This window comes from Tursiops truncatus, chromosome 10 (assembly GCF_011762595.2).
Source record: "Tursiops truncatus isolate mTurTru1 chromosome 10, mTurTru1.mat.Y, whole genome shotgun sequence".
Taxonomy (NCBI): Eukaryota; Metazoa; Chordata; class Mammalia; order Artiodactyla; family Delphinidae; genus Tursiops; species Tursiops truncatus.
Genome location: NC_047043.1, coordinates 69,348,370 through 69,419,671, shown reverse-complemented (window position 1 = coordinate 69,419,671; position 71,302 = coordinate 69,348,370). Strand labels below are relative to the sequence as shown.

The window sequence follows — 71,302 nt, the reverse complement described above, 5'->3', positions numbered from 1 at the left end:
TGAGCAGAAACGACTCTACTGGGTTTTCCTGCGAGCAGAGTCACTTAGTGGAGCTGTTCCACAGGGTGCCCACTGCCCCCAGAACAAACAGCTCTTCTCTTCGGACTGTGTTAATTAGCCTATCAGGGGCTGGCTCTGACGTGGGCACCATGTGCAATGTCAGGGGCATCCGAAGCTGCCGTGAATGGTTGTCTGTTTTTGTACCTGGGGGCACACTGCACACATTTGGAAAGCACATGGAGCGTAATGGACATTAACCCAGATGTCAAAAATAGCCTGTGTTTTACTACTGTTATTAAACAGTTTCCCCTTTAACCCCTCCGTATTTACCAAAGAGCCCTTTCTCCCAGCCTGTTTCTGCAAATCACTACTGAAAGGGCAGGAGAAGAAAGCCATAATCCGGCAGGTGTCTTTATTCCAAAGAAAAACAGTCTGAAGGAATATTTGTGAGACACCACACGTTTATAGCCTGCTCTCCTGGGGGCGCTTGTCCTGGGGCAGAATCTGACTGCTGCACTCAGCTCGCCTGCACGCCCCCCCCCCCCCGACCCCTGCACACCAACTGCAGGATTCCCTTTGAAAAAACCAAGTCAAGAGCATTGATCGCATCCAGTACTGATTTTTTCACAATGGAAATAGCTTTCAATTCTGCTGTGATACTAGTTACACATTCTTGGTTTAAAAAAATCCAAAAAGTGCAACCAAAAAAAAAAAAAATTGAAAGAAGAAAATTTTAAAACACCACCCAGAGATAATTATTAACAATATTCTGGAATATGCATTTGCAAGTGTTTATGTTGATACAAAAATAAGATTGAACTATACGTATGGAATTGCCATCTGCATTTTTCACTGAAAAATTATGGACATCTTTCTATATTAAAAAATAGATAAAAATTGTCATGTAGTCAATAAATCTTAAGCATGCCTGTCACAGATCCCTATTAATTTCCTTCCAGGCACAAAGTTTTAAACTCCTCATTCTCTTATTTATTTATTTATCTATTTGTTGCCTGTCTCACTCTTGAAAATACTGGCTCCATGGGGGCATAGAATTTGTCTGTCATTTTTACTATTGTATTCTTGGCACCAAGCACACTGCCTGGCACAGAAAGGAGCTATATTAGTTTTCTATACTGTATAACAAATTACCACAAGCTTCATGGCTTAAAACGGCATCCATTTATTATCTCACATTTCTGTGGTGCAGAAGACCATTCAGGCTCCACTGGGTTCTCTTCTTTGTCTTATAAGGCCAGAGTCAAGGTGTGGGCCAGGCTGGATTTAACCTGGAGGCTCTGGGGAAGCACCCACCTCTGAGCTCATTCAGGTTGTGGCAGAATTTAGTTCCTTGTGGTTGTAGGACAGAGGTCCCCATTTCCTTGTTGGCTGTTAGTTGTGGGCTACTCTTGGATCCCTCAGGATACTCTCAGATCCTTGCCCTGTGGCTCCCTCCATCTCAGCAAATCCCTCTTGTATTTCAGATTTCTCTGACTTTCTCTTCTGCTACCAGCAAGAGAAAAGTCTTCTGCTATTAAAGGGCTCCCGTGATTAAATTAGGTCCACTCATTCTCTCTTTTGATTAATTTAAAGCCAACTGATTAGTAACCTTAATTATATCTATAAGGTAACATAATCATGTTGTGAGATGTTCACAGTCCCAGTGTCAGCGACTACAGCGGGAAATCTTTGGGGTGGGGAGGACTTTAGGATTCTGCCTACTCTAGGTGCTCTCTAGTATCTATGGAAAGGGTGAGTGAATCAGCTTATTCCATGAAGTGTGCACGGCACAGGGAATGCTAGTGAGCAAGTCCAGCATGACCCCTGCCCTCATAGAGCTTGTAGCCTAGACCAATGTTGTTCATTAGAAAGATATTGCAAACCACATCTGTAGTTTTGAGTTTTCTAGTAGCCACATTGAAAAGCGTTATAAGAAACAGGTGAAATTAATTCTAATAATATATTTCATTTTATCCAGTATATCCAAAATATCATTTTTAACATGAAGTCAATAGAAAAAAACTAAATTCACACTAAATCTTTCAAATCCGGTGCACATTTTACACGTATAGCACATCTCAAGTTGGACTAGCCACATTTCAAGTGCTGAGTAGACGCATTTGTTCAGCGGATACCATATTGGACAGTAAAAGTCTAGACAAGTCACGAAAAGGGACAGTGCCGTATGTGTGAGACTTCTCGTGCCGCATCCCACACTTAGGAGGGTCAGGAAAGACCTCCAGGAAAGAAGAGACATCTAAGCTGAGACCGAAGAATAAGTAGGAATCGGTCAGGTCAAGGGTTAGTGTGAATGCATGTCAGACAGAAAGACAAGTCTGTGCAATGAGGAGGAAGGGAAGCTTTAGGACTGCGGAAGCAAGTACAGCGTAGGGGGAACATGAAGCGTGGAGCTGGAGAGAGAGAGAGAGAGAGAGAGAGAGAGGCCAGCATGGCCTGGAGTCCGTCCTCCACCCTGACGGTGATGGGATTATAAATGAAGGCTGTAAACAGGGAGTGCAAGATGAAGTAGATGTTGTTGTTGAAATAGCACTGTTGGCTGTACCGGTGACAATGTAGAGTGGGTGCTGGAAGAGAGGACACGTGGGGACAGGTTGGGGCTGCTGTGACCATCCAGGGCAGGGAGGACCGGCCAGAGATTATCTCACAGTGGGTGGCTGCCCAGACTGCTTCCTTGCTGGAAGCCAGGGTTGCTTTTTAAAACTTTTTTTAAAGTGTGTGCTTATTTGCCCCTCAACACGGGATCATTTACTTTTGCAACTGCTGGCAGTGTCATCTGAGTTTTTTCCCCTCAAATCCATTAGGCCTCCTGGCGAATGGACTGTCCAGTGGAAGGAACGGCGACACTTTTTGAGAGTTCTCTTTTCCACAGTGCAAACCTTACCCCAAAGCAGTGTGTTGCTGTCGTGAGGCACTGTATTCTGCCTTGTGACCTGTTACCCAGCTGGAAATCTTTCTTTCAACTGAATAAATGATTGTTCTTTGCTACTTTATCTTGGAAAAACATCAAGGACGTTGGACATTGGCTGTAATTATTTTTCACTCATTTCCCCATCTGTAAAATACGACCGGTGCATTTTAGTACTACTTTGGGTTTCTCTTTACCTTTTAATCATGTGGCCTTTTAATATATTGGTCATCCCCTTAAAAGGATGATTAAGAAATGCTTAGTGCACAGAAGAATTAGAGCTATGCACAGCTCATGAAGCAGAAAGCGTGCTCTGACTTACAATTTTCATACAAAGTTTGCAGAGATTTTATGTGCCAGAATGAGTAATATGATCTGCTCTAGGAACTCCCTAGCTTTCTGGCTCTGCAAAAGTCATTTTTTTGCCCCGATTCAAGTTTCTTAACCAGAAGGGTTACACCAAACTCCTCAGAGTATGAATTAGCACAGTTCATCTAAGCCACCTATTTCGTTTGCACTGCTTAATAAGGGCTGGAAATAACTTGCCTACCTGTGCAGACAGTGGGATCTTTGGTTGGCTCCTTAGTCAGGGGGACTTGAGAAATGCTGTGTATCGACCACCAGATCAGACAGCTGAGACTATATATAAAAAGTGGCTCACATGCGTGTGAGTGTGTGTGTCTGATCTTTCCCCTCCCCGCCATATTCCCCAGGTAGCTGCGCTACTGCCGTGTGCCCGGAAACTCCCGAAGTATTCAGAGACCATATGTGAATGATAATGATGCAGGTGCACAAAGTCCAGCATCAGTAGGGAAGAAAGTCATCATTTGCAGGCTCGTTGTGGGCTGGTCCTCTCTTCTCACCCATTTTACTGTTTCTTCCCAGGCTGCAGTTGTATTCCACACCCAGGGACCCTTATGGGGACAGTGAGAAAACTCGGGGTGCTTCTGGATACATCTTCCCCAGGGCGTGAAGTATGCAAATGGATGACTGTTGCATTTATGTTTAGGGCTGAACATATACACACACGTCATGGGATGTGGGGATGGCAGCCAACTTTGTTTCATTCTGCTCTGCTTAAGGAGATATCAATATTCTTTTTTAAGTTATGCTTTTATTGTGGTAAAATAGACATTAAAATTCTACCACTTTAACCAATTTAAGTGTACAATTCAGTGGCATTAAATACATACACGGCATTGTACAAGCAACACTGCTATCCATTTCCAGAACTTATTCATGACTGCAAACAGAAACTCTGTACCCGTTAAAAGATAGCTCTTCATTCCCCCCTTCCCTTTGAGCCCCTGTAACCTCTAATTTGTTTTCTGCATCTTTGAATTTGTCTATTGTAGATGTTTCACGTAAGTAGAATCGTACAGTATTTGTCCTTTGGTGACTGGTTTATTTCACTTAGCGTCATGTCCTCAAGGTTCATCCATGTTGTAGCATGAATCAGAACTTTATTTCTTTTTAGGGCTGAATAATATTCTGTTGTGTGTATATACCACCTTTTGTTTCTCCATTCATCTGTTGCTGGATACTTGGGATTTGTTTCTACCTTTCGGTTATTGTCAGTAATGCTGCTGTGAGCAATTGTGTACAAGTAGTCTTTGAGTCCCTGTTTTCCATTCGTCCAGGTATATACCTAGGAGTGAAATTTCCAGTATTCTTTTAAATCATTGCTCTTAGGTGGTTTGTAAGTGAATGTTAAGATTTCTGGTGTCTTGACCATCTTCAACTCTCTAATATCTATAAAGTCAAGTTTAAAAATAATTTAAAAACCATACTCATTGTAGAAAACCCGTGGAGAGAAAAAAATTCATAATCTGATCACATAGAGATAATCACTACAACAGTTTTGGCTTATTTCCTTTCAATTTCCTTTTGCATATCAAGAGTCATCTACACCTGTATGTGAAATATTTTGAAAGAGGCCTCTTCGCAGATGTGTTTGCAGGACATAATGTAACTTTCTGTTCACTTCGTCGCTCCATGCTTCCTCCGCCTCACTGCCCTCCCCAATCCCAATCAACCCCGATCAAAGAGAGTGGTGGGGGTGGGCAGGGGTGGGAGTTGGGGGAGTGCCTGCCAGGATTATCTCCAATATCACTGCCAGTTCCTCTCCCTGCTAAACTATGTGCTTTCTTGTTGCAGCTATCAGAAGGGCTGACTAAAGGGGAAATGCAGCTCTGCAGCAATATTCTGATAATCTATTGCAGTGCAGCTCACATCACTGTCTGTCACCACCCGGGAACGCTCATCAGGACCGAAGAGGAGTTTTCACTTTCATTACTGAGCACAATTCTGTTCAACTTGGTATTTCCTTCATCGTCTCATGTCCTTTCTCATGGATTCAGACATGTTGGAAAGGAGAATGCAGAGGAGGAAAACATGGCAGGTCCTCCATTTTTTTGGTCGGGATTTGGGCATTTAAAATGTGTTCATCTCCTCTGAATGTCATTATTTTATAACATTTTACTTATGTTACTTAAACATCACTGGATAAATTTGAACTTCATGGGATTTTAACTGTGGATTCAGCTTCTGTTGGACAGCTAGCTTCATCTCCCGTTTTTCTGCTGGTTCAGTCTAAGTGGTCATACCTAATGCATTAGATTATCAAAAAGTGTAAATTCTGTGAGTGAGTGGTGTTGGCAGTGTTTGTATACCAAGATGCATGGAGTGTTTGACAAAGAAACCAAAACACCAAAAGTGGTGAGCCTTTACCCTCCTCTATTTCTTTAATCTGCTGTTTGAAGAACCACGTTTTGATGGTGGAACCAGTAGTTACCTCTGGGCCAGGTTGGAAATGAAATCAATTTTTTAAACCACTAGTACTTGCCAAGAAATCGCCTTATGAGAACATGGTGTGTGTCTCTGACAACGCATGGCGCATCTAAGTTGATCACTCATAGTTTTATCTACCCTGTTTTTGTACTGGGGAGTGGCCAGAGCCTGAGACACCTGCATATTTCTCTTCCATGTGTTTCCTGCATCCCCCGTGGCTGGGATGCGACTGAGCCTCAGACTCTTACCATTCCTGTACACGCAGGTCTCCACGAAGAAGCTGGGACTCGTTCACATTCAAGATCCAAACGCTGTGCAAACAGCGTGAGCTTAGATCTTCTGTAAGCGAAGGGTCATTTCTCATTGTTTTAAAAATGTCTCCAACATGGATTCCAAAACATTTTCAGCATCAAACATGAAAACATTGATGAATGAGGAATAATCACAAAAGCAGTGTATCTGTATATAGCTCTACACAACATGTTTGTGGTACAGAGTCATTACTTAAAGCACATGCCAGGGAAAGAGACCCAATTTTGAGGTCTTTTACATACAGTGACATGGTACTAAGGAGAATTAAACTCCTGCTTCCTCTGAAGATTCAAAACAACTTAAAGTTGTTATAACTTCATAAAACCCATGACCAAGTCTGGCAAACATGTGCAACTCTTGTACTGATCCATTTTCTTGTCATTGGAAGAAACACTTCCACAGGTATGCAAATGGGGGATGAAAATCTGCATTTTTAAAGGACAAACAGTGAATTTAAGCATGAGTGGCCTTAATAAATATAGTTGTCTTTCTTTGCTGCTGTGGAAAGGATTCTAAGCAGACGTTCCTGAAGTCTTGCATTGAATTTAGTCGTTATTATTACTTTTTAAAATGTCGGTGCAATTAACTCTGGACCTCTCGCGTGAGCCATAGAGATAGTTAAAAGTCAGACACCTTATTTATCTATCGGGGAAGACAAAACCGTGTCTGGGGTGCACTGTTCATCCTTGGTGCGTTAGGGGTAATCTATTCGAGCAGGTTTCTTGCTTCTGGCTTTGTTCTTGTCGTAAGTATTGCAAACTGTGTAAAGCTTTTGTGTTGCATAAGCGATCCAATACATTCATGTTTAAAAAGTTTGTCCTTTAACTATCAAAGGGATCTAGGTCTTGACTGGAGAAATGAGCAGAGTTCTTTGCAGACGTATTTCGCACACTCTGACATGATGTTGCACTGAAAACCCAGGCCTGCGACGTGTCCCCGTGAACGGTTTGGGTGTCCTCAAATAGGTGGCCGCACTGCCTCCTGCAACCAGGTCCTGATCTGAACCCTGCCACTGAATACTTGAAGTAGGAAGTAGGAAATCCACTAGGGAATAGAGGGTCCTAGAAACAGAAAAATCAACCAACCGTGTATAGTTAGCTATTTCCAAGTATGTGCCAATTTTGTCACACCTATTGTTTGGGGGCTCATTTTTGCCCCACTTATGTTTAAAGTCGTCCCGATCTTACTTTTACGGGGGCATTATCATTTAGTCCCTTAAAAATTGAATTCTGTCTAACATAGCATCTTTTCATTATATATCATGTAGTATTCTCTGAGATTGGGGGTTTAGCAAAAAAAAATTCCCTTTTCACGTATTAAAAATAGTTTGTGTTTACAACAAACACTGTGTTATTGGGAAGACATTTCCTTTGCACAGACTTTAGCAGGTTTCCCCCTTAATCATAACGAAATTGAAAAAGTCGAGACTAACATTTAGGAGGAGTTGGTCTTCTTGCTTTGTGCAAAAGCAAGCTTATACTTTATACCCCGTTTGATTTCGATGTACTGTCTCTATTTTGTATTTAATGATTTTTGTGTATCCAGTATGCACGTTAACAGCGTGTCAACTTTCATTTGAAAGTGGGTTTCCATTTACTTTTTAAACAGTGTTTATGACGAGACCTCAAATGTGTTGACATAAGCTCTACTGAGATGTTTTTGTGTCGAGTGGCGTTTGAATGCTGCCAGGGGTCAGTGTATCTAGTTCCCAGCGACCCTCGTTTGATAGTGCTTCTTGTAATATTTCTCCAAGTGAGTGGCATGTGGGTTGTGATATTGACCATGTGATTATGGACTTCGATATAAAAAATAAATAAATAAAACTAAGGAACCCTCAGAAACTACCAGTGGGCATGTAGTAGCCAGTCATTGTAACCTCGTGTCTAGTAGAAGTACAACGTACAAGGTATGTACAGTTCATAAATTTGTTATCACGTGTATGAGAAGTACTTTGTGCTGATCGCCTTATTTATATTCATCAAATAAACTTTGTTTCTTTCTGAAGCGAGTTCATTCCATCTTGAATAAATGCTCCAACTGTGGTGGTTTCTAATCTTGTTTGGGTCATGGATCCCCCTTTGAAGAAGCTATGGACTTGAAGACAAAAGGAAGCAAAAGGGAAGTTATGGACTCACTTTACTGGAAGAGCCAAGGTGTAAATTTCCCTCTATGCATAGCTGGATCTAAGGGCTCATACTGTGTTAAGTAATTAAGTCACTGGTGGCGTCTCCCTTCCTCCTTCCCTCCCTCTTTCCTTTCCGTTTTTGTCTTTCTCTCTCTCTCAGTTCCAGCCTCGTTCTCGATCTCTCTTTATCCCTCCCTCTCTTCCTCCTTCCCACCTTTTCTCACTTCCCTTTCTTCCCCTCTCCTCCTCCCTTCCTCTTTTCCTCCTTGTTTCTTCTGCACGTTCCATGAGGTTGACATCAGTCCTGCTGCTTCTCTCCACTTGGTGGCAAAGATGACTCCCAACAGCTTTGAGTATTCTTGGATTTTAGAAGAGAGACACCCCTCTCTTCCAGCATCCATAACAGCCCTCTAGAGGGACTCTTACTGGTCCTTTTTGGATCATACATCCAGCCTTACTGGATATGGGAGATGTAGTTTCCAAAGGAAAAAAAAAAAAGGGCTGTAGTCTAGAAGAAAGACACTGAAAGCTGAGGAGGCTATAACAATAGCCCTGCCATCCCTTGGATACATGCACAAAATCATCCAGAAAAATACACAGACAGGATTGTCCGTGCAAGGGCTCACCAGCCTTTGCAGCTCACCTGTGGATCGCAGTGGAGAATCAGCTCCTGGTTTCGTTAAAAGTTTGAATCATATTCGAGGAAACAAATTATCAATTCTTACCATTATTGCAGTTAAACAGTAATTGATTTATATTGCTAGAAGGTATATGTCATGTAACCTGATATCTTCATTTTACAGATGGGGAAACTGAGGCCCAGCCGGAAGCAACTGATCCAGGCGTAGACGGTAAGTTCACTGCAATCCAAGGCTGTCCCTAGAACTTCCGAAACAGGAATATGTGTCCCTGAAGGCTCTCTGGGGAGGAGAGGATGAGACAGACTCTCTTCCTCCCAGTTGGCCCTTGATGACACAGGGGAAATATCATTTCATTTCTATACTTTATGGACTCAAAGCCACTGGGTGTGAAATTCTCTCACAGTCAGACACATTTGGGGGCAACCTGCAAAGTCATTTGCCCTTTTCATGATGTACCTTTTTATGGAAAAAGAACTTTTGTTGGACAAGAATTTCTTACCTCATAGAACTTCCTGAAGCAGCCAGCTTGCGTTCAAGCCTGGTTATATGAGCCCAGCTGACCAGATGGAGCCTCTGCTCCTATGTGCACAGAAGCAGTCCTTCTGGAAGGAAGAGTACCAGCTCACAAACTGCCGCCCTCAGCTGCAGGCCCACCCATACCTTTAGTTCCGCTGAAGCATATAGACAAGCCTAACGTCTGACCTTGAAAGTCCACCCTGACTGCTTCTTGTGTCTGTGAACTGCTGTTACAAAAGATTGGAGAGACATTCTAATTCTTGGCGTCACTAATTCATAAGAATAATCACACTAATAATAAGTAAACACAGATAAAAGTAATTGAACATTATGGAGTGTTTGCGAGGAGCCAGACCATGGCCCCAGGGACCCATGGGCACCACTCCTTTATTCCTGACAGCAGTCGCATGAGGTAGGTACTGCCGTGTTCCACATTTCACAGCGAGGGGAATGGAGGCCCGCGGAGGTGACCAGAAACGGTGCACATTTATCGAGCACACGTACTTGGGGGAGCGTTGTGCTAAATGCTGTACTTACATGAATTCACCTGTCCTGACAGGAATCCCATGAGGTAGGTACTGTCCTCGTGTAGTATGGTATTATTATCATCCTCACTTTACAGACAAGGAGAAAGAGGCCAGAGAGCTTACACACCCCACCCAGCGTCGCCCAGATGGTACGTGGTGGAGCCAGGCTTCGCACCCAGTGCTCAGCAAGCCCTCTGCTTCAGGCCCCGGGTCAGGTGGGTGGAGCATATGGGGCTGAAATTCAGATCCTGCCGGTACCCACCCAGCAGTGCTTCCATATCGCAAGTTCGGTCTCCACCACGACTATCCAGCTCACAGAGGCTTGGAGGAATTGTTTGCTTCATCAGCGCCACTGCTGGCCCATGTGATGGGAGAATGGCAGTGGGGCCCAAAGGAAGTCCAGCCACGTGTGAAAGGAGAGCTGAGACAACGCTTAGCCTGTTGCATTTTAACCTGCTAGCCATGGGCCTCTCTGGTTTCTTCTAAGCTCTCATTGTCCGGGCATCGGCATCTGATTTTCTAGGCATCTTTGGGTTTGCAAGGTGGAGCATCTGGTGACAGGAGGCTGGACAGGTGTCCTCAGGTGGGAGAGGACCCTGAGCTCCAGGCTAAGGGGTGTAGACCTAATCCTGTTGGCCTTTGGTTCTCAACTCCAGTTATTTGCATACTGCTTGCCAGATTCTTACTATGTCTTAAGACAATATGTAGTCGAGTTAAGTACCTTATAAAATTAAATAGGCTTACTGTTTTATTTAAATGAATATACTTTAAGAAAAAAAATGCCACCATCATAGATGAGTAAGTGGGATAATTTTCCATACGTAGCCATCGCCAAATATAAGAACAAAAAATAATGAAAATAAGAACGATAAAAGTAAGTATTGAAAACAAAGTTCTGAGTCTGAAGCTTTCTCTTTCTTTGCTGAAGAGGGAAACTGGCAAAGGTTAGAAATGTGTTTGTGGGGCTGAACAGAGAGTTTTTCTTTGTTACTGAATCAGAATGATTGAAAATGGTCAGTGAAGGAATGTTTAACTCTGTGGCTTGGGGATATTTCAGACTGTGCCTGTGGACCCCCTGTAATCATTTCAAGGGTCCACTTTGATCTCTGAATTTTAGGAAACCCTCCTGCAGCAACAAAAATCCAGAGAGAGATTTTTAAATAAACTTCATTTTTAATAGGCTTTATTTTTAGAACATTCTTAGATTTACAGAAAAACTGAGCAGATAGTACGGAGAGTTCCCATATAACCTTCCTTCCCACACAGATACAGTTTCCTCTGTTATTAAGATCTTACATTCACATGGTATATTGTCACTAATGGAACAAACATGAATACGTTGTTATTAATAGCCTATGTTCATTTAGATTTCTTTAGTTTTAAGGTAATGTCCTTTCTCTGTTCCAGGAGCTCATCCAGAATCCACATTACGTCTGGTTGTCATGTCCCTGTCGGCTCCACTTGACTGTGAGTTTCTCACACTGTCTTTGTTTTTGATGATCTTGACAGTTATGAGGAGTACGGATCGGGTATATTGTAGGTTGCCCCTCCGCTAGGATGTGTCTGATCTTTTTCTCATGGTCAGACTGGGAATATGGGTTATGGGCAGAAGACCACAGAGGTAGAGTGCCACTTTCATCACATCATATCAAGGGTGCATACTATCGATACGGTTGTTGGCTGTTCGATGTTAACCTTGATTGATCACCTGGCTGAGGTAGTGTTTGTCAGGTTGCTCCACCGTACTTACTTATTCCTCCCACTTTATGATAGATTTTTAAAGTGTAGAGATAAATGATCAGATCTCTGTCTCAGAACATTCTGCCGGAAGTATAGAGGACACCACACTGGCTAGAGAAGTTCCCAAAGTCTTTTGGATCAAAACTGTCTAAATCAACAGTTCATTGATTCGGTCCGTTGTTTGGACCAGTCAGTTTTCTCTTCTATTTGAAAATACCTTTGCCACCTCTAGCCTTGCCTCCCCCTGTTGGATTACTTCAGCATCTGTGGCAGAAGTGATCATTGTGGGCAGAACAGACCCTTTCCCAAGTGCAGGGCAAAGCCAGCATTTCTATGGGTTAAAAACAGATGTTGTCTGTGCCAACACTGTGACTTCACTTAGACAGGACTCAGGAGAGAAACTTTGCATAAATTCAAGACAAAATCTCCATGTCTGCATAACTGCAACTCACTGGATAAGGACATTATGGCTGTTTGAATTTGAGAGGTGAAATACGAGTATTTATTTACGTAAGCATAACTGTTAGAAGTTTTTTCTTTCGCAAGTATCCCTCTCCCCCAGCAAAGAAGAAAAGAACAAAAACATAACACAAGACAATTTGAGCAAAAACAAATACAGACATACACATACATATATATGGCTTCATGCAGTGAACAGTTCAGAGGTAGTGGGTTTCAGGAGTGGCTTGTCCCAGGGGCTCAAATGACTTCTCACTGTCCTTTTCTCAGTTTTGATTCCTTCGTGGTAATCCATTCTTGAACAGTCGCCAGGTTTCAGGTGAGACCTTAGACCCCTAGGGGAGGAGTCATGTGCTGTTCCCCACTAGGGATGGAGCCCACCTCACTCTTGTGGATCGAGAAAGGGGAAAGAATGGACTCTCAAATAAGAAAGGGAAATGGGTGCTGAGAAGGGAAGCATCAAAGGCACACAGCAATATGACGTACTCACAGCAAAACATCATTGGAGACGGGTTTATTTTACCTGTGAATAGAACCTTGACCCAGAAAGGAGGAACAGGATGTACGTTCAGGTGGAAACATTAGATTGGCAATGAAGACATAGATGAAATCTCTGTTTTATAACTAGTTTGCCACACTTGCTCTATGGTAGCATGCAGTCACATAATTGCATGTACCTCCGTTTCTGAATCTAACCAACGGGAATAATATGTCTCTTAACTACCTGGCGTGGTATGTGAGAAGATAAAATGAGACAATAAATGAGAAAATGTTTAGAAAAACTATTTTAACAACAGAACTCTCTCCATAATTCTAACAAAGTCCTAGAGTGACTTGTTTCAATTTTTAGAACCTGTTTGCAGAGAAGGAAGTCTTCCTCGTTAGAGGCTCAGCTATAATGTATTCAGGCAAATATATCAAGCAATAGACTTTAGGGTAAAAGCTGTTGAGAAGGAGTTACTGCCATTTGCCACGACATGGATGAATCTCACATAGCATTAGGTGAAAGCACATGGACACAAGAGAACCAACTGTGCGAGTCCATTTATGTAAACCTCAGAAACAGACCGATTTCCTCTATGGGGTTAGAATTCAGGATAATGGCTCGCCTTCAGAGGGTTTGTAACCGGTAAGGGCACAAGAAAAGGTCACTGGGATGCTGGTGATATTCTGATTCTTGGCCTGGAAGTCGGTTACATGGTTATGTTCAGTTTATGAAAATGCATCAGGTGACATACGTATAATCTGTGCACGTTTCCGTCTGTGTATCTCATTGAAAAAGTATCCTAAAAAGATGTAATGTCATTAAGCATGAATCCAGTTTCAGATGACGAAGGCTGGAAAACTAGGGCCTGTGGAATGAATTCAGATTTCGGATACTTCTTGTCTGGCCAGTACCGTGTCTTAGGGTTTTTTCCCCCAGGGCAGTAGTGATAGGCTTGGAGTTTGGGAACTTGGGGAGATGTTAGATGTACTTGCCACTTCTCGATTGTCCTCATTTCTCTCTGTAAAGCTACACCTGGCCCACTTCACCCCAGAGTGTTACCAGCCTGACCGCCTGAAGGTATTTGAGTTTGCAGGTTCGGGAAAGGTTAAAATCCTGACTCCACCACAGCCCAAAAAGTGACCCTGGGCTGGTTACTTAGCTTCTCTGTGCCTGTCTTCTAATCCTAAAATTTTTATAATACATTCCCAGAAGGGTTTTTTTTTTTTTAAATAAGGATCAAATAGGCACTTAACACAATGCCAGCCACGTGACAGATTCTCAAAAAATGGAAACGATAACTATTATTAGTAGTAACATTGCCATAAATACTAGAATGTTTAATGAAATAAAATCGATGGTCGCTTGTCGACCTCCAGCCGTTGTCTCACAAGAATCGCTGCTGAGCCAGTCCTTGCTCAGATCCCATTTGCCATGTCAGTGTTTTCATCAACCACGTTTAATAACCAGTTACCAGATGTGGATATTGGAGGCCGTAAATTTCCCTGGTGACGGTTGCCAATGGCAGGTAGCTGTGTAATTACCACTTGTATTTCCACAAAACACGTGAACTCAAGTCAACATCGAGCGTTGTAGACAGTAAGACACCAGGGTTTTAAAATGCAGGGAAGAGCTGCCCAACCTGTATGATAAGAAACGGGTGCCTGGTTAGAAAACAGAGAAAGGACTGATACCAGTGTGGCAAAACACCACTGGAAGCCTTTGCACTGGCAGGACCGTTTCCTTTTTCCTTCCCAAGTGCTGCATACATCTGGAAGAAGAATTAAGCGTTTAGGATGAGCCATGGGTTGGTTAGGAATCAGTACCTTCACCTCTGGCCACAATCCACGGCCTTGGTTTTCAGTGTCCCTTTGGTAATGGCGTTGCCTTTCTCAGTTTAGCATGGTCGCTTGGAAATGATGCCAAGCTGTTCAGCATCCTTCAAACAAGGTAGCTTAATGGGTTCCATGGAAATATCCCATGACAGCAACATACTAGGACTTTTAGAGAGATTGACACCGTGACTCCAATCGGAAATGCTCAAGATACTCCTTTGCAAGGTGTCAGACTTAGACCCCAAACTGTAGTTGAAGATTCTTTGGTTTCTGAGCGTCATGTTTTCAGCTTATGAGAAAGGAAGTTAAAATGGGTCGCAGGGAAAAAAATGTCTTGCCTTTGGATTCCCGCAAAGTGTTTGATTTTTTTAAGAAAGAAGAAACCGGCTAAGCTTTATTGCTACTATTATTTCTTCCCGTGCAGTGTCCGTGCATTAGCAGGCTAGCATTCCTGCAGTGGGCTTAGGTTGAATTTGTGTTTCTAGAAGGAGCTGTCCACATCAGCACAGGACCGAGGCGGGTGAGCAGAAGTCGAGCAGGTTGAGCAGTGATAGGGGACAGAATTGGAATTTCTTAAGATGACCAGTCCCAAGTCTCCTGAACTTCCAGAAATTATAAAGTCATGGGAGAAGAATTTCTCCAAGAGTCTTCTTTGGCTGGCCAAAGAAACTGAAATTCAACAAATTGAAAAGTGATCACAGTGAATTCTTAAAGAACGAGTTCAGAGCATGGCATGGGGCCATTTTTAGAAGTGTAGATGCCCTTCTACCAAGCTAATGAAATGGCCCTATTTTCCTTCTGACAACAACGGTTTCATTGATATATCATGTTGCCCCAAACCAGTCGAAATTGATAACAGAGTAGTTGATTTTAAATTACCTAAGACTCAAGTAGGCAGAAAGAAATAAAAATTTGCTCCAGGTATTTGGAGGGGCAGGGCCTTTTGCAAAATTGGACAAGAGACATCACTAGTAGCACTTTCTTCAGGAGACCAATTTTCTGTGCATGTGTCCTTGCAGTTGTTCCGAAAAGCATGGATTCCTCCTGGTGCACCTGGAAGTCTTGTCTTTTCCTAACCTATGACTCTGGTTCATACAGTGTCACCTACTGTCAAAAGTATCCAGCCGAAAAGAGTAAAAGGCATTTGACTGAAGGACGATAATACAGGCAAATTGGATTCCAGATTTTGTACAACTCCGAGATAGTTTATGTTCATCTTTTTTCAGTCTCAACATAAGAGTAACTTGCAAGATGCCCCCTAAACCTTTTTCTGTGCTACAGCTTATCTCTGAAGAAAACAAAACACGAGCGGGACGGCTTTGTGGAACAATCCTCCCTTTATCCTCCAGAAACGGCACTGGTAGGTATGATTAAATGTAACCGAGCTAGGTAAAATGGATACCACATTTGGAGCAAGGAACCGTATTTTCCTTCAGCCAATATTTTGGAAAAATCTGATGTCAGTTTGGACATTGGTATTAAACCAATCCATACAAATTCAGGCAAATACAGCTGCAGAAGTCTCCTGTAAAAGCCAGTCATTTTGTGCTGAGGGCATCTAACTGGATATTAGCACATGGTGGTAACTAGCCAATCAGTTTGTGCGTTTGATTGGAATTTCAGAAGATAATTGTTTCATTTCCAGGTCTGTCTCTAGCTCACCATTTGACCTTCAACTAATTGCTTAATCTCTCTTAGCTTCAGGTTTTCTATCTTGAAAGTGAGAAGAATAATAACAACCAACTACCTATCTCATCCGGGTATTGAGTGGATTAATGGGGTCATGTTTGTAAGGTCCTGGAAAATTCTCAAGAGAGAAAGTTCTGCCACTTTTCCGTTTCTGCCTGGTAATATTTTAGAGCCATAAATGGGAAGGCTTGCATTTAATGGGGTCGTTATTACAGACGGATGTCCTCCGCTTCCTTATAACTAGAGAATGGACACCTTTTGAAAGCAGAACTTTTCATTATTATGAAATCTCTGATTCTGTTTGGTTGGTGCAACAATCGGGAACTCCTGTGATAAACCAAGCTTTCTCCTCTAGCTAAACAGTCCGTGGAGCTCTCAGGAAAGCACCATAGTTTCATGACCACAAGGAATTACCCAGACTATTTCTGCTTCAGTAATACTTAGATTGACTTTTGGGGTCAAACAGACAGGTTGAGTCCCGTCTCTGCCACTTCCTGGCTGGGTGACCCTAAGCAAATCTCTCCACCTCCCTGTGCTTTAAGGCTGTTGGGAGCATGACCTTTAAGGAAAATGCTTAACACAATGTCCAGCACATGGTAGGCTCCCAGGAACCATTACCTATGTTAATAGTGTGTGTGACCATAACTGCATGTATTCTTCAATGCCACGAAGAATTATAATGAGCATTAGTCCTCGATTAAGCAGAACCTAACTCATCAGAGCTTGTGTTTAACCAGAACCTGGCTCATCACGGCTGTCCAGTAACACCACCCTCGTTTGGTGAGCACTTTAGATTTAGGAAAATGGCAAATGAAAAGGAAACAACTCGGTGTCAGGGATGTATGCAAATTCCTATAGTATATTTTTTTGTCAGTGCTGATCTAGCCCCATCTCCTGACTTTCTGGAGACGATAACTGCAGAGTAGCTCTGAACAGCTGACATTCACTGAGAAGGAACTACATGCCAAGCATTGTGCTAGACACTGTGAGTACATTTGCTCACTTAATTGTCACAACAGCCCAGGGAGGTAGGTACTGTTAGTAACTGTCTTACAGGGGGGAAACCGAGGTTTAGTGAGGCTAAGTTATCCGTCCCTACGGTTATTAAATAGAGGCACCAGGTTTCAATCCTTACTCTGACTCCAGGGCCCTGCTCTAACCCAGAGCCATCCAACAGAAAATAATGCAAGCCATGTATGCAATTTTAAATCTGCTAGCAGCTATATTTTTAAAAAAGTTAAAAAGAAGCAGGAGAAATTAATTTCAATGATATATTTTCTCTAATGCAGTATATCCAAAATATTATCATTGCAACATAGTCGGTTTAGACGCTCTTAATATCTTATAATCTTTTTCTTTTTTCGTGCTGAGGCTTTGACATTCCGTTTATATTTTGCACTTACAGCCCATCTGAATTTGGACGAGCCACATTTCCAAGTGCTCAGCAGCTGCATGTGGTCCGTGACCACTGTACTGGGCGTGTGTAGCTCTCACCCCTGTACCGTCATGCCTGAGTCACTGAAGTCTGTGTCATCCAGGTTTACCAGACTGTATTTCCCGAGGAAGAAACTCAGTAAAATTCCATTTTTAACAAAGGTAACAAAAAGGTATAGCAGGAGTTTAACATGTTAATTCTTACATTCCCAGTTTGCTAAACCATTAATTTATCCTCAAAGAATAGCTCTTCCCTAGAACATCCTGCTAGCTGAGCTTTTACTTGGTCATATTTAATATGTATATTCATACAAGTTGGTATAAATGAAAAACCATTAAATGAATGACTGAATGAATATATTCACTACCATGGAAAAGGAGGATCTCTTAGGCAGGGAAGATACGTAGGTACCATATGGGCAAGAACCTTATCCAAGTTTTGCCCATCTCTGTAGCCCTGCAAAGTGCCAGGCATGAAGGAGACTTGCAAGAAGTCTTTTTTGGGGAGCAAATTGATGAATCCACATGGAGAAATCAGTTACTTCAAACTTGATTCCTAATGGGCATAGGGAAGCTAAGTCCCTTCTTTCTCTCCCCTGAGTATCTGGATTTTAAGGCTTAAAGTAATGAATTTAATCTATTTAAACCGTTTATGTTTCCAAATGAAATGGCATCAGAGAGACCACAGAAATCAAGAGTCTACTTGTTTTGCTGTTTGTTTTGTTTTGGTCGCACCGCGTGGCTTGTGGGATCTTAGTTCCCCCGACCAGGGGCTGAACCCTGGCCCTCGGCGGTGAAAGTGTGGAGTCCTAACCACTGGACCACCGGGGAATTTCCGAGGGTCTACTTTTAAAAGACAATTGTTGACTTCCTCACTGATAGTCCCAAATACGTCAAAGGCAGATGTCCTGTAGATGTTACCGTAGGTCGCAGGCTGCACCGTCCGTCTCTCAGCCTCAGAGTATTTTGTCTCTGAGAAAAAACCCTCACATACTCTTTTCCTGGCCTGGACCTCACCGCTTATCCTCCAAGTGCTCCCGAGGTCCTCGCCCGACTCACGTATGGACTCTTCTCCCACGCCACACCATTCATACCTTAGTGCTCAGCCCCCATGGCTTCTTCCTGCTCTGACAAGATAGTCTGTCTCAAGAGAACCTGAGGATGGTCTCAGATCAAATCTCCTTTAGTTTCGAGGGGGCTGGTCCAAACCCCAGCAGGGAACAGGTATCTGCCATTTAACCCTAAACCTGAATTTGCCTTTTTAACTTAAATATTAATTTCCCTAAGACAACCCAACACTGTTGTATTGTCAGAACTCTTTGAACTGCAAGTGCTAAAGCCCAGTTCAAACTGATTTCACAAAAGAAAGGTAAGGAGGTTAAGGTGGCCCTCAGGCACGGCTGGATCCAAGGGCTTCGACAAGCCCCATTGTTGTTCTCCATTTCTGGGTTCTGCTTACTTCTGTATTGCCTTTATTTTCAACACTTCCTTATGTCATGGGATGCTTCCCAACCCCTTACCCAGAAACACATTTATAGCCAACCAGGGCTCTTGATCTGCAAGATTCATCTTTAGCCTGGCTATGTGCCCTGGGGCAAGTTGCTTCACTACTCCAAACTTACGTTCCCCTTCTGTAACATCAGGATAATAACAGCCTTCAGGTCAGGCTCCATATTATGTCCATAAAATGCTTAGCACAGACCTGAGTAAGTGTTTTAAGACAGAAGTGGGGGGAAATTCTATTTTCTATGGGGTAGGTAGTCACGATTGTAGAAAAGAGACTGTTTACAAGTTCTCCCAACCTCCAACCAGTGTCATTCGACAGAGGACAGTGTGCATCTGTTCTCTGAGCCTCCTGTAAGACTTCAGTGCTTGGGAGACCTGGCAATGACATGGGTGTAGAGGGTTTGTCTTCTGATGGTGACCCATGGAGTCAGAGTAAACCCCTGTCTCTTGCTGGACCCCCTTGGGACTTGTAGCGTGGCCAGCCAGCACGAGGAGGGATCCCCAACGTTGAACTTGGTCCTTAAGAGGTCACAGACCCAGAGCCCTCACCCAAGCAGCAGTAACAACCAGGATATGTTTAGAAACACATTCGGGGGGCTTCCCCCTCAGCCACACGTTTGAGATTTTATTCTAGAGCCTGTTCGGGTCTAGTGCCTAGTATAAGTGCTCAGTAATTACCTGTTGACTAAAATGAACAAACCAACATGATAACATGACCTGGCACATACAATACTAATGTGATGAATGTATGAATGAATGAATGCGTCGTAAAGCTTGTTAAATGAATAGTTGATGATCTACAGTAGATGAGCCATAAATGTTGGCTGAATGAATGAATGAATGAATGGCCTGTCAGTCATGTCCACGGCTACTACTTTCCATATGTGTTAAGCTGATCTTTGATTTATTTTCTGTAGCTATAATTCAGTCCCAGCAAACTGACACTCTAAATTTATGACTTGTTTTTATTTCCTGTTGTTGAATTTTGAAATAGATGATGCCGTCACATGGATTGAATTCCGTTTTCAAATAGAAAGAGGTATTTTCAAACATCCTTGAACTGAGCATGCAGAATGAGGGAGGCATGGTGCTTACGTACTCACTAATCTCTGTTATGACACGTCTGCATGACTGAGAGTATCATGCTCCTGGGTTGAGGAAAGGAGGGTTGTCCACAAATGACACATGAGTGGAGCCATCGTGTTCCTGTATATACTCGGTAGATATATGTACGGGCTGGAATAGGTAAGTTTAATCCTTTGCCATTATTCATTTCACTTTCCTGAATTCTGTGCTATTTCCAAGGAGTAACTGCTTTTCTTCTGGGTTAAGTAGAAATCTTTGCTTAAGTCAAAACCACTTACTTTAAATACATTCAGAGACATCAGGATCTTTTGCCCTAGGAGTGTTTCTCATGTTTTTCAAAGTCAATGAATTGTCACTTGACCTTAATGGACACTTATAGATCACTGAATTAAGGATTAAACTAAGTGGAGAAAAGAAGCTTTTATCCAAAATTCTCTGATTTATTGAGACAGATTTGGGAAGTCATAACAGTGTCACTTAATTGAGCATTGATGATTATAGTGCCAATGTATACAAAATGAAAAGGACTTGGGGTTTAATTCTGCTATTTGGAATTATTTGTGGTCCCTTTTAAGGAGGTCGAGAATATTTGCACAGAAGAGAAAAATCTGGTGAGAGTTACTCCAGTTAAAATTCAGTAAGATGTGCAATTGCTATTGTAAGTCAGAACGTTCCTGAAAAGTTAAAAAAAAAAAATTCCTCAGCTTCCTAGATACTTTGTGCACAGGTTGGTATCAGGAATTCCAAATAAACGACTAAATGGTGAAATGTTGTCCCTTTCATTTAGGTACGTTACTATTATGTATCTCTCTTGCTGAAAAATTTTCTCCATCATTGGTTTGAAGTTAAAAATTGTGTCACATAGCTGAAAATAACAAAAAGAGATGTTCATATTCTTAGGTAGTCTTGAGATGCCAGGATGCACTTTTCTTCTTCAGGCAAAATCCATTTTTAACACTCATCCTCCAGGTAGGCTTTCCAGGTGGTCATGAAAGGAAACTTGTTCATTGCTTCGTATCTGGAAAGGATAGATTTGATCTACGTTGGAATCTTCTTAGAGCCGAATCTGCACATTATCCAGCCCCTTTCTAATGAGATTGTGTTCTTCTGCCAACCAGTTTCACTGCATGCCTAAGTCGGAAATTTTTGAAACCTATTACACTTTTCTAGATTTTTCTTCCAGAGAAAGGAACTTAGCTGAAGAATTTGAAAACCTCCTCTTACATACCCAGAAGTTTGGCCGGGTAATGGGTTGTTTGGGAACAAAAGTAATTACCGAGTGTAGCCAAATCAGATCTGCAAATCCTAATACACAGATTTAGGCACGTGATGTTGAAATGTGTGACCAGTAAATAAATAAGACAAAATAAAATTCCAACATTTTCTCCTGTCTCTCAGGAGAGTCTAATAAATGGACTTGGGTTCCCCTGCAAATAGTTAACCTATGTTCTCCTATACCCAGCATCTAGAGGCCCAGTGGCCCACATACAATATGGAATGGGCAACAAGACTGACCATGCCAGCTGCCTTTTAAAAGTAAATGCCAGTTAAGAAAAAAATCGCCTTTCCGAAGAAATAGTACGGCAAAAGGGGGAGTAATGGAACGCCATCTTCCTTCAGAAGAAAACAATTTCTCTTATCAGACTCCTTCCACTTAAGGTAAGCCTTGTGTGGGAGAGACCAGGGGGAAAAATGGGGGCACATTTGGGGAACCAGGGAAACATTAAAAAATAGTTTTGCCTTTATTTGTAGGTAAAGTATCTATAAAGTATACTGGTGAAGCTCCTGATATTACAGTCAGATTACCAAGGTTCAAACCCTTGCTATGGGCATGACCATTCATTCATTCTGAGCGTTTCCTCTGGGCCGGACACTGGAGGTTACAGCTCTGAACACGATAGATGAGACCCCTGCCCTCCTGGAGCTTACATTCTAGTGAGGGGAAACAGAAAACAAAGAAATAGGCGTGCCGATGAAATGAGCTCATTTTAGACCAGGATGGAAGAAGAAAATCATGCAGAGAACCACCGGCAGGGGGAGCTGGAGGTCCCTTAGGTTAGGATGTATACACTGAGGTGGTGGCCTGAATGAAGTGAGGGTGCCCAGGCGGGAGGAATAGCTTTCCAGGCACCGGGAACAGCAGGCGCGAAGGATGCATTACGATGTGGCTGTCAGGCAGGTCAACTTGTTTAGACTTTATCTGGTAAGGTAGGGAGTCCGTGCAAGACTTCGAGCAGGGGAGTGATATGATCTGAGCTGCACTGAGGAGGGCGAGCCCTCATGTCCCCATCTCTCGTGTCAGGGATAACACAGGAGGAGCAGCAGGCCAAGGCCTTCTCAGAGAACCGGGAATTCGGAGGACATTGTCCAGACAAGGTCAGCATTCCAGGTGAGTTGCTGAGCATGGATGCTTTGACTGCTGACGGTGCTGGTGGAATGCGGGCAGGGAAGTCCTGGCTTCACGGCACGCCAGTGAATGAAATAAGGACAAATCTTTGACAGATCCATCAGACTGAACTGGACTTGAATCAGACTTTCCTGGTGTGGCTTATTCTGGTGGTTTTTGTGTTCGGGGCTTAGTGGAGTGAATCAGAAGCTTTCAGGAAAAGACTCTTTCCACTAAGGTAAGCCTCATGTGGGAGAGGCCAAGGGGAAAAGTGTGGGCACATTTGGGGAATCGGGGAGATACCTTTAAAAAAGTGGTTTTCTCTTTATTTATAGGTAAAGTATGGTGGTTAAGCCTCTGTTATTTAGATGCAGATTACCAGGGTTCAAACTGTTGGGTTTGAATACTAGAACAGCTTGGGTTTATAGAAATTGTGACCTCTTTGAACCCTTTTTTTCTCCATATCGCGCAGATAATAACAGGATCTACCCCATGAAGTAGTAAGGATGAAACAAAGCCATGAATTTAAAGAGTTCAGACAGGAGCTGGTATCTGGCACATAATAAGAGCTCAATAAATGTTACCAGCAATCATTACTATTATTCATGACTCATTATTATCTCGGCACTTATCAGCCTCCTCCTTATTGAATTCTACCGTGCAGACCCGGCGGATCATGTATAATTGCCTACCATATTTCTCTCCTCTTCCCACACATCCACCCCTACCCTCCTCAGGCAACTCATTTGTCTCAGGATTTTCCCCGGAGACCCAGGGACAGATATTCCTCATGTTGAAATCAGTGCAGCAGTCTTCTCCACGGGCAGAGGCTGGACCGAAGCCTTCTGTACATTGTCTCAATTGTTGGAGCCTCCTGATGTGTTCCATCTTACAGGTGAGGAGATGGGGCTCAGAAGGGAAAGTGACCCCTGTAGGTTACTTGGTCAGCAAGAGGCAGAGTGGAGATTCAGACTTAGGTCTGTTTGACCTCGATGTCCCTTAAAACTCAAAAAAACAAAGCATCCATTCAGAACCCCCACCCCCCCACCCCACAAAAAAAGCACCATTGACTATAAAAATAAAGAGGGCTCTAAGTTAGGAGAGCACCGTGATTAGGCCAGTGCTAGGAGAGCCTGAGGTTCTCAAAGAGACTCCTTGAGTCTGCCCAGTGTCCAAAATTGTCCTCCAACCTCAAAGGAGCCTCTGTCCCTTCCTCCCTGCAAGGCCGGTGGCCAGTGGCAACACAATGTGGTGGTATTACTTTGACTGTGGCCATGCGGTGGTGAGGAAGCCCTGACCCCCTTCCGGCCTCTTTGTCCTGTTTAGTGCTCCATCTGTGGGCCCGGCAGCCCGGCTGGTCTTGACTCTGAGGTGGAGAAGTAAACATCTTGGAAATCTTTATTAGTTTATTTCAGAAGATGGAGCCTGTTTGTCCCTGGGGCCCGTCCCTCTTTTATGGCCTCCAGCCCTTCTTGACAAATTCTAGTGACCGGAGAGAAAACCGCTTTCTACAGCGGATCATTAAAACACCACCATAAACCTAGGGCCATAAAATATTATTTGCTGGGCATAAAAGGGGGGTAGATTTTCCCAGAATGACAACCCAGGCCCTGCTTTCTCCCACTGGGAAAGGCGGCACAGGGATGCGATCGTTCATAAATTCCTTATCTTGCACTCTGTTTTGTGAAATAACCCTGTTGGGAGAGCAGCCAAAAATATTGATTTATTTGTTCCACAGACTCAAAAGCATTTTTAATGAGTGGAGTATGGCGATGCCTTGCCAGTGTGTCTGCAGATGACTCAATCTGTGTGCACACACCCAAATGCACACGCGGTTTGCAAAGGGAAACCATGGAGTTCCACAAATTGGAGGTAGGTTAAACGAGAATATTTGAAGGTGGAGGTGAAGAGGCATCCATTTGCCTCCTTCCAACTGTCTGCTCCTCTCACAGCCAAATTAACCAGCACCCATGGTGGGACTGGTTCTTACAACGGAGCCCGACTTTCCAGAGCAGAACCTGGTTGAAGGTTCTCAGTGGATTTCACAGTTGGTCTCCCTTGACATTTTCCCCTGGAAAGAATTCCTTCATCCATTCATGCATTCATTTGGTCGTTCAACAAATACTGTTGAGCACCTACCAAGTGCCAGGCACTGTTCTGAGCACTGGAGTTGCAGCCATGAAAAACACTGTCACAGAGGTTATTGCATCCTCGTGGGGTATAATCTCAGCACACCCAATATTAATTTCATCAGATGAAATTCACAACCCTTTATCTGAACTGCTTGGGGATAGACTGGTTTGTTGGAAATTTTGGAATTTTTTTTGAAAGATAGAATGGGGCATATGATTATTTCGTTTGCACATAGCCCCGGTGAGGTCTGGGGAAGTACCCGGTAACCCAACATCGTTCATATTTCGTCTGTGAAGAGTACGAACATTCACTCCAACTGGGATAAATTAAGACTATAAATGATCTTGTCATGGGAGGTACAGCTTTGCCACCAAAGGAGCTTAAAAACCTGTTTTCAGAGCTGCTTTTTGTAGAGTAGCAGGTATTCAGTGCCCAGTGCGTGCCTGACCCCTGCTAAGTTCTCCAGAAGCATCACTGTTCATTCTCACTGCACCCCTGATTTTCAAGGTCATCTGTTTCGTTTTCACTGCTCTCCTACCAGGTAGGTCATCATGTTTCTGTTTTTCTTTGTTGTGTGGCGAGGTCATTATATTTCTCTGGGTTTTGTTTGTTTGTATTGTAACAAAATCAATATTTGTGTTGTCATATGTGTGTGTTTAAGAGGATTCTGAGAGGCTAAATGACTTGTCTAAGGTTTCACAGCTGGAAAGAGGCAGATTTGGGACTGGAACTCCAGACTGCAGAGTTTACACTCAACCATAACCTAGCACCAGTTCCCACTAGAGGAAAGACAGCAAAACAGGATATGAAACTCTTGGGGCTAACAAAGGCTAACTAACAAAGGCAATTAGAGAGAAGCCGGCAATTATTCTGATAATTCAGAATATAACTTTTTTTTTTTTTTTTAAGGTTTGTGGTTAGGTAGCTAGTGTTTCTGGAGCAAATTCTCAGAATAGGATCTTATAAGCATTCTACCTCCAGCACTCAGGTGCCCCCCACGTGGGGGGCTTCAGCTCAGCACCCTTTGGGAACTCTATTCTTAGTCACTTTACTTCCTGACATTTATCAGAGCCTCCGTGGGTGAACTGGGTCCGAAGCCATGCTGCGGAGCATTGCTGGGGTGCCAGCCCAGGAGGAGGGTGTGTTCCCCACAGCCCAGAGAATCCAGGCTGCCAGCCGCTGGGCCAAAGAGCTGGAGGGAGGGAACTGCGGAGAGACACTGACTGCCCAGGGGCAGTTTGCCAGGAGGGGACCCTTCTTTGTTTAGACCCTCATTCCCATGGGCAGATCTAAGGCTAGATTAGAAATTGGAAAATAGCCACTATGTGGTCAAGGCCTAGAGAATGTGAAGGGAGAGGGGATTCAGGTGAATGGGAGATGTCCCAAGGGCATCTATGATAAAGTTGGGTTCCCCCTTCTTAAGTCTGCATGCGTCCCTGGTGAAAGAAATCGTCCCCGGAGGAAGCCAGGGCTTCTCTTGTAGTTGTGGGAAGCCCACACTGCCATTCTGGTGTGCCCAGCAAAGGCCAGGACCCTGGAGGGGTACAGGCAGCTGGGACAAGTAAGGGTCAGGAAGGGACTTGCAGAGGGTGGGGCAGCATCGCCCTGGGGTGGTCAGCCAGAGATTGGAGTGGGGGATGGAAAGAACGAAACAGCCACTGCCCCAAGTACCCAGGCCAAGGGTTTTGTGCTTTAAGGTCAAGGGCATGCCAGATGTATGGCAGAAATTGAATCCAGTGTGTGCGGGTGTGTGTGTGTGTGCGTGCGTGTGTGTGTGTGTGTGTGTGTGTGTGTGTGTGTGTGTGTGTGTGTCTTCCACCTTGGGTTGAGGATGGGGAGGGCTGAGAACAAGAACTGCACTCCAATGTGAACCACTGTTTGTGGGTGGCACCCCTGGCGTGCGGGAGGTAGGGGTCACACGTCCACCAACCCCGCCCAATCGGGGTCGCCCAAACCACAGGTGTCTGGAAGTGCCTGCACGTTGCGGTGCCCTGCAGAACCTGGTTTTGCCGAACTTCGCAGCCTTTTCACCTGAGGGGACCAGCCAAGATGCAACCCGGCAGGATCACGGGTCGCTTCTGGATGCGTTGGGTCGCAGCCAGATGCTCACTCGCGCACCCCAGCACCCAGATCTCCTACACTGGGGGCGGGGCAGGATGTGTGCGCCTGTCCTCGTCTCCAGCCCCCGGGCTTAGGGACCCTCCCCCAAGGTTAAGAATGGGAAGGAGGTCCTGCTAGAGATCCCGTGTCATGGCGACAGCCCCCTGTGCAGCCCCAGTGCGAGCGGCCTTGGACAGGTGAGCCAAGGGGTCCAGGCTGAAGTTGGGGTTCAGCTTCCATTGGGTAGGCGGTTTTGGAAGGAGAGCAGAGGGCCGGGCGGCGGTCAGGCAGCGGCTGCGGAGTGGACCTCTCTCTCTCTCAGCAGACGCCTGGGGGATGGGGAGCCAAAAGCAGGGGGATCGAGCAGGGTGTGTATCCCGCCCCCCTGCACCCCAGCTCGTGGTACGGCTTTAAAATCCTGCAGAGTTTGTCATAGGTCGGCCTCAGCACGCATGCGCAAAGACAAAGTTGAGTTTTTTTCTGTCTCCCCTCCCCTCCCCTCCCCCCTTTTCCAGCAGCCTTTGGTTCTAAAACTTAAAAAAAAAATTTTTTTTTTTTCTCTGAGAACACCAGGGGAAAGAGGAGTCCGGAGAGAGTGAGGGAGAGAGGGAGGCCGGGGGGTGGGTGGGGGGTACGTGGTCCCTGCGGTCGGTCAGTCTGTCTGTGGGGCGCAGGATCGCGTGGAAGGCTGCTGCAAGCTCCGAGGCGCCGCCTCCGCCGCCCGGAGTCCGGTTCCGTGCGGCCGCTGCCGAGCGAGCTCCTCCCGCCGCCGCCGTGCCCCGACCGCCCGCCGCCCGCCTGCTCACTCTCCCGCCCCTTCGTCCCGGCGCCAAACGAGGAGGTGGGGAGCCACGCCGGCCATGGACCGCCGGAGCTGAACAGCCGCCGCGGAGTCCCTCGCCCTTGCCCCTCTCTAGCCCCACGGCCGCGGTGCCCGCGCGCCTCTTCGCCCTGGAAAGGCGGGGAAAAGAGGGGGATTAACCAGAAGAGGGAAAGAAGGGGGTTGGGAGGGGGGAGCCAGTGTCTCCCCTGGGGCAGTCGCGCATCGTCCCCGAACCCACTGGAGGCAGAACTTTCGGGGACAACTTTTACCCAGTTTGCTCCCCCTTTTTACCAAACCCTAAAATGAAAGGACAAAAGTTGGCGCTGACTCTTGCAGCTCGGATGGCGACTTCTGCATTTTCAGCGGCATCTCCCGGAGAAAAACCCATGCGCGCCTGATTGTTCTGTGGCCCCCAAGCTGCAGTGCGTGTGGGTGTGTGTGTGTGTTTGGGTGTGTGTCTGTGTGTGTACACAGACATCCACACACTCACTCGCGGCCGCAGGAGCAGCGCCTGGAAGCAGACGTTTCTGCCACAGACTTGGAGAGGAGGAGCTGGAGATCAGGAGGCGTGAGCCGCCAGGAGTCTGCAGAATCCGTGGTGTGAATGAACTGGGGGCACCTGGGCGCACGGATCGCCTCCCCCACCCCCCCGCCCCGGGCCAGAGTTGAGTTGTGGGGCATTTTTTTCACCCGCTTGTGAAGATTTTTTTTTTATTTGTTGTAAAGTATTTTGCACAATCACGCCCACATTTGGGGTTGGAAAGCCCTAATTACCGCCGTCGCTGATGGACGTTGGAGAGGGAGCGCCTCGCCGCGAAACAGTCGCCTGCGCGCCCTCGCCGGACCCGCGGCTCCCTTGTTGCGCGCTGGCCGGGCCCTGTTCCTGCTGCCGGCAGGCGGACTTCGGCGCCCCTCGGTTCACGGACGCATCCCAGCGCTGCTCCGGCTCAGGCACCCAGACTCGATGCCAGTGACCGCTTGGGCTCCAATCCCCTGAGCCTGCCCGACGCGCCCTGGAGGAGCACGCAGCTCTGCGCCGGATCGTCCCTCCAGGCTTAACCCGGCCGCTCCGCTCAGATTCTTCGGCTGCCCTCGGTCTTGCGGCGACTTCCTCCCCGCGCCCCCTCCCCCTCGCAATGAAGGTAGGTGTTCTGTGCTCCGCCGACGCTCGCCACTTTTTTTTCTTTTGGAAGTTAACTAAATATCCCGCCCCCCCTCCACCTATTCCTATCCCTCCCCCGCCAGTTCTCCTAATGCCTGGAGAGGCTTAGAACTCCCGCGTAGCTGGCAGGGACCCCTACCCTTTCCCTGCCGCGCTACCCCCCCACCCCCGCCCCGCGCACTGCCTCGGCCTCCCAGGAGACCTGGTCCCACCAAACGTTCTGCAAACTTTTTAGACTTTGGAGAAAAAGTGGGGAAGAGACGAGACAGAAACACAGCGGTTCACGGATGAGTTTCCTTTTGCCCTGAGAAACGCGAGTGTAATTTACTCTGTATATTTCAGTAACAGCATAATGATTCAATTCAACAAATATTTACCAAGCGCGGGCACAGAGAAGGTGTGCAGCCAGGGCTCAGAAAGGGGAAGGGGACTCCTTGGTTGAGAGACCGTGAAGCTGGACTAGGGGCCGACTGTGCCGAGCAGCGCACCTCTCGCCCTCTGCAGCCAGAGGCCAGGTTGCAAGCTCAACGCAGCCGGGGACCCAAGCGCTGCAGGCCCTGTGCCTTTAAGAGTGCCTGGCAGGGGGCCAGCGTGCACCCTGGCTCGGGGAACGGGGTCGCGTTATTAGCATTATTAGTTGCCACTGGGTGAGCTCCGCAGTTTGCAGCAGTGATGGGGGCGGGGAGGGCTGGCAGTGGTGGCTCTAATCCTGTCCGCTGGGAGAGCGCGCCCCGGCCCCCTGCGCGGAATCTGCCTTGTCCTTTAGAAACATTTGGGCCTCCGCGTTGGGAGAGCGGGCGGGGGGCAGTTTGTGAACTCTTGTTTGTTTTAATTGTCAGTTGTATGTTAAAGCCGAGTCACACACTCCGAGGGTCACCGAGAGTTCACTTTTACAGAAAGTTAACATTTCTTCCTGCGGTATAACTTGCTATTTTCCGAACAACTTTTCCTCTCTGTCCTCCAAGCTTCGATCCTTATTTTCATTTTTCTTGATCTCTCCCCTTTTCAGTTTTTCTAGAAAATAAGCTTGGAATTGTAATTAAGATGTTTCCTAAAGCAAACAAGCCCCCCCCCCCACCAAAAACCCCGTTTTTAAAACCCCCAAACTTGGGAGACCCTGTGGCCTTGTTTTACTTTCCAATCGCAGCCTGGCATCAGGGTCCCTTCTCCTCCCTCGTCTTTCTTTAAATGGACAGCTTACTGTTTGGAAGTCACTTGGAGCCAGCGGTGGGGTCGCACCTCTTCAACCCCTGCCCTCCCGCCAACGTTCAAGGCTGCTCCAGCCAGATGCGGAGATTTTGTTTCTAGACAATCTCTGCCAGGGGAGTTCCGAGGGGCCAAAGCTGAAAGAAAGCGCGCAGGCGATGGGAGGCAGTGGAAATTGTGTGTCCGAGTGTGTGGATCTGTGCCCTGCGTGTTTTGGGGCGGAGTAGAAGGTCAGTTGTTCTCGGGTCTTGGATATACTAGCCTTACTTAGCCAGGCCCGTCTCCACAAAGGAAGACCCTGCCCAGGAGGCCCAGCCAGAGTCCCTTGCTTTTCCCTCCGCTCAGCGGAGCTCCCCGGTGCACAAGGGGTTAGTACGGTGCGCCAGACCTCAGCTAGTCCTGAAGTCTTTTTCTTCCTCGCTGTGCGGTACCGGCTGCCCCCTGTTGGCTGCCTTGAGGTAGGACGTCTTGGAGTCTCGGTTCCTTGGGCCGGCGGGCAGCTGCTCGCCTCTTCCTCCCACCTCTGGCTCTGCAAGCACATCCCTTCAGATCACCAGGTCCCACTCTCCCAGGAGGGGCCCTCGGAGGCCCCCAGAGGCCAAGCTGCACTGGGCGGCTGCGTTAATAAGGAAGGGGCCAAGGGTGCGACGCAGCAAATGGGGCTCGGGCAAGTGGAAGAAGGATTGGTACCGCTTCTCCAGGGCATAGCAAGGAACAGGAGCGTCACCCTAGGAAGTCTCTGGTCTGGCCTTGGCGCTCTCACCAGTTTTCCCTGTGGTCCAGGACAAGTGGTGCTTTCTCTCCCTCTCGGTCTGTTTCTTGTCTATTAAAAAGTGGAGTTGAAACTGCCTCTGAAGAGTGGGGGTTGAAGTGTTCTTTAATTTTCTTTCTCCTTCTGCCGACAAACAGCTCTTCTGGACAGAGTTGAGAGCCTGTGGCTAGAGAGAGCTAGACATCTTGTGTGGGAAGGTGGAAGTGGCATCTGTGTGTGTGTGTGAGAGAGAGAGACAGAGAGACAGAGAGAGAGTTGTCTTGCAGTCTGGAGAGCCTTGTCTGGGGATGGATGAGGTGAGGCAAGGAACAGAACTAGACTTGGCCACCGTTCTTCCCTTGGATATGCCCTGTTACCGGACCTGGTGTCAGTTCTGAGACAGGGCAATCAGAGGCTGCACACCTTCCTTGCACTGATTTGGGCTCAAGGAGCTCCCTCCTCCACCTCCTCTCTCCTCCGCTCCACACAGCCCCCGCCACCCCCCAGCACGCAGCGCTGTGGACACTTCCCGAGGCACCCTTGGCGGAGCGCTGGCTCCTTGTCTGCTCCCCCAAAGCGGACCTCCTTTCAGCCCATCATCCCCTCCTGCTTCTCACAGCGGCGTTCCCCTGGGCAGGACGCCCCAATTTTGTGGCTGCCACTGATTTTTCTTCTGCAATTTTCGCCGTCTCTTTCCTTGCTTTCAGGAGAGATCGCAGGTGGGGGGGAAAACAAAATTTATCTCCCACAAAGAGCTGGGATTCTTGGGGTTTCCTGTGCTTTTCGCCAGCGCGAGCCCAGGTCAATCTAATTTCTTCCTCCCAGTTTCTCCATCATTTCCGCTCCCAGAGACTGGGGGTGGGGGCTGAGGGTGGAGGTGGCAGGGGATACCCAGATCAAGTGAGGTAGCGCCGTCGGCCGAGGGTCCAGAATCTTCGCCCTCCCTCCGGGGAATTTCGTTTTAGTGGCCTCCGGCCTCGGACTTGGGTGCCGCGCGAGTTTGCGCGTGCGTTCCGAAGCTTTCTGCTGCCCCAAACGTCCTCTGAACTAGTGTGACGGATTTCTCTCTCTCTCTCTCTCTCTCTCTCTCTCTCAAGAAGGGTTATGGATCTGTTCTGAGGCTGGAAACAAGGGCGTGCGAACGAACGCCCTACCCCCACCTCACCCCTCCCCTGTGCTTGAACCTCTCAAATGCCCGCAACCCTCCTACTTGTCGCACACTAGGAACAGATTCCAAGGATCCTTACAAAGTCGGTTTCCTTGGGCCCTGAAATTGTTCAAAAACTTTTAGTCCGTTCTTTGGTAAACTCAGCTTCTCCCCAGAACTTTTGTTTTACCCTCGGTGTTAACAGTCTCCGGAGAGGTCTTATTCGTACTCTTTTCGGATCAGATCTCTTGGCAAACAGGCAGGGACGTTCACCCTACTGTGAACTGTGTTTGCTGTGGGTTCCTTGTCTTTCAAACTTGTGGGGCCTTTTCTGGGTTGCGCGGGGATTGGAGCGGGAAGAGGACCAAGGTGTTTCCGGCCAAGCACACGGGGTTAAGTGGAGACGAGACTCGCGGGGCTCTCCTGCCGGATCCCCTTTGGGACACCTCCGGCCTACCCCCAGCCTGGCGCTTAGAGACCCGAGTCGCACAAACCAAATGGCTCGCTCCCAGGTGGCCCCCATTCTGTGAACGAGTGGACTCGCCCCGGGGTCGTCGGGCCGAGAGTGGGTTCGGTTTGTGTGGCTTCGCCTCTAACAAAGAGATCCGCAGTAATCCGCCGAATCTGTTACCAATTTCTCCACTGCCCGCTCCCCGCCCCACGCGCCCCGCCCGTCGGGAAGCTCGGAAAGTGCGCGCGGCCCGCAGCGATCTCTGCCGCCTCCTTGGAAGCACGTCGGAGCGTGTGTGTCTGTGGACGAGTGAGTGTGTGAATGTGCGTGAGTGTGTGTATGAATGTGTGCGCGCGCGGTCCTGGCCGCCGCTGGGGAGAGGAGACTTCGCAGCCTGGGCCGCGCGCGAAGGCAGCCCTCGCAACCAACCCCCTCCCCTGGAGGAAACTTGACACTTGGGGCGGGGGTGGGGAGGAAGACGGAGCCTTCTCTCTGCTGGGCTGGGGAAACCCCAGGTTTCTATTCTCCGGGATGCTCCCCGGGCTTTGCGGCGTTTTAGGGACGAGTGGGACACAGGCGCGGAGCCCTGGGTAGCGGGCACTGGGACCACATAAGCATTTCCTCTCGAGGAGCCCCAAGGAGTCTGGGCCAAAAGGGCGGCTGGCAGGGAAAAGCTGTGGCGCGCTCCCGAGCCCCTTCGCGTTTCCACGGCTGCCTAGGTTCCCTCGATCTCTTTTCCGGCGCAGGTTCCAGGCCAGGCCGTTCTGCCGCCTGGAGGAGGCTCACCTTCCCTTTTCCGAGGAAGGGGCTCCCTCGGGGGTTGCGGGTGGCGCAGCGCGGCCGGGTTACCCTTATCAGAGATGTAAAAGGGGATTTTGGAAACCCGCTCCTCCCACCCGCACCCTCCACCGCCTCGCTCCGCCGCCGCCTACAGGTGGAGAAGTCACCAGTGGGGAGGACGGCAGCGGAAGCTTCCAAGGCCGCCCCCTGCCTCCGAAATTCTTCACGACGCGAACCTTCGCCGCCAAGGGCCCTGGCGCCCTGGAATGCAGGGACTCAGCTGAGGCGCGGGAGCATCTCTGGCCCCGCCGGCGGGGGCTCACTCGCACCGGCTCTGGCCTCGCCTTGGACCCTCACCTTTCGGGACTGACCCAACCAAGTCCGAATTGGGCTGGAGGGTGGGGTAGCGCTGTTCCAGGACCAGGCTCACGGTGTCGCGATAGAGAGATGGTCAACTCCAGACCCGGACCAAAGGAAACTGGAGTCCCTCTTGGCTTCCTTTCCCCTTTCTCCGTGGCAGCTGCCAGGAGTGGAGATCGGAGGGGGGCGGTAGGGGGAGTGAGAAAATCAGAATTTGGGGGAGGGTTGCGGGGAGGGCCGAGGGATCCCGTCTCTCGGGACAGCGGGACCCAGACCTCCTTCTTTCCTCTGGGGTATATCCCTTCTCTGGGGTACACTGAGTCCAAGGAGGAGGCCGAAGGCAGGGGAGAGGGCATTGTTTTCCGCTTTCCTTGGTTGGGAGAGCACCTCGCTCTCCCCCTTATCCCCTGTGCCCCCCCCCATCTCCTTCTCCCCCCTCCAGTCTGGCTGAAGAGCGTTCTAAGGAAACCCGGGCTGCCCTTCCCCCTCTGGAAGTGGCTGGCCCCAAAGCGGGCCGTAAACTGATTATGAAACAGACGATGTTAATTCGGAGCCGCATTTCCCAGCTGGGCACTCGCGCGCGCGCTGCTCCCGGGGGCCTCGCCCCCCACCCCTTGCCCTCCCCCCCCCCCCGCGTGCTGCCCCCACCCCCCACCCCGGCCACTCCGCCTCCTCCGCAGCCGCCGGCGGCGCGATCCTCTCGCCTTTGCGCTCCTCTCGCCCATGGAATTAATTCCGGCTCCACTTGTTGCTCTGCCCAGGTCGGGGAGCGGACGAGGGTGGCAGCGGGTTCCTGAGTGAATTCCCGAGGAGGGACTCAGCGCAGCGCGAACTAGAGGGGAGCGAGGGGGTGCGGGACGTGAGCAAGCAGGAAGGAGGCAGCGCCTGGCACCGGGGTTTTGACTCAACAGCATTGAGACATGTTTGTAATCGCTGGCGTGCCCCGCGCGCAGGATCCCAGCGAAATCAGATTTCCTGGTGAGGTTGCGTGGGTGGATTAATTTGGAAAAAGAAACTGCCTATATCTTGCCATCAAAAAACTCACGGAGGAGAAGCGCAGTCAATCAGCAGTAAACTTAAGAGACCCCGGATGCTTCCGTTGTTTAAACTTGTATGCTTGAAAATTATCTGAGAGGCAATAAACATCTGCTCCTTTCTTCCCTCTCCAGAAGTCGATTGGAATATTAAGCCCAGGAGTTGCTTTGGGGACGGCTGGAAGGGCAATGTCTTCCAAGTTCTTCCTAATGGCTTTGGCCATATTTATCTCCTTCGCCCAGGTCGTAATAGAAGGCAATTCTTGGTGGTAAGTTTTTCTATGTGCATACTCTTTTATTTAAAGATTCGTTTGTATAATGCTGCAGTATTTAAAGCTGAGTCGTGAGTTTGGGTGCATTTATCTAATACATATATATATATATATCTCTTATACAGGTATATATATACATATATATGTATCTTTAAATCAAAACATTTTTAAATTTGCTAATGCTTTGAAGCTCATCTTTAGCTCCATAGGGAATCAGAACCTATAAATTCAGACCTTTTTCTATGAGGTCCTTGTTCAGAGGTATGCTTGTAGGACATCATGTAATAAAGGGGAACCGAAATTCACTTCTCTAATAATTGTAAGCCTATCTATAAAATTTACTTTTTGCCACCTCGAGGCAGTAAAAGTGAGTTCCAGCGTTTATTTTCTGTCACTTGAGGTTATTAACCTTCAGGGTCTGAGGTAGGCAGAGTTGTAGGAAGACAGCTAACCTCCAAGTGGGTATTTGGGGCTTGAAATTTGATCAAAAGGAGGTCAACTTGAAGTAGTCGAATGTCCCTAAACGAGGGTTTCTTGCCGGCAGGGGCCTTGAAGATAGACTGCAGTATATCCAGGGGATTATTTTTGACGGCGTTCTGGATATTTTTTCGCTGTAAATGAACAGCATTTTTCTGACTGTCAAACACGACTTCTGTTCACTGGATACCCTGTCTTGGGTCTTTCACAATCACATAAGGAGCCCTTTTAAAATGTCCGGAACGGGCTGAATTTTTCTTCGGTAGGACAAGTATTCTTCAGTACACTTGTCCTACTGTTCTTCCATCAGTCAAAAGGAACTGCTATCTATCTCCTACCCGTGTCTAATTGTGTCTACTTTCGGCATTCATACATTTTTCAAGGCAGATCGGTCCAGTTTGTGGGGCAAAGTGAGTCATTTTCTTTAATGTCAGAGGCCCGTACCCCAAACTGCCACTTCCCCCTTCTCTGGTGTGGATTTCAGAATTCTGTGAAATTCTGCTTCAGGTATATGGCGGCGAGGGGCAAGGAAGGGAGTGAAAACTCTAACGGAGGAGCCAGATGGCGGGATGGGGACTACACAATACCTCTGTTTTCTGAGTGGAGTTTAAACAGAGGAGTTTTATGAAGCCCTTCTCATACTTTGTCATGAGGACAAGCAGGAGAGAAAAAGCATCTGTGTGCTTAAAACTATGTATTGCTGACATGTTTTCAGGGGGCCCACCTTGAGAGTTCACGTAAATCTTGAATGCACATCTCCCCCCCTTTTTTAGGTCGCTAGGTATGAATAACCCTGTTCAGATGTCAGAAGTATATATCATAGGAGCACAGCCTCTGTGCAGCCAACTGGCAGGACTTTCTCAAGGACAGAAGAAACTATGCCACTTGTATCAGGACCACATGCAGTACATCGGAGAGGGCGCAAAGACAGGCATCAAAGAATGCCAGTATCAGTTCCGACACCGGAGGTGGAACTGCAGCACCGTGGATAACACCTCAGTCTTCGGCAGGGTCATGCAGATAGGTAGGAAACCATTTAATGTATTTTTAAATATGTAGAAACTTTTCTCCTAGGAGAAGTCTTTAGTGTTACTTACAAGCTTGGTATGGAGGGAGTCTTCCAGCAGGCTGGTGGCTTGGGAATTTTGTCATTATGGCTGTGTGCTATGCCTGTCCCCACATCTAATTATAAGTTTTGGACTTCTTGACCCAAATCAGGAGATGGGGGAGGGCATCAAAGACACCTTCATTTTTCTGCACACTTAATTTTTCTAAAAAGCATTTTGTTTAAAATAGTAGTAGCAGAACACTTATTTTGGTCTCTCGAAAGATGAGGAGGAAAGCTGAGTCACTTTAAAGTGGCCCAAGCATCAGACTAAAAACTGTCATCTTTCAGAATGCTGGATGTGTTGGAAGTAAACAAGGTTTCAATTTTCCTAATATAGATATTTCCTAAGGCTATCAAGATGATAGATATATGTTAAAGGCTTTATTTTTAGTCCCAGAAAGAAGTTTAATCAGATGTGATCCAATTTACATTTGCGATGTTGGCCATAGATATAAAGGCACGTGCTTCAGATCTCAGCCTAGAAACTTTAAAAAGTTTTAACGTACGGCTCACGGTCCAATGCTTTATTTTTAAATGTGTTGTTGAACTTGCTATTCCATTCAGGGAGGAGGTGGCGGCGTTAAAACTGGGCTAAAGGCAAAGAATTTGGCACATCAGTTTGCCTCTGGTTTGGTTGAATAGCATAGGCTACAGTCTGACAGATGTGGTCCTGTCTGTGTTTTCTAGTGAATATTTTCGGTCTCTTTTTACTTTTATGCAAACAAGCCTGTGTAATTAATATGACTGCAGTGACTCCTAAAATAAGAAGCAATTTATCAAAGCAATTAACTATTTATACTGACTGAAGATAAAAAGTTGGCTTAATGTCCGTCATGGATGGATAAAACGCTTTTTTAAAAACCCTGAAAAGTGCATTCATTGAGAACAAAAAAGAGTTGTCAGTGGATGTTTGAGCCAAGCGGCTTCATAAACTAAAATAATACAGGACTGGAAGCTGTTCCTCTAATTGAATGGGAAAATGGTCTGCAGCCTCAGCCTGCAGAGTTTCATAGGGCTTTGTCCTTCCTGTTAATGATTAAAATGTGCTAATGTATGTACTGGGCTCTGACTCTAGGAGTTAAGCTTCAGGAACACCGGAGTTTTCCCCGATTATGGGCTGCCTTATGTAGTTAACTGGCAGTGTAGTGAAGATTGAATTCTGCTGCATTTTGATATTGTGAGTGACCCAAGAACTTTTTTTTTGGCTGTATCAGAATGGTGACCTGTCAGCTTTCCCCCGTCACCTTTGCCTTATATGTTCCCCCTATCTATCTATCTATCTGCCTTCCTCTCACACTAAACTATGGGAGTGGCTTTTCACATGTATATGAGTTAGTTAGTGAAAATCATACACCTCCGATGGCAACAAGGAAGGAAGACAGCAGTTGGAACTGTTTTTCTGGGTAGTCAGTCACTGGAGCACAGCCTTAAGATCCTCTTCCTGCGTAGTCTGTTTTGGGCCAACATGTTCAGAATAAGCTATCATTTGCTAAGTGGATTTGAGTTCTGCTGAAGATTTATTTAAAATGTGGTCCAAGATTCAAAGAGCCTGCTTCCTCAGGGAGCAAGCAGAACCCTTGGTACAAAGGCCTGTATTTAATTGTCCCCTGGAAGTCGACTCTCTGGTCCTCAGCTGTGTGGCACTGTCTAGGTTGAATCGAACTGGGCGGGAGTGGAACCTTGTGGCGGCCTCAGAGGAGGGAGCCCTCCTAGATCCTATTAGCAAGTCACGGAGGCCCTGGGAGCACCCTGCCCAAGGATCCTCAGGTGTCCGAGGTCTCAGAGCAGAAAGCTACTGCTGGGTGGCTTTCGGGTGAACGCAGACAGAGCCTTTAAAAAACAAAGAGAGAGATGGAGAGAAGAACAATCAGAATAGATTTTTATGGAAGAGAAACATGGACCCCACACCAATAGTGGAAAAGTTACTTAGCTTTCACTTTTCTATGTAACGGTATGTTGGAAGAGAATGAGCTAAGGGAAAATTTAAAACACCTTTGATGCTAGGTGTGTGGGTGCCCCACTCCAGAGCACTTAGTACAGCAGGGACGTGGAGGCCAGTTCCTGTCCCTGAGAATCTGACCCTGTGATGGGGCCAGTGTCTGACTCAGGCTGCCACCCCCAACCCCTTACCTCCTTTCTCAAGGCCAGTCCAGGCGCTGTACACCGTCGCCTCATAAAGGGCCCACTCTTCATTGTGGAAGCTTTCTCGTTTTTTCATCACGCTAGCCTTTCCTTCCAGCTTTTGTCTCTGTCTCATCTTTGTCTCCATGCTGTGAAAAGATGTATAAGAAAGGCGCCATTTTTAAGGAGGGTGAGAATAGGAGTAGATGCAGATTTCCCAGGGAGGGAGCTGTAACTGGGCCAGCAGCGTTCCATCCAGGATGACGGTATCCACAGGCTTTAGCCAAAGAGCACTTTCCAAGCTGACGTTTCCCTGCAATGACCAGTTAGCTTAGAGATTTCTACCAGGTTTGTGTTCTGGGGCCAAAAAAGGATACGTTCAAGATAGACTTATGAAAATAGCAGCATTATTGTGTTTTACGTAAAAGCCCTTTTGTGCTCTATATATACAGGAGTGGTTTATTTTCTCTGTCTCCAGAGGATTCTTTTTCTCTCTCTTCCTCAGACTACCTCTTTATTCTACAAGTCTCCCATCCAGGGACACAGCATTTTCTATATTATCAGCGTTAATCCTCAAATCACTCCCTAGAATCTGTCTGCTCTCCTCATTTCTCTCCACTCCCTTGCTGTTCTCTGCCTTGCCAATTCAGGCTAGGTAGCTGTAACACCCCCCCACGCCTCACCACCCCCCCCCCAACAGGAACTTCCTGGATCCTCCTGTCAACCACCGGTACAGTCCTCAAGTTATTCATTTTTTAAAATGTGGGAGGGAAGCTCTGGTAAATCAGAACCATCACTATTCCTGGAAGGGAGATCACAAACGGCTGTGGATTGAAGTGTGGAGCAGAAGTCCAAGAAAAGGGCAGCCTGGGGGACACTTGCCTGGGCAGAGCCGTCTTCCTGCAGGATGGTTGGGGCTGAGTCCTGTTGTCAGCTGTTCTTGTGCTCTCCCCCCTTGTCCACCCCCCCCCAAAAGAAAAAGATTGTTAGCAAGCTCTTTAAGTATAGGAGCAACCGTTTCCGGTAAAGAGCTTCTAGTGCCAGAAGGGGCCCTTTTTTTCCCTAGGCATCTAGTTCGATACCCTTAATTTTATAGTTGAGGAAACTAAGGACCCCCTCATCTTGCCCCCCCTTCCACCCCTCCACCCCAGGTCCAGCTTCAGCTGGCCGGGTGTTAACCCTCTCTCTCTCATAGGACAATACTTTAAGTGACTTCTTGTTACATGTGGAAATGTCTCCACATGCAAGTGGAGATGGAGGTAGTCTATGGTTACCTCTTGTTTTGTCCTTACACATAGGGCTCCTATAGAACCGTTTGACAGGGAGACACTCTTTACACGTTTTAGGGAAGGAGAGAACTTCTTTCCTCTAGGCCTGTATATTCTTTACAAGTTTGGGGAAGAAGAACCTTTTTATTTTTGTTCCTCCTTTTTGCTGTTATCCTAACACTTGGAGTCAGAGGCTGCTGGGGAGCTGCAGAAGTGACACTAAGGAACCGTGGGCTGTTTTAAAAGTAGACACTCACCTACGTGAGTGAGAAGTGTCAGCCCGGTCAGCTTGGGGTTTGAGAAGAGGCGAGTTTCATTTAAAACTCTCTAGGGACCGGTTTAGAAACGTCCTCTGGGAAAGTCAGGAGCCTTGTTCTGAGACAGGCTAGATGCTGTGGATGGAGGATGGGAAAGACGGGTTTCAACCACCGAGGCCGCAGGGAGTGGGGAGGGGCTGCTGCAGGGGCTCTAAGCCTTGCAGCTCCCAGGCTCCTGCCCTGTAGGTAACTCAGAATGAAAATAATACCAAACATTAAAATAAGTGTAAGGAAGTCTACCCCAAGTCTACGTTTCCCTCAGTGACTTCTTTCATGGGCATTTTGGAAAATAAGTTTGGAATATTTTCATAAGAGGTGTAGAGAAAACTCAGGCCAGCACTGCTTAGAATCCTGCCTTGGGCTCTTAAGTGTCAGAGCAGAGGTACCAGGGATGCTACTCCTTTGTCATGTGTCGCTTCTACGTGTGTGGGGGGAATGTCTCCCGCCTTCCCCCGGGGGGGAGGGGGCGGAGGCTCAGGGCCTCCTTGTTCCCCAGCCAGGAGCGGGGGCTCGGCGGTGTGCCAGCCGGTCCCCCGCCACCCGCCCTCTGCGGCACTGCCCCGGCCGGGGCTGTGGAGCGCGGGGCGCCCACTCACCCGTCCTCGCCCGCAGGCAGCCGCGAGACGGCCTTCACGTACGCCGTGAGCGCCGCGGGGGTGGTCAACGCCATGAGCCGCGCCTGCCGCGAGGGCGAGCTGTCCACCTGTGGCTGCAGCCGCGCCGCGCGCCCCAAGGACCTGCCGCGGGACTGGCTGTGGGGCGGCTGCGGCGACAACATCGACTACGGCTACCGCTTCGCCAAGGAGTTCGTGGACGCGCGCGAGCGGGAGCGCATCCACGCCAAGGGCTCCTATGAGAGCGCGCGCATCCTCATGAACCTGCACAACAACGAGGCCGGCCGCAGGGTGAGCATCCCCGCCGCCGCGTCCCTCCTGGGGGCGGGCGGTGCTGTGCTCCACTCTCCGTTTCTCTCTCTGTCTCTGCGTCTGGGTCTCCCTTTCTTCCCGTCTCTGCCTCCCGTCCTAGCTTTGCCGGTCTCTCCCCGCCTCTCACTGCTGCTCTCTTTCCACTCTCCCCCCACCCCCTCCCCAAGCAGCTACACACAGGCCTCCCTGGAGAGGGGTGGACACCCCAGAAAGGCCTCCTGGAGGGGAAGCATCCCGCCTTGGCCCCCTCCAGCCAAGGTGCTCCCGACCTGGCCTGAGAAAGAGCTTTCTTTGCCTTTGTAGTTGATCCACAGTACGGCTGGCCAGGCCAGCTCACCAGTAAAAACGTTCCTGACGTTCGCTGCCCTCCGCCCGGGATCAAGTTTGTGGCTGGGCTTCAATGGAGGACAGGGGAGTTACTTATGCCAGTAGGTGCCCAGCTCATAAGGCCCTCACCCAAGCTTCCAGGGTTACTTACCTTCCCCGCTGCTTTCTTCGTGCCCCTCCTCGTGTCATTAGATAGCAGGCATGATGGATTCAGGGTTTTTCAGATACACAAGTTCTACCAAAACGAGGAGCATTTTTATCAGACTTGAGTTTTATATAGGTCTGACCAACAGGCCCATCGAGGTGCTCTGGAGAGGGGAGAGCCGCTCAGAGGTGTGCAGAGAGATGCTCTGGAGACGTGAGAGAGTGACTCAGAAGTGTGCAGAGAGATGCTCTGGAGAGGAACAGCCACTCAGAAGTGTGCAGAGATGCTCTGGAGAGGGGTGAGCCACTCAGAAGTGTGCACAGAGGGCTTCCCTGGAGGCGCAGTTGTTGAGAGTCCGCCTGCTGATGCAGGGGATGTGGGTTCGTGCCCCGGTCCGGGAAGATCCCACATGCCACGGAGCGGCTGGGCCTGTGAGCCATGGCCACTGAGCCTGCGCGTCTGGAGCCTGTGCTCCGCAATGGGAGAGGCCACAACAGTGAGAGGCCCGCGTAGCGCAAAAAAAGGAAAAAAAAAAAGGGTGTAGAGAGATGCTCTGGAGAGGGGAGAGCCACTCAGAAGTGTGAAGAGAGGGCTTTGGAGAAGGGAGAGAGCTGCTCAGAGGTGTGCAGCGAGATGTTCTGGAGAGGGGAGAGCCACTCCGAGGTGTGCATAGAGATCCTCTGGAGAGGGGAGAGCCACTAACACGTGTGCAGACATATGCTCTGGAGAGGGGAGAGCCACTGAGTAGTGTGCAAAGACGTGATCTGCAGAGGGGACAGACACTCAGAAGTGTGCAGAGAGATGCTCTGGAGAGGGGAGACAGCCAGTCAGAGGTGCGCAGAGAGATGCTGTGGAGAGAGGAGAGAGCCAGTCAGAAGTGCGCAGAGAGATGCTCTAGAGAGGGGAGACCCGTGAAGAAGTGTGCAGAGAGGTACTCTGGGAAGGGAGAGAGCCACTGAGTAGTGTGCAAAGACGTGCTCTGGAGAGAGGACAGCCACTCAGAAGTGTGCAGAGAGATGGTCTGGAGAGGGGAGAGAGCCACTCAGAAGTGTGCAGAGAGTTGCTCTTGAGAAGGGAGAGCCACTCAAAGTGTGCAGAGAGGTGCTCTGGAGAGGGAAGAGGCACTCAGAAGTGTGCGGAGAGAAGCTCAGGAGAGGGGAGAGCCACTCAGAGGTATGCAGAGAGATGCTGTGCAAAGGGGAGATAGCCTCTCCGAGGTGTGCAGAGAGATCCTCTGGAGAGGGGAGAGACAGTCAGAAGTGTGCAGAGATGTGCTCTGGAGAGGGGAGAGAGCCACTCCAAAGTGTGCACAGAGGTTCTCTGGAGAGTGGAGAAACCCACTGAGTAGTGTGCAAAGACGTGCTGTGGAGAGAGGACAGCCACTCAGAAGTGTGCAGAGTGATGCTCTGGAGAGGGGAGAGCCACTCACGAGTGTGCAGAGAGATGTTCTGGAGAGGGGAGAGGTACTCAGAAGTGTGCAGAGAGATGCTCTGGAGAGAGGATAGAGCCACTCAGAAGTGTGCAGAGAGGTTCTCTGAAGAGGGGAGAGAGCCACTGAGTAGTGTTCAAAGATGTGCTCTGGAGAGGGTAGAGCAGTTCAGAAGTGTGCAGGGAGATGCGCTGGAGAGGGGAGCGCCACTCACAAGTGTGCAGATAAATGCTCTGGAGAGGGTAGAGCCACTCACAAGTGTGCAAAGACATGCTGGGGAGAGAGGACAGCCACTCAGAAGTGTGCAGAGAGATGCTCTGGAGAGGGGAGAGAGCCACTCCAAAGTGTGCACAGAGGTTCTCTGGAGAGTGGAGACACCCACTGAGTAGTGTGCAAAGACGTGCTATGAAGAGAGGACAGCCACTCAGAAGTGTGCAGGGGCATGCTCTGGAGAGGGGAGAGGCACAAGTGTGCAGAGAGATGTTCTGGAGAGGGGAGAGGTACACAGAAGTGTGCACAGTGATGCTGTTGAGAGGGGAGAGGTACTCAGAAGTGTGCAGAGTGATTCTCTGGAGAGGGGAGAGGCACTAAGAAGTGTGCAGAGAGGTGCTCTGGAGAGGGGAGAGAGCCACTCTAGTGTGCACAGTTCTCTGGAGAGGGGAGAGAGCCACTGAGTAGTGTTCAAAGACGTGCTCTGGAGAGGGGAGAGAGCCACTCAGAAGTGTGCAGAGAGAGGCTCTGGAGAGGGGAGATAGCCTCTCCGAGGTCTGCAGGGAGATCCTCTGGAGAGGGGAGAGCCATGAACACGTGTACAGAGAGATGCTCTGGAGAGGGGAGAGCCACGAACACGTGTCCGGAGAGATGCTCTGGAGAGGGGAGAGAGCCACTCCAAAGTGTGCGCAGAGGTTCTCTGGAGAGCGGAGAGACCCACTGAGTAGTGTGCAAAGACGTGCTATGGAGAGAGGACAACCACTCAGAAGTGTGCAGAGTGATGCTCTGGAGAGGGGAGAGAGCCACTCAGAAGTGTGCAGAGTGATGCTCTGGAGAGGGGAGAGAGCCCCTCAGAATTGTCCGCAGAGATGCTCTGGAAAGGGGAGAGAGCCACTCAGAAGTGAGGAGAGAGGTGCTCTGGAGAGGGAGAGAGCCCCTCAGAAGTGTCTGGAGAGATGATCTGGAAAGGGGAGAGAGCCACTCAGAAGTGTGGAGAGAGGTGCTCTGGAGAGGGAGAGAGCCCCTCAGAAGTGTCCGGAGAGATGATCTGGAAAGGGGAGAGAGCCACTCAGAAGTGTGCAGAGAGATGCGCTGGAGAGGGGAGAGCCACTCGGAAGTGTGTAGAGAGATGCTGTGCAGAGGGGAGAGGCACTAGGAAGTGTGCAGAGAGATTCTCTGGAGAAGGGAGAGAGCTACTCAGAAGTGTGCGGACAGGTGCTCTGGAGAGGGGAGAGGTACTCAGAAGTGTGCAGAGAGTTGCCCTTGAGAGAGGAGAGCCACTCAGAAGTGTGCAGAGAGATGCTCTGGAAAGGGGAGACAGCCACTCAGAGGTGTGCAGAGAGACTTTCTGGAGAGGCGAGAGAGCCACTGAGTAGTGTGCAAAGACGAGCTCTGGAGAAGGGACAGCCACTCAGAAGTGTGCAGAGAGATGCTCTGGAAGGAGGAGAGGGCCACTGAGAAGTGTGCAGAGAGGTGGTCTGGAGGGGTGACAGAGCCACTGAGCAGTGTGCAAAGTCCTGCTCTGGAGAGGTGACAGCCACTCAGAAGTGTGCACAGAGATGCTCTGGAGACGGGCGAGCCACTTGACCTGTGCAGAGCGATGATCTGGAGAGGGGAGAGCCACTCAGAGGTGTGCAGAGAGATGCTCTGGAGAGGGGAGAGAGCCACTCAGAAGTGAACAGAGACATGCTGTTGAGAGGGGAGTGCCCCTCAGAAGTGCGCAGAGAGATGCTCTGGAGAGGGGTGAGCCACTCAGACTTGTGCAGAGTGGGCTTACCTGGTGGCACAGTGGTTGAGAGTCTGCCTGCTGATGTAGGGGACACGGGTTCGTGCCCCGGTCTGGGAAGATTCCACATGCCGCGGAGCGACTGGGCCCGTGAGCCATGGCCGCTGAGCCTGCGCGTCCTGAGTCTGTGCTCCACAACGGTAGAGGCCGCAATAGTGAGAGGCCCGCGTACCACAAAAAAACAAAACAACAAAAAACAAAATGAAAACAACTGCAAAAAAAATGAAGTGTGGACAGAGATGCTCTGGAGAGGGGAGAGAGCCACTCAGAGGTGCAGAGAGATGCTCTGGAGAGGGGAGAGAGCCACTCAGAAGTGTGCAGAGAGGTGCTCGGGCTAGGGAGGAGAGCCACTGAGGAATGTGCAAAGATGTGCTCTGGAGAGGGGACAGAAACTCAGAAGTTGCAGAGAGATGCTCTGGAGAGGGGAGAGAGGCACTCAGATGTGTGCAGATAGGTGCTCTGGAGAGGGGTGAGCCACTCAGAAGTGTGCACAGAGGGCTTCCCTGGTGGCGCAGTGGTTGAGAGTCCGCCTGCCGATGCAGGGGACACGGGTTTGTGCCCCGGTCCGGGAAGATCCCACATGCCGCGGAGCGGCTGGGCCCGTGAGCCATGGCCGCTGAGCCTGCGCGTCCAGAGCCTGTGCTCCGCAACGGGAGAGGCCGCAACAGGGAGAGGCCCGCGTACCGCAAAAAACTAAAACAAAACAAAAAAACAAAACAAAAACAACACCAAAAAAATGAAGTGTGGACAGAGATGCTCTGGAGAGGGGAGAGCGCCACTCAGAAGTGTGCAGAGATGGCTCACCTGGTGGCGCAGTGGTGGAGAGTCTGCCTTCCGATGCAGGGGACACGGGTTCGTGCCCAGGTCCTGGAAGATCCCACATGCCGCGGAGCGGCTGGGCCCATGAGCCATGGCCGCTGAGCCTTTGCATCCAGAGCCCATGCTCCGCAACGGGAGAGGGTACAACAGTGAGAGGCCCGCGTAGCACAAAAAAAGAAAAAAAAATAAGTGTGCAGAGAGATGCTCTGGAGAGGGCAGTACCACTCAGAATTGTGCAGAGAGATGCTCTGGAAAGGTGAGAGAGCCACTGAGAAATTTGCAGAGAGGTGCTCTGGAGAGGGGAGAGAGCCACTGGGTAGTGTGCAAAGACGTGCTCTGGAGAGGGGACAGCCACTCAGAAGTGTGCAGAGAGATGCTCTGGGGAGGGGAGAGAGCCACTCAGAGGTGTGCAGAGAGATGCTCTGGGGAGGGGAGAGAGCCACTCAGCAGTGTGCAGAGAGGAAATCCTTGCCAGGTAGCCCCAGTCTCCCGGTTTCATTCTTTCCTTCCCCTGATGCGGATGTGAAAGGCTCGCCCACAATCGTTAAAAAAGACCCTTTTTTCCTGTGGTTAAACACATGGCACTTTATGGCTGCTTTATAATGAAGGGGTGAAAACTTTTCCTAACTTTGGCAGCACTGAAAACCAGAGCCATTATTTTTTCACAGAACCCAAGGTAAATGCCAGGAACTTTCTGGTCAGAGATTTCAGTCTTCTGTATTTTGGGGTGAGGAAAAGGGACGATAATCACAGAGTGAAGCTAGAGGCCTGGAAGGAGCCTTTGGGCCCCTCATCCACACCCCCTCATTTAAAAACTGGGAAACTGAGGCTGGAGAACCACTTCAAGCCCGTGGGGAGAATTAGTGGATTGACCTGTAAGCCCAGGCGCTTTTTTTTTTTAATGAAACTAATGCGTCACAGCTCGAGGGTAAAGGGCCATAGTTTTGGGGATTAAAGAAATCTAGGTTAAAATCCCTTTCTGTCTGTTCGTTTCTGAGCCTCCGTTTCCCCATTTGCACATCTGTTAAATGGGCGTTAGCTATCACCTGGGGTTGCTGTAGGACTCACTGGCATCACATAGTAGATTGTACCTTATTACCAATACTTCACCATTTCTGACATCCAATTTCATAAGGTTCAATTGAAGGGCTGAGGTAAGTGCTTGATAAATGATAGCTTAGTTACAGGAAGCAAAGGACTTCGGGAAGCCAAAGATTATCTAGATCATTCCAGCTAACCCATTTCTTCTCAAGTTTGATCTTAACTATTTGGGGGGGGGGGCGGTTCTCAGGGAAAGACTAAACTCTGGAGAATTTCACCTGTGGTGCCTTGAGGGGCCAGGTAGTTGCTCCAGGTGAGTGCGGCCCCTCCTTTCCGAGGCCGCCCGTTGCCGTGGTGCTGGCAGTGTGTGTGGACTCACGCCCCACGGCAGCCGACCCGCGCCATGGAGTGGGCGTGCCAGTCCCGCTCTCTCTGGGGCCCTAGGACTTTGGTCTTGCCCTCATCAGGGACACATCACCTTACGCTGCATGCCGGGTGCCCAGCTTCTCAGACCAGAAACGCTTCCAGGACAGGTATGGCTGACCCTTCTGTGCCCCACTTTGCCCCTGTTTGGTGCTTTCATCCATCTTTGTGGATTTCTTCGACTTCCCTCATGGAGAGATCCTTAGGGGCTTACAGCAACCAAGAAGAGAAGGTCAAGGGATTTCCAGGTGGGGAGAGGGGATTTTGGAGAGTGGGAAAAGCCCCTTCAATAGAATTTCATTTAACATTTGGATTTTTAACTAGGGGGAGTGTTTTTGGAAATTTTATAATTGGAGCAATGAACTGTGCTTGGATTCTGGTGGGTGAGATTACTGGGAAGACAGTTTTTCTGCGGGGTAGTGGGGGTGGGAGGAGGAAAGTTAGACACTGTACCAGGAAATCATATTAGAATCTCCTTGGGACATTAGCTTTTGATTTTCCTCAAAGGGGAGCGAAGGTTACATAGAAGGGTTTGCAAAACCCTTCTGCAGACTAGCGGGACTGAAACACTTCATATCAAGGGAGTACGCTTCAGCTCCCCTTGTAAGAAAGCCCCTTATGCATCCCTGGAGGGAGAAGGTAGCTGTTCTGGGCAGAAGCAGCCTTCTAACTCACTCTGGCCCTCCAGGTTCCTGACAGGCGCTGTGCAGCGTACCAGCGGCACGCCGGCTCTGGAGGGTCACTGGCACAGGAACTGTGGGCAGTCGGCACTATAAATAGGCAGCCGCCACCTCCCAGACTGCTGGGCACACAGCACCGTGAGGCCAGACCCATAGGTGCTGCCACTGCGAGGCCAGGGTGACTGGGCAAGGGCCCAGGACCAGCGTCCAGACGGTCACCCTGCAGACCAGGTTTACTGATTGCATCCTGCCTGCTAAGTACTTTCATGCATCTCCTGATCTTATCCTTGCAACCGTGCTGTGAGGTTGCAACCATCACAGTGCCCTTCCCAAATTGAAAACGGAGGCTCAGAATGGTGAAGCCTGTTGCCTAAATTCAGGGACAGATTAGGACAGAACCCAGGTCCGCCTGGGCCCAAGATGGATGCTTTTCGCCTAGGCAGGGGCAGATAGGGAGTAGGGAGTGTGCGAGAAGCAGGAGTGAGGGTACCTGAGATCCACGCCCGGTTCTCCCACATTCTAGCTGTGCGACCTGTGCGGGCCACTTACCCTCTGTCTGAGTCACTGCCATCATCTAATCCAGGCCACGTTACAACCTCGCTGGGGGCATTAAGTGAGATGAAGAGCGTAAAGGCTCTTACGATAGTGCCTGCCACACAGCAGTAGTGATAGTAAGAGTGAGGAACAATTTGAACCCTGATCCTACCTGGGCTGGACACCTGCCCAGCCCTGCCACTTACCACCTGGGTGCCCAGGGCCAAGTCATGAGCATGAGCTTGGAGCCCACCTGCCTGGCTTCAAATCCTGCCCCCCACCCCCGCCCCCGCTCCTTCCCAGTGGTTGGGTCAGTAACTCACCTTGCTGGGTCTCGCTTCCCTTCTCTGTGAGATGCAGATGATAGAGCTCTTCCCTCGTGGGCTGGTGGTGAGGATGAATCCAGGTGACGCAGGTGAGGAACTGATAGCAGCTCTGGGCTGAGTGTTCAAGATGTACGAGTTGCTGCCAATGTTCTTCCCTGCAAAAAAAAAAAAAAAAGAGACAAATGGAACCAATTTTTTTCCCCGCTCCCATTCAAACACTGTGGTTGTTTATTATGATGATGTGTAATAATGAGGGGCTAAGAGGCTATTTATTTTGCAGACTTTTTAAAGAAGGCAACACAAGGCTCCTGGTCATGGAGGACGAGGGGGAAGTAGCCCAGGCCCAGGTTGAGCTGGTGACCAGGGCTCCACCCAGCCGGGGAGCTCGGTCACCCGACCCCCGCCCGAGTCTGGGCTCCCGGGTGAGTTCGCCCGCTGACTGTCCCCTTCTCCCCACAGACGGTGTACAACCTGGCGGACGTGGCCTGCAAGTGCCACGGGGTGTCAGGCTCGTGCAGCCTCAAGACGTGCTGGCTGCAGTTGGCCGACTTCCGCAAGGTGGGCGACGCCCTGAAGGAGAAGTACGACAGCGCAGCGGCCATGCGGCTCAACAGCCGGGGCAAGCTGGTGCAGGTCAACAGCCGCTTCAACTCGCCCACCACGCAGGACCTGGTCTACATCGACCCCAGCCCCGACTACTGCGTGCGCAACGAGAGCACCGGCTCGCTGGGCACACAGGGCCGCCTGTGCAACAAGACGTCCGAGGGCATGGACGGCTGCGAGCTCATGTGCTGCGGCCGTGGCTACGACCAGTTTAAGACGGTGCAGACCGAGCGCTGCCACTGCAAGTTCCACTGGTGCTGCTACGTCAAGTGCAAGAAGTGCACGGAGATCGTGGACCAGTTCGTGTGCAAGTAGTGGGCACCCCGCCGCCCGCCTGTCACCCAGCCCCACTCCCAGGACCCACTTATTTATAGAAAGTACAGTGATTCTGTTGTTGTTGTTGTCTTTAATACTGTTTATTTTTTGTCCCCAAGAATTGCAACCGGAACCATTTTTTTCTTTCTGTTCCCATCTGAGAACTCTGTGGTTTATTATTAATATTATAATTATTATTTGGCAAAAAGGGGGGGTGGGAACCAAGAAAATATTTATTTTGTGGATCATTGAAAAGTAAGACAAGACTTCTTTTGCTGGTATATAGGGTGAGGGGGGAATAACGCACACCTTCAGTTAGATGTGTGCACATCTGGAAGGTCAAGGAAACACTGTTTTCTTTGTCTCAACTATGGGGTCATATGGGACAGGTAGCGTCCAGCTGCAAGAGGGTGGTACAGATCTATGCGTGGCTTAGCTCCTGTGACTAAAAGGAATTCGGTGCTCTGGTGAAAGTTGAAAGGTCTTGAGAAAAAAACAAAACAATGAGACCCACACACCCCCCCCCGCCCCTTTCCCAGGGGCTGCCAGCCTGAAACATTTCCAAAATGGTATTTAAAGTCCAAGAGCAAAAATCTCATATCCCTTAAAGAAAAAAGGTTTATCACGTGTCGCACTGTTCTCAAACATTCCATCTACAGATGGTCCATTCTACTAGCTACTGAAACTTGGGGAGTAGGGAGGGAAGCCCCAGAAATTAAAAAAAAAAGAGAAAACTTAAAAACTCCTTATATTAAGTAAGTCAGTGATTTGACGCTGTTGTGGGAATTAGGTTATCCACTTGGAAAAGGATCCCCGAGCGATTCTGGGTACTAGACTTTTTGTTTGGAGAAGGGCAAGGGAGGTTGACTTGACTGTAAAGGAAAATATACTGTAATTTTCTTAGGGATACTTGGTTAATAAATGATAACAATGAAACTAATAAATGAATTCCATTCACAGATCCTCAGCCCGAGCCACAAGGTAATTGCCTGCAGTTCAGCGCTGCACCAGAGCAGAAAACCTATTTGAGGGGGAAACGTGACATCCGCCCTCCCTACTTGACCCCGCGCCCTGTCCGATTCCTCCATGCCTTGCTGCGCTGTGACGCCGGCCACGTTTCCAAACGGCAGCTCCACTGCGTCCCCTCTGATAGTAGGACAGGAAATGAAACAGAGGAGCTCCGCTTGGGAGACAGTTTGCTACTTAGGGATTTTGGTTTTCCCCTATAACTTTTACTTTGAGGAGCAGTAGTTTTCTATGTTTTAATGACATTACTTGGCGAATGGACTTCACAGAGGTGTGGCAGCGTTTCCCTGTTATGATCCTGTGTTTAGACTCTCCACTCACGCTTTCCTATTACCCTGCAGGTGTACCCCAGAACTGTTCCTAGAGGACTTGAACAGTTGCATTTATAAGGGGGGAAATGTGGTTTAATGGTGCCTGATATCTCAGTCTCTTGTACATAACATACATATATATATATATATATATATATATATATATACACACACATATATATATATAAATATAGATATAATTATATCTCAGTGCAGCCAGTGATTTAGATCTACAGTTTACTCGGGTCTAGAGCCTTGTCGTCCTCCATTGCAATCCAATTGGGATTTTTGCAGACGGTTTCTGAGTTGAGCTGGGGCTGTGGCCTCCACGCCATCACGCCCTGAGCATCGCGGAGCAGCCTTGTTTCTGAGGAATCCGGAAGGTCTCATACTCATGTGCATTGTTGGTTTGAAGATTTCTTTTATCTTCCCCGCCCCATCCTCCTTTTCTGTACCCTTTCTGGAGAGGGCATTACTTATTCATCACAGACATGGGAATGAAGAGATAATTCAACACTCAGAAGCATTGTCGGCATTTCCCTTTCCTTCATGCGTTTTGCAGAGTGGAAACTGGTGCCCATTAGACCTGATAGTACCTATTTGAGTCCCTGAGGAAAATCCAGCTCACAACATATATGGCTAGTTTAAAAAGTTTTTTAAACCAGGACACCTCTTTGCAAAGAGTACCGTCAAATGTGTTCTTATCTCAGACTTCTGTTGCTTTAAAAGTTGGGAAAGATACACATCTCCTGCAGCCCTCGTGGGAACGGGTGGCCCTCAGATCACCTCAGCCACCTGCGGCTCTTGTTGCACAAGGATGTTCACTCCCCTGCAGTTGCAGTGAATTGCAAGCAAAAGATCTTGAAAGTAAGAAGCACTAATTAGCTTAAAATGTCACTTTTTTGGTTTTTATTATACAAAAACCATGAAGTAAGTTCTTTTTATTTGCTAAACCAGATTTTGTTCCTTTTTAGTGATTCCTGTTTATGAAGAGAGTTGAGTTTAACAATCCTAGTTTTTAAAGGAAACTATTTAATGTAAAATATTCTACTTGTCATTCAGATATTATGTATATCTTCTATGGCCTTTATTCTATACTTTTCATGTACATATTTCTGTCTCGTGCGATTTGTATATTTCACTGGTTCAGAAAACAAACAAACATCGAAAGGCTTATGCCAAATGGAAGATAGAATATAAAATAAAACGTTACTTGGATATTGGTAAGTGGTTTCAATTGTCCTTCAGATACTTCATGTGGAGAGTTTTTGAGAAAACATGAGGGATAGTTTAGGGGTGACTACATGTCAGAATAACAGAAGAGTGGAGAATTTTACCAAAACCAAACTATTTGGGAGCTTCAAAAGATTTCTATATGTAACGGAACAAAAGGGGAATTCTCTTTTCCTATATATGTTCCTCAGAAAAAGAAATCAAGCAGATGGCTTAAAGCTGGTTATAGGATTGCTCACATTCTTCGAGCATTAGGCATGTAACTTAATTGTTTTAGAGCTTGTTGGTGTTGTAACATCTCAGAGCTAAGAACTGAAAAGGCACATGCTTTTATCCATGACCAGAAGTTTAGTCCAAAAAAAAGTGTATTTGTGTTCACCACTGCAGCTAGCGCGCTGCTCTAGTTCGAAGTTACTGTGTGGATGGAGTGTCTCTTTGCCCCTTGGAAAGCAGGTTTATGAAAAGCAAGCCTCAGTCTGCAGAGAAAGAAGGAAACTGAAGGTTCGTTGTGTTAAGTGCAATTAATACAAGCCCTGTGCTTCTTGAAAACGCGCAGCGAAGCCTGGCCCGCGACGCACAGATTGATACGTTAGCCCTTTGCTTTTTTTCTTTCCGGATAACCTTGTAACATATTGAAACCTTTTAAGGATGCCAAGAATGCATTATTCCACAAAAAAACAGTAGACCAACATATAGAGTGTTTAAAATAGCATTTCTGGGCAAATTCAAACGCTTGTGGTTCTAGGACTCACATCTGTTTCAGTTTTTCCTCAGTTGTATATTGACCAGTGTTCTTTATTGCAAAAACATATACGCGATTTAGGAGCGTCAGCATATTTTTTTCCCTTCTCATCCTGGAGTGCATTCAAGAGCTTCCCAATACAGGAAAATTAACAAAAAATTTATATACAGGCAGCGACAAACAGAGCTATGTTCAAAATAGTAATTATGGACTTAAGTACCAGGAAGACTGTTTGAAGCTTTAGTCCAGTGTATCTGTTCAGTTTTTCAAGCTGCTGACCTCCCGAGACCGGCACTGTGTTTCAGTAGCCCATGCAAACCCTTTGCTTGTACGATTTGCCAATACAATTTTCAATTTGTTTTTGCAAGACCTTGTTCAAGCCACCAGAAGTATCAAAGATGACACTGTAGCAGGATAAGTACTCCAAATAAGAGCGTCACTGGCTGACTCACAGAGATCGTTAGCAGAAACAGTCCCCAAAGACTGAGTGACCCGTAATTTAAATAGAGACAACTAGAAAAGGTACTGATAACTTGAAGGGTATATATGATGCAAATACGCACCAAGACATAGGTCTAAGGTACTGCATTATCACTGTAAAGTGTACTTCTAAAATATTTATTTTTTTAAGAAAGTATTTGTTAGTCTCCCCTCTCTGTGGAATGGTGAAAGCCAGATGCCATACTTTGAAAGTAAGATGATGAAACGCATTCTTAATACAGGAAACATTCAGCAACGTAGGAATTAAAACTTAGTAAAGGAATCTTCTAATTTACCTGTTCGCACAGACCTTACATTTAACTCTGATGACTGGATAATATTTTATGTTAGTAAAACATCATCTTGTTAGCCAACTTTTAAAAATGGATGTGGAATGATTGAAGGTCGGTACGATTTTTTTTTAAAAACCAAAAATGTATCAATTTTAATCTAGAAGATTTAATTAACATTCTGTCTCAGTATTTCAAAAGCAAAAAAGGAATAAGGAAAATTGCATGCAAAAGACCAATTTTACAAGCAGTGTACCATTTGCTGGGCTAGAAATAGATAAAGATTATTTATTTTTGTTCATATCTTGTACTACTTTTCTATTAAAGTCATTTTATAAAATCAGTGCGGTCACGTGTGTGTTTGGCAGAGATGGTGTCCGTGGCAGTTGAAATTTGATGTGGGCCTAGAGTGTGATTATGGCTTAGCGAATCCAGGAAAAAATGCCCATTTCAGGCATGTAGATGATACTATGGCCAAATCTCAAGGATCTATTGTGTATTTTAATGCTTATCTTTTTTTGCCTGTAGCTGTTTTTCTCCCCATTTCTTATTCGTTCTGCTGCTAATATATGAGAGTTGTGTTGGGAGATTATTATTCAGTGCAGGCATTTAGCACAGCGACATGGGATTGTGAAGAAATACCAGGGCAAGAGAAGAAAGAGTGATTCGAGGAGAGAAAAAAAAGTGTCCTAGGTAAACAGCCTGAATCACCTGGAATATTCTCTGCTGGTTCCCTTTTGGAAATTGCCACGGTTGCCAGCCAGGTGTTTAGATCAGGTTTCTCCACCTCAGCACTTTTGGCTTCTCAGGCTGGATAATTCTTTATTGTGGGGGGCTGTCCTGTGCAATGTTTAGCAGCATCACTAGCCTCTACCCACTAGATGCCAGTAGCTCCCCCATTTGTGACAAGCAAAAGTGTCTCTAGACACTGCACAGTGTACCCCAGGGTGCAGAATCAACCCCAGGTGAGACGCACAGCTCTAGATGGAGGAACTGAGGTTCTGAGCACTTGGGGAACGCAGGCTGACCACGGTGGTGGACTGGTGCTTGCCTGGGGTGACGAATGAACCTGCGAGGTCCCTTGCAAGCTTCCCCACGTAGAGTGTGGAGCTGCAGCATCCTTCACAGGGCAGCCTGGCTCAGTGATGAAGAATACAGGCTCTGGAGCCAGAACGCCTGTGTTCAGATACTGGTATCGCCCTTAGCTCTGTCACCTTGGGAAAGCTGTATAACCTCTCTGAGCACCCAGTTAAAGTGGGAGAGAGTATTACACTGTAGGTTCTTGTAAACATGAGTTACCGTGTTTGGACTGTTTAGCGCAGGTTCGAGTACATAGGAAGAGCTCACTATAGGCTAGCTAAGAAGGATGAAGTAAGTCTGAAGACTAAACCCAGGAAGGTGGGCCAGTGTTCTTTAAAATACCCGCCAGCGGCTAGCTCGGTGCTAGGAAGGCCCCCTTAGTGTTTGGGGGAGGTTACAAACCGTGGCCCTCTGTGTATATAACATTTCCAGATGTGTTTTGTTTGACTGGCAAGCGTTAAAAAGATACTCAAATTAATTGGCAGCACTTAAAAAGATGAGTATTTTCACATTCAAATTGGGATTTCTTGCTTCAAAACAGGAAGAACTGGCCACCTGAGTACATGGTGTCACAGGTCCCCTGTAGCGACACTCAGCTGGATCCCAGCAGCCACTGCGCCTTCCAGACAAGGCCGGCTGTGTCCAGTTAGCCAGCCATTTATGCCACCTAACTGACCCCTGCAGACTCACGCACTTGCCATGGTTGTCACAAGTGTCTTCCCTCTAACTCAGAGTTTCTCAACCTCACCCTGACTGACATTTTGGGCCAAATAATTGTGAGGGGCTATTGTGTGCATCAGACCCTCAGAGGGGCTTACCACGTGCCTCTTGCCTCAGAGACCCTGACCAGAGCCGCTCACACCGGTGGTGACCCCTTGATGCCGATGCCGCCAACACCGTACTAGACTCAGCGCCTCAAGACTCACAGGCTTCATCGCCTTCACTCTCCCTGACAAGCTTATCAGACACGGACGTGAGCATCATGCCCATTTTACAGATGAGGATGCCGAGGCTGGGAGAATTAAGTCACTCACTTTATCAGTTGTCCATTGCTGAATAACACACCACACTCACACCAAAAATCAGTGGCTGAAAACGATCACCATTGTATTTGCTTGGGATCCTGTGGGTAGACGATATGGGCTGGGTTAACTGTGAGGGGCGGCGGACGGATGAGGGGCTGGCTGATCCCACACAGCCTCTCTCTCTCGCACACTTCAATAGCTGGTTCTGGCTGCTGGCGGGGCCTTTCTCTCCATGTGGTCTCTTATCTTTAAGGATAAGGGGTGCCCTGGGCTCTTTCACACTGTGATACCACATCCCACGAAGGTGAGACTGGAAGCCTCAAAGGCCTCTTGAGGCCTGAAATCCAGTTACACTGGAGTTGGCCCTCCACATCCACAGATACAGAATGCTGACATCGGGAATCGAGCGTCCTCGCATTTTGGTATCTGAGGGGGGGTCCTGGAACCAATTCCCATGGACGTGGAGGGATGACTATATATCACTTCCACTGCATGCACTGGCCAAAGCAAGCCCATGGACAGCCCAGATTCAAAGAGATAGAGAAATAGGCACCACCTCTCAATGAGAGAAGTGGCAAAGTCCCATTGCAAAGGAGATCACATTGCAAAGGAGATCTGTACAGACTGGGAGAAGTTGCTGCAGCATCTTCAGATGGTCCCTCCCGTGGGCCAAGATTCCACAGTGTTTGAGTGGCTCTACCTCGCCTCTCTCCTCTGACAGCAGCTGCAATAGGATTCCCTTCTCTCACCCCCAGAAACCCACCTTAAGCATGGGGCAGAGGGTAGGACAAAGAATTTGGAGTCAAGAAAACCTGGTTCCAAGCTTTGCTCTTATTAGCTGTGTGTCCTTCAGCCAGTTACTTAACCCCTCTGAGCTTCATTCAATATTCTCACGTGGCACATGAGGATATGATAACGTTATAGGGTGTTGGTGAGGACTGCTAATCATGGAAGTGAAGAGCATGGCACCGAGTAGGACCTCAAGCAGTGGCAGGGATGATGGTGGTGGTGGCAGCAGTCACCCGCTGGCATGGGGAGAAAACAGCCACATTCCCATCACCAGCTTTTGATGACTCATGAGCCTCCCTGATTCAGCAACTTGCAGGGCGCTCCCTTCAAGGCACTGGGAGGGGACTCCTGAAGGTTCCTGGTCAGGCTCAGGCTGGGGAAGCAGAGGGTGGGGAATCAGAGGATGGGTTCAGCCTCAGCTCAGACATGCCAAGTCCTCCCCCATCCCTGGGAAACTCCGAGGAATGTTTTCCCATGTCTCAGGAGAGACCTGTGACACGAGCAGGGTGGGGACCCACCTCTTCTTTACAGAGCAAGATTTTGAGGCTGAGAAGAGCAGCCCTGAACCCTAGGCACACCCTGCACCGTACCCCACTTCGCTTCCTGCGGGTATCAAGCTGTGCCCCCGTGCATAAGCCAGTGAGCTTCCTTTGGGCCTCAGGTTCCTGTCTATCAAGTGGAAATAATAAGACCTGTGCAACTGCTCCCATTTACTGCACACATGTCCTGGGTGGTTTTTGTTTTTTTTTAATGTATTTTTCATTATTTTGTTTGATCTCATGGCATCCAACAAAAAGAAGCGTTACTCTTTTCATTTTCCAGAAGAAACAGAAGCCCCAGAAGACTAAGTGTCTTTTCCGAAACTACAGAGCTGGTAAGAAGCAAAGCCAGGTCCCTCTGATTATAGAGCCCTCATTTTATCCACAAGATGACACTACCTCAGGGTTACTGGAAAGAGAAAAATGGAAGGCTAGAAACACTAGAAACCTAACATTTCATTCCTGACCCAGAGTCACTTGTCCTAGTTTTCGAGCTGAGACCACCTTGGAGTCCCTGGTGAAAGTTCACACACGCTTGCAAGGTTTCCCTCTGCACATGAACCAGGCCTGAGAGACCTAGACTCTGGCTTTATGACCAGCCCAACAGCACTTTCACCATCTGGATAGTGGCCCAACTCTGGCCACCACTTTGCTGTGTGACTTTGGGCAAATCCCTTCCCCTCGGTGGGCCTTATTTCCTGACATGTGCACAATGGTTTGGATGGGGTCACATGACTGAGTTTGGTTTCCTGTTCAGCAGTATCGCGTCCCAGGAAATTGCTGGCATGTGGAGGTGGAGAACAGGCCTCAAACCCTAATACTTGGGAATAAAAGAATGCAAATGAAAACCGGCCTCCGCTGCTTCCGGATACATACAGGGAGAGCATCTCGTTTGCGCGTCCTCCTCTACCACGTCCTGGCTCCATGCCCCACCCAGCATGAGGTGGCAACACAGGAAAACTGTGAGTGTCAGAATCAGAAACACCTGCACCATCTTGGGCAAATCTGACCTTTCTGAGCTCTCATTTCCTGGTCTGTGAAAGGGGCAAACCCTATCCACGGTGCAGGGCTGCTGTGAGGATTACCTGGAAAAGGGTTCCTGCAGTGATAGGCACATGGTGACCACTCATTAACCAGAAGCTCTTATGTTATTATCCTAATCTGTAAGCCCGCCTGTCTGCCGGGACCCCTCCCACCCTGGAGAGAAGCCTGATCAACTCTGTAGCAGCAGATAATCCACGAGTTAACTCCAACGCACTCCTCGGCACATTGTCCCCTGAGTGTGCTTCCTGGGAGAAGAGACTAAAAGCGGTCAATTCTTCGCAGCCCTCCCAGCCCCCGGCCGTCTTTCTGGAGGGATTTCTGGCATCCTCGAGGTGGATTTCCCTTCCTAGGGCCTCTTCAGACTTTCACGATTCCGGCTGTGCCTGAAGGCTGTCTGCTTTTATTCTCTCCCTCCACCTTCCCCAGACGCTGCTGGGCGCCAGGCCTTCTGCAAGGTGCGGAAAAGAGCGAGACCCTCTCATGCCTCGAGCCGCTCCAAGTTGACCTCGAGGTCGACGGCGAGGTGCAAGTCCAGGCTGAACCAGGAAGGAGACTGCACGGTGATTCCCAGGGAGCCTCCACGCGCCGGCAGGAAAACCACACTCGAGCACGTTCTCAGCGAGCAGTTTAAACCACTTGAATTCGGGTCTCGCAAACCAAGAAACCAGTTCTAAGTGTTTTCACCTCTCCCACTGCTTCCTCCTAAATTTCATTAGGGCTGACAATTTGTATATCCACTTACAGTGTAATGTGATTTAAATGGCTGACCATAACTGTTAGTGATGGAGTTTTCCCGGGGCACAGGGCCCCTCCGCAGCTGGGCGGTAGTTTTAAAGGCCAGGATGCCTCTTGTTAGACGCAGTGTTCGTCCTAGGAGGCGGAAGGGACTGCCTCTTGGCCCCCTTCCCTCTTCACCCCACAATCACTTTTGTTCTTGGAGGCCGAGCTATCTTGGAGTTTTCGGCATGCAATGAAACACACTCGACCACAGGCCCCGTGTTGAGCCAGGACGGCTGGAGGAGAAGCCAAGCCCGTTGCCCTGACCGGCTACAGGGTTAGGAGGAATTGACAGTGTGTGTCCTGCTTTGTGGCTTTTCTTTTCGTTTTGGCTTTGTAACTAAAACAGAGCTGATGCCTCAGAGATGAGCTGTTCAGTTTTATTTTATCCCTTCTCAGGATTTCACACACATTGTGTATGTGTGTCTGTGCTTGTATATTTGTGTGTGTGGGGGGGGGGTGGGGGAGACCAGTTATCATATGATGGATTGAATTTGGGTTTGAATCCTTGCCCTGTCTCACTTGGGACCTCAGGCATCTCCTTTTGCCCCTATGAGTATCGATTTCCTCACCTGGATCATGAAGCTGGTGTTCCTGCCTTGCATAATTAATCAGGTGAAGTATCTAGAACGGCACTGTCCAATACAGGAGCCATTAACCACATTTGGCGATTTAAATTTAATTAAAATAAAATAAAATATCCAGTTCCTCAGTTGCACTGGCTACATCTCACATGCTTAACAACCACACATCCAAAGTGACGCGTAGTTACAGCACTTTCCAGCACTGAGGAAAGTTCTACTGGAAGCACTGGCCTGGAGCTGTGCCTGTACCCCCTAGATGCTCAAGCTGTACCTGCAGGAAGCATTGTGGCCTCCACCACCTTTAAACCACACCAACACCTGCGGTCAACAGGGTGCTGACTTAAATCAGAAAAACACCTTACAGAGATCAGCTTCCCCCAGAATCGAGAATTTGAAACTCACAAATCAGCTGTCTTGTTCTGAGGACCCTGTTTCTCGTATGCATCATGTCCAAATGCGGGAAAATACTCCACAGAGAGGCAGATGCAACACAAGATCAGCAAAGACTGCAAAGTGCAAAATGGAGGCTGTAACACGGCAGGTGCCCAGAGTGCCAATGGTTCTGGACCGTATTAAGTTAAGGTTCTTTTGACCACAATCCCAGAATCCAACTTCAGCTGGAAGAAACAACAGCTCCTTGGAAGATGTTGCCATGTCTCCTGGAAGGCAAGGAAGTCTCGAGCCATAGGGGTGGCTCCGGGGACCTCAGATCAGAAATGCGTGAATTTGCCCTCTGCTGTGCTCTCCAAATTTGACAGAGCTCCCGAATCGGCTAGGATATTCATAAAATACAGATGCTAGGGCCCTCCCTTGGACGTGCAGATTCATCACGCTTGGTGGGAGTCCTGGGAATCTGTTTTTTCTAGGCTCCTTGGATGAGACTAAAACCTATGTTCCAGATCTGCACTCCCAGCTCTCCTGTGTTTCTAGAAACCCTGCTGCCAGGTTGAATGCCATAATCCAGAGCGAGGATCTGATTTGCCCATTCATCTGCCATTGTTCAATCAGCACAGCTGGGGGTGCGGAGGAAGGGCAGCAGAGTTTCTGGGCTCAAGTCCGATTCCTGGGGTCTAAATTCCTGGAACTACCATATAACCCAGCAGTCCCACTTCTGGGTCTTTGTCCAAAAGAATTGGAATCAGGATCTCAGAGAGACATGTGCACTCCCGTATTCAGTGCAGCATTCTTCACAATAGCCAAGATCTGAAAATAGCCTAAATGTCTATCGACAGATGAATGGATAAAGAAAATGTGGTATATACGTACAAGGAAATATTATTCAGCTTCGATTAAAAAAAGGAAATCCTGCCATACACAACAACGTAGATGAAACTGGAGGACAGACGTTATGCTAAGTGAAATAAACCAGTCACAGAAGGACAAGATACCGCATGATTCCACTTACAGGAGGCATCCACAATCGTCCAACTCCTAGAAACAGAGACTAGAATGGTGGTTGCCAGGGGATGATGGGGGGAGGGCGAAATAGGGAGCTGCTGTTCAAACGGGTATAAAGTTTCAGTCACGCAAGAAGAATAAATTCTAGAGACCTGCTGTACAGCATTGTGCCTGCGGTTAACAATACTGTATTGTACACTTAAAAATCTGTTAACAGGTAGATCTCATGTTAAGTTCTCTTACCACAATTTAAAGAAAAAAAGGAGGGAGTTCTGATGAGGTGTTCAGAGAGCACAGACACAGCTCCTACGGGGCCAATGCCATTTCAGGGCTTTATTTTGTGACGTCTAGGGGTAGTGAGGCATTTTGTCATGCAGTCACAGGTAACCAATTCAAAGAGCTCTATTTTCTTTTGGGGGGAAACAATTTGAAAGCCATTACTCTTACTATTAAATGTGCTGTTGATTTTGCAACTTTTCAGTGAAAAACTTAGTCCTGAGAACACGTGATTTGAAGGGGTGCTTCACACACCTGACTTGGTGATATCCAAGGGTCTTCATCTCCTTTTTGCCCTCAGACTAAATGCTCTATTTCATAATGGAAATGAATGGGTAAAACTATTCCTGTGTGTGTGTGTTTGTGTGTATGGGAAAAATGTCTGAATAGCAGTGCACCAAAGTGTTCACAGCGGTGAAGTCAGTTTTTAGTTTTATTAATCTTTATATTCTAATATTTCTATGATGAAAATGATTTTTTTGCAATCATTAAAGGTCATTTTTAAATATAAAAATGGACACATGAAATAATGGTTGACATGCGTGTGACTACCCCTGTGAACAGTGTGGAAAACGATCTCTGAGGGCTAACTTCACGCTTGAAGCTAAGCAAAGTTTTGGCTTCCAAGGGTGGAGAACGGCTCAGGAGTCGTAATCGGCGTCACACCGCTCCCTCCGCAGGAGGCGATGGGAGAAGGACCCGCTAGGCTAGGTCCTGAGAGTCAGGCTAAGGACTCTGAAGGGGTTTTTCCTTTGTACCTGGGACAGTGCTCAGTGCTGATAATTATGCAAAAGTACAGGAGGAAAAAATGAAGAAAGAATTTAAGTCAGACTCACATGGTGAAGCTTGGAGAGGAGGGAGAATCAGAGGATGTTTACTTGACACAGAGCATTTGGGTTCTTTTAGGTTTCTGACCTGGGGCTGGAAGAGCACGGGACCAAGGACGTGTGGGTGAGCAGTTGTCGCTTTCAGTGGAGGTGACTGAGGAATTGTGCCAAACGGCAGCATAAGTCAGTCCACTCGGCCGGCAGTCAAGGGAAGTGAAGCCATGGTGAGCTCGGGGAGGTCCTTCCGTTTGAGGCTGGTGGTAAAGGCGGACGGCATCCCCCCTGGGCTGATGCGTCCTCAGCCGAGGGGTGAGCTTCCCCCTTGGTTTCAACAGAGCTGCTCCCTTTCCATGGACATGTTTTCACAATGACTTGAAGATGCAAATGAGTTGACGGCATCTTCTTCACTTGCTATGTTGCTGGCAAATAAAAACTTTTATTATTATATACTATCCCTATTAATACCAGACGTTTTGCACCTCAAATTCTATTGGGTTTGGTATCAGTGCGGCTACCGTCGTCTCCTTTTGGTTGGTACTTGTCTCTTTTAATCCTTTTGTTCAACTGCTCTGTATCTTTAGGTTTTGAGTGTCTCTTTTAAACATCTGGAGTTGGATTTTCTTTACTCTGACGATCTTCACTCTTTGCCTTTTAACTGAAAAGTTAGTTCATTATTTTGATTGTATATATTTTGAGCTTTCTGTTTGTCCTACTTTTTCTTTCTTTTGTTTATCTTCCTTTCTTGCTCTTTGGGGTGATTTGTATTTCCTTTTTCTCATTCCATTTTCTTTTTGTTTCGGAAGCTATATTTCCTATTTTTTTTAAATATGGATACCCTCTATGCTTAAATATTTATATTGAATAAAGTCTAATATTAATCAGTACCTTGATCATCTTCTCAAGCAATGTGAGGTTCCTAGATCATTTCAATTCCAGTTTTTCTTCTCCTAATGTATACGCTCTTATTTGACCAGTGTCCTGGTTACTTAATGCCCTAAAGTAGATACTGCAGTTATTATTTTAAACAGTCAATGTTCATTTAGATTTTCCAACATATATGCCAAGATCTTGTCTCTTAGACCACCTGTGATCTGTATTGACTTTCCTTAGCGCCAGAAGTGCAGCCTTTAGAAGTTCTTTTAGTGAGTTGATGGGAATTGTCTTAGTTTTTTTTTATTGAAAATATTTTTATTTAACCATCAATCTTAAATGGACGTTTTCCTGGGTATGAAATGACAATTATTCATCCATCCCTTTGACTCACAAAATATTATGATAACAAAGCTGTGTGCTAGACACCCAGGAATCAGGTACGAGCCAGTGCAAACTCTGTCTCTATTCTTACGGGACTAACCAGATAGTTGGAAAAGCAGACAATCAAACCATTACACAAATAAATATGAAATTGCAATTGGTAACTGATATGAAGGGCTCATGGTGCTCTGAGAGTTTATACTAGGGAGCTTGACCCAATCGGGGGGACCAGGGAAAGTTTCCCTCAAAGAAAGAGAAATTGAGCTGGGAATTACACTGAAGCTTGGTGAATAAGTAGGAGGTACCTTGGGCAAAGGCAGGGCTGGGAAGAGTGGTGTCAGGGGAGAGTAATCCAGGCACAAGAAACAGCAAATGCAAAGGCCCTGTGGTGGACTGGCACCTTTGAGAAGCTGAAAAATGGCCAGTGAGACTGGATGACTAAGAATGGTGGGGACAGTGGCCAACTGGGCTGGGAAGTTCAGCTGGAGATCATGAAGAGCTTGCAAACTGTGTTGAAGATGTTGGGCTGTCTACTAAAATGATATCTTTCTATTTATAATTCATAGTAGAGAAGTAGAAGGAAGGAAAGAAGAAAGGCAGCCAGCCAGACATGCCTGATTCCCAAGGATAAGATAAGACCCAGTCTAAAGCACAAGGCACTTGCTATCAAAGTCTTCCTGCTAACAGTTTGTAGCTAGACATATATCTAAACTCCCTGTCTGTTTTTTTTTTGCGGTACGCGAGCCTCTCACTGTTGTGGCCTCTCCCGTTGCAGAGCACAGGCTCCGGACGCACAGGCTCAGCGGCCATGGCTCACGGGCCCAGCCGCTCCGCGGCATGTGGGATCTTCCCAGACCGGGGCACGAACCCGTGTCCCCTGCATCGGCAGGCGGACTCTCAACCACCATGCCACCAGGGAAGCCCTGGGGTATTCTTGAGAGAGATATAGCTTGCTAAAGCTCATTTCATCAAAAGGAGAAGGTAGATATAGCTTGCTAAAGCTCATTTTATGAAAAGGAGAAAGGTAGATAATCAACAAATTCTTCTTGACTAATTTTTCAAAATAGTTGGTAAAAAGCATAAGTCAGTGTCAACAATCTCCCCATTCTCTACACAGGTCCCTGCTCCATCCCTTCCCAAATATACAGTGGAAAAAGACAGTCTCTTCAGCCAGTGTTGTTGGGAAAACTGGACAGCCCCATGAAATCAATGAAATTAGAACACTCCTTCACACCATACACAAAAATAAACTCAAAATGGCTTAAAGACTTAAATATAAGACATGACACCATGAAATTCTTAGAAGAGAACATAGGCAAAACATTCTCTGACATAAATCACAGCACTGTTTTCTTAGGTCAGTCTCCCAAGGCAATAAGAAAAAAAAGCAAAAATAAACAAATGGAGCCCAATCAAACTTACAAGCTTTGGCACAGCAAAGGAAACCATAAACAAAACAAAGACAACCTGTGGATGGACTGGGAGAAAATATTTGCAAATGATGCAACTGACAAGGGCTTAATTGCCAAAATATACAAACAGCTCATGCAGCTCAATAACAAAAAAAACAAACAACCCAATCAAGAATGGGCAGAAGACCTACATAGACATTTCTCCAAAGAAGATATACTGATGGCCAATAAGCACATGAAAAGATGCTCAATATCACTAATTACGAAAGAAATGCAAATCACAACTACAATGAGGTATCAGCTCACACTGCTCAGAATGGCCATCATCAAAAAGCCTATAAATAACAAATGCTGAGGTGGGGCCAGGGTCTGGGCTGACCCCATAGCTTCCTTGGCAGGTCCAGGTGTGTGACGACAGCTGGTCCTGGTGTCTGACTTCAGTAGGTCTGCACTGGAGGCTTTGTGAGCACAGTGTCTCAGGGACATCTGGGCTGACTGCCTGCATTCCCATGAGGCGGGGCCAAGGGCAGCGCCAGCAACAGTGTACTTTGTGAGTGTTCACGAAGGGTGACAGGTGATACTGCAGAGTGCACTGCCTGGTGGACAGCTCCTGCCAAGGAATACTCGGTGGCTCCTCTCCCAGCAGAAGCACTGCAGTCCCACCTACCTCACACTACAGATCAGAAGGAGATCCGGGGACCTCTACTCCAACAACTGGGGAGCAAACCCTGCCCCAGACAGTGTTGTGACAACCACAGAGCAAAGAAGACACCCCACTCAACATCTAGTGCAGCTTGGGTCACAACAGCAATCACACCACCTATCAAGGTGATAATGGCCAGAACACACTGAGGAAAGATGTGGTAGCTGTCCAGACTCAAGAAAGCCCTCACACCAAAAATATTAGACTCACGCAGCCTCCACATACAAATAGCCTTTCAGGACCACAGTAGATTACTGTTTCTCCTAACTTAATAGAGTCAGAGAAATGAAACAGAGGAACCACTCCCAACTAAAAGAACAAGAGAATTCCCCTGAAAGAAGGAACAATGAAACAGACCTCTCCAGTCTGCCAGATCCCTGGTTCAAAGGAGGTAATAAAAATACTGAAGGAATTAAGAAAGGTTATTGATAGAAATACAGATCACTGTAACAAGGAACTAGAAACTATAAAGAGGAGCCAATTAAAATTAGAAAATTCATTTTCTGAGATGAAAGCCAAGCTACAGGCAATAAATAGCAAAGTAAATAATGCAGAAGCATAAATAAGTGATCTGGAGGATAGAACAATGGAGATCACTCAGTGAAAACAGCAGACAGAAAGACAAATGAAAAAAAAATGAAAGCAATATATGAGACCTATGGGATAATACAAAACGAGCCAATCTATACATAATAGGGATCTGAGAAGGAGAAGAAAGGGAAAAGGGGATTGAAAGTGTATTTGAAGAAAGTATGGCTTTCTTTAAGGGATGAGAGACAAGATGGTGAAGTAGAAGAACTGTGAGCTCACCTGTTCTCATAAGCACACCAAAATCACAACTAATAGCTGAACAACCATCAATAAAAAAGACTGGAACCTACTAAAAACAGTATTCTACATCCAAAGACATAAAGGAGGGGCATGCACATAATGTAATCAAATCCCATACCCCCTGGGTGGATGACCCACAAACTGGAGAATAATTATATCACAGAAGTTCTCCCACAGGAGTGAGAGTTCTGAGCTCCACATCAGGCTCCCCAGCCTGGCAGTCCAGCATTGGGAGGAGGAGCCCCCAGAGCATTTGGCTTTGAAAACCAACGAGGCTTGATTGTAGGAGCTCCACAGGACTGGGGAAAACAGAGACTCCACTCTTGGAGGGCACACACAAGGTCTCATGAGCACCAGGAACCAGAGCAAAAGCAGTGACTTCATAGGAGTCTGGGCCAGACTTACCTGCTATTCTTGGAGGGTCCCCTGGGGAGTCGGGGAAGGGGGGAGACTGTGCTCACCCTGGGGACATAGACACTGGTGGCAGAGATATCAGGGACTATTCATCTGAGTAAATTTTCACTGGAGATTGATATCTTACTTAGGTCATTAGCACCGAGACCTGGCCCCCACTGACTGTAGGCCCCAGTGCTGGGACGCCTAAGCCCAACAAAATACAGGGTAGGAACACAGCCACACCCATCAATAGACAGGCTGCTTAAAGACTTGCTGAGCCCAGAGCCGCCTCTAGACATGCCCCTTGACACGGCCCTGCCCAACAGAAGGCCAAGACCCAGCTCCACCCACCAGTGGGCAGGCATGAGCCCCTCCCAGCAAGAAGCCTGCACAAGCCTCTAGACCAGCCTCACCCACCAGGGTGCAGACACCAGAGGCAAAAATCTACAGTCCTTCAGCCTGTGAAACTGAGTCCACAAACCCCAGCCAGAACCTACCGTGGGGCTCATCACTGGCCCTTGGATGGCGAGAGGGGAATGTACTGCTGGGATACATAGGACATCCCCTACAGAGGGCCACTTCTCCAAGATCAAGAAACATACCACATACATGAAAATACAACTGGACGTTTACACAAAATGAGATGGCAGAAGAATATGTTCCAGAGGAAGGATTAAGATAAATCCCCAGAAGAACAACTAAGTGAGATGGCGATAAGCAATCTATCTGGGAAAGGCAAATCTACACAAGAAAGAGTTCAGAGGAATGATCATAAAGACAATCCAAGAACTCTGGAAAAGAATGGATGCACAAAGCGAGAAGTTACAAGAAGTTTTTAACAAAGAGTTAGAAAATATCAAGAACAACCAATCAGAGTTGAAGAATACAATAAATTAAATGAAAAATACACTAGGAGGAATCAATAGCAGAATAAATGAGGTATAAGAATGGATCAGTGATCTGGAAGACATAGTAGTGGAAATCACTGCCGTGGAACAGAATAAAGAAAAAAGAATGAAGGGGTAGTGAGCTTCCACTGTCACCTGTCCAGTCACTGTGAGTGGTTTCGAGCCATCACTGCCCATCCAGACTCCAAGAGAGGTTGTGAGCCACCTCTGCTCCCATCACATGCTCCAGGGGTGCACCTGAGTTGCCGCTGCTGCTGAGAACCCCAGGATTGGGTATCAGCCACCTTATCTGCACACCCCCACTCAAGGGGATAATGACCAGCACATGCTGAGGAAAGAGGCTATAGGCATCTATACTAAAAACAACCATTACACCAAATATCAATATACTAAACCCAGCCAACCTACACAGTGACACCCTCCCACATGTAAAGAGCCCTAAAAAACCACAGTACGTAATTGTTTCTCCTAAACTCAGAGAGCAAGGGAAATGTAAGTAAAATAAAGACGCAGAGGAACCCACTCCCAGGTAAAAGACCAAGAGAATTCCCCTGAAAGAACAAACAAGGAAACAAATCTCTTTAGTTTAATAGATGCCCATTTCAAAAATGAGATAATGAAAGACCAAAAAAAAAAAAGTGAAAGCAAGATAAAAGACCTATGGGGTAATAAAATGTGGGTCAATCTATGCATAATGGGGATTCCAGAAGGGGAAGAAAGAGAAAAGGGGATCAAAAATGTATCTGAAGAAATCACGGCTGAAAACTTCCCAAACCTAAAGAAGGAAACAGATATCCAGTTTCAGGAAGCACTGAGGGTCCCAAACATGATAAACCCAGACAGACCTACACCAAGATATATTATAATAAAAAAGGCAAAAGTTAAAGAGAGGATTCTAAAGGCAGCAAGTGAAAAAACAAAGAGCTAATTACAAGGGAACCCCTATAAGGCTATCAGCTGATTTCTCTACAGAAAACTTACAAGCCAGGAGGGAGTGGCAAGATATATTCAAAGTCCTGAAAGAGAAAAACCTGCAACCTAGGATACTCTACCCAGCAAGATTATCATTTAGAATAGGAGAAAAAATTTCTCAGACAAGCAAAAACTAAAGGAATACTACTACACCTATCCTAAAGGAAGTATTGAAAGGTCTTCTCTAAATAGAAAAGTATTAAGAATCTATAGGAAAGAGAAAATCACAATTGGAAAGACAATCACTTAAATAAACCAGTACATGGATTTTTTAAGAAAGTAAAAAATTTCTGTGAATGTGATGATAACCACCATGAACAGAAAAAGGATGAACAGGAAGATGTAAAAGAGGACATCAAAATCATAAAATGTGGTGGGGGAGAGAAAGGAAACAGATTTTTTTATCTCGAATGTGTTAGAGCCTGTATAACTATCAGTCTAAGGCAAGTAGATATAGGAAGGGGGTAACATACTTGAAAAACAGGGTAACCACAAATCAAAAATATACAACAGATTCACAAAAAACAAAAAGAAGAGAACATAAGTATAATACAAAAGAAAATCATCAAACCACACACACACACAAAGGAAAGAAAAGAAAAAGGAACAAAGAAGAAATATAAAATCAATGGGAAAACAAAGTTTAAAATGGCAATAAACTCATATATATCAATAATTAGCTTAAATGTCAATGGACTAAATGCTCCAATCAAAAGACACAGTGTGGCAGATTGGATTTAAAAAACAAACAAACAAAAAAACAAGTGCCTATGATATGCTACCTACAAAAGACCCACTTTAGGGCAAAGGACACACATAGACTGTAAGTGAGGGGATGGAAAAAGATATTTCAGGCAAACAGAAATGACAAGTAAGCAGGGGTCACAGTACCCATATCAGACGAAATAGACTTTAAAACAAAGGCGATAAAGAAGGACACTCTATAATGATAAAAGGATCAATACAAGAAGAGAATTTTACACTTTTCAACAAATATGCACCTAATATATGAGCACCCAAATACATAAAACAAATACTAACAGACATAAAAGGAGAAATTGACAGAAATACAATAATAGTAGGAAATTTTATCACCCCACTCACATCAATGAACAGATCTTCTAAAGAGAAAATCAATAAAGCAACAGAGATCCTAAATGATACTATAGAACAGTTAGACTTAATTGATATTTTCAGGACATTATATCCCAAAAACCCCAGAATACACATTCTTTCCAAGTGCACATGGAACAGTCTCTAGGATTGACCACATACTAGGGCACAAAACAAGCAACAAATTTTAGAGCATAGAAATTATCTCAAGCCTCTTTTCTGACCACAATGGCATGAAACTAGAAATTAACCACAGAAAAAGAAATGAGGAAAAAAAAGATTACATGGAGATTAAACAACAACAACCAGTGGGTCAATGTGGAAAAGAAGAGGAAAATAAAGATATCTTCAGACAAATGACAATGAAAACACAACCATACAAAATCTATGGGAGGCACCAAAATCAGTTGTTAGAGAGAAATTCATAGCAATACAGGCCTTACTCAAAAAACAAGGAAAATCTCAAATAAACAACGAAACCTACCACTTAAAAGAATTAGCAAAAGAAGAACAAACAAAACCTAAAGTCAGCAGAAGGAAGGAAATAAAGATCAGAGAGGAAATAAATAAAATAGAGATTAAAAGCACAATAGAGGGGCTTCCCTGGTGGTGCAGTGGTTGAGAGTCCGCCTGCCGATGCAGGGGACACGGGTTCGTGCCCCGGTCTGGAAAGATCCCACATGCCGCAGAGCGGCTGGGCCCGTGAGCCTTGGCCACTAAGCCTGTGCGTCCGGAGTCTGTGCTCCACAATGGGAGAGGCCACAACAGTGAGAGGCACACATACAGCAAAAAAAAAAAAAAAAAAAAAAAAAAGATAAAAAGAAAAACACAACAGAAAAAGTCAATAAAACCAAGAGCTTGTTATATGAAAGGATAAACAAGATTGCCAAACATCTGGTCAGGCTCATCAAAAAGAAAAGAGAGAACCCACATAGACAAAATAAGAAATGAAAAAGGAGACATAACAGCTGATATCACAGAAATACAAAAAACATAAGGGAATACTATGAACAATTATATGCCAACAAATTCGACAACTTAGAAAAAATGGACAAGTTTCTAGAAACATACAGCCCACCAAAACTGAATCAAGAAAAAACAGATAATTTGAACAGACTGATCACTAGAAGTGAAATAGAATTTGTAATTAAAAAACTCCCTGCAAACAAAAGTCCTGGACCAGATGGCTTCACAGGTTAATTCTACCAAACACACAAAGAACTTATACCAATCCATCTTAAACTCTTCCAAAATATTGAAGAGGAAGGAACGCTCCCAAAGACATTCTATGAAGCCACCATCACCCTGATACCAAAACCAGACAAAGACACCATGAAAAAAGAAAATTAAAGGCCAATATCTTTGATGAACATAGATATAAAAATTCTCAACAAAATATTAGCAAACTGAATCCAACAATGCATAGAAAAGATCATACACCATGACCAAGTGGGATTCATCCAAAGTTCACAGTGATGGTTTAGCATACACAAATCAATCAATGTGATACACCACATAAACAACAGACAAGACAAAAACCACATGTTTATCTCAATAGACGCAGAAAAAGCATTTGACAAAATTCAACATCTATTCATGATAAAAGATCTTACCAAAGTGGGTATAGAGGGAACATATCACAATATAATAAAAGCTATTTATGACAAACCCACACCTGAATAATACCAAATGGTGAAAAGCTAAAAGACTCCCTGCTAAAATCTGGAAGAAGACAAGGATGCCCACTGTCACCTCTTCTAAT

At 47.1% G+C, this 71,302-nt stretch overlaps 1 protein-coding gene across 5 annotated transcripts; it reads left to right on the top strand.

The window, feature by feature from the left end:
• The first annotated feature begins 24,205 nt into the window (after positions 1–24,205).
• WNT5A (Wnt family member 5A) lies at positions 24,206–52,085 on the top strand. Of its 5 annotated transcripts, none has more exons than XM_033865150.2 (5): positions 24,206–24,328; positions 34,539–34,672; positions 35,926–36,176; positions 40,579–40,871; positions 49,072–52,085. In XM_033865150.2, exons 1-5 carry the CDS (start codon positions 24,212–24,214, stop codon positions 49,528–49,530), a joined length of 1,254 nt encoding a protein of 417 aa, XP_033721041.2. In that variant the 5' UTR covers positions 24,206–24,211; the 3' UTR covers positions 49,531–52,085. The 5 variants fall into 5 exon arrangements, with proteins under 5 accessions (XP_033721041.2, XP_033721043.1, XP_033721042.1 ...); XM_033865152.2 differs by lacking the exon at positions 24,206–24,328 and adding an exon at positions 27,384–28,654; XM_033865151.2 differs by lacking the exon at positions 24,206–24,328 and adding an exon at positions 33,105–33,558.
• The last annotated feature ends 19,217 nt before the right edge of the window (positions 52,086–71,302 follow it).

Bases quoted from the DNA above. Each gene is read 5' to 3' on its own strand.
- WNT5A (XM_033865149.2), top strand. From the start codon at position 33,897: ATGAAACAGACGATGTTAATTCGGAGCCGCATTTCCCAGCTGGGCACT. The intron at 34,131-34,538 runs GTCGGGGAGCGG...TTCCCTCTCCAG, and splicing joins CCACTTGTTGCTCTGCCCAG to AAGTCGATTGGAATATTAAG. The intron at 36,177-40,578 runs GTAGGAAACCAT...CCTCGCCCGCAG, and splicing joins CGGCAGGGTCATGCAGATAG to GCAGCCGCGAGACGGCCTTC.